The sequence below is a fragment of the Bubalus bubalis genome, chromosome 9, assembly GCF_019923935.1.
Source record: "Bubalus bubalis isolate 160015118507 breed Murrah chromosome 9, NDDB_SH_1, whole genome shotgun sequence".
Taxonomy (NCBI): Eukaryota; Metazoa; Chordata; class Mammalia; order Artiodactyla; family Bovidae; genus Bubalus; species Bubalus bubalis.
The window spans coordinates 99,979,672-100,041,860 of record NC_059165.1 but is presented as its reverse complement, the minus strand read 5'-3'; the positions used below and the strand labels follow the sequence as shown (position 1 = coordinate 100,041,860).

Sequence of the window (62,189 nt, the reverse complement as noted above, 5' to 3'; positions counted from 1 at the left end):
TTAAAGCTCAACATTCAGAAAATGAAGATCATGGCATCTGGTCCCATCACTTCATGGGAAATAGATGGGGAAACAGTGGAAACAGTGTCAGACTTTACTTTTCTGGGCTCCAAAATCACTGCAGATGGTGATTGCAGCCATGAAATTAAAAGACACTTACTCCTTGAAAGGAGGGTTATGACCAACCTAGATAGCATATTAAAAAGCAGAGACATTATTTTGCCAACAAAGGTCCGTCTAGTCAAGGCTATGGTTTTTCCAGTAGTCATGTATGGATGTGAGAGTTGGACTGTGAAGAAAGCTGAGCGCTGAAGAATTGATTTTTGAACTGTGGTGTTGGAGAAGACTCTTGAGAGTCCCTTGGACTGCAAGGAGATCCAACCAGTCCATTTTAAAGGAGATCAGTCCTGGGATTTCTTTGGAAGGAATGATGCTAAAGCTGAAACTCCAGTACTTTGGCCACCTCATGTGAAGAGTTGACTCATTGGAAAAGACCCTGATGCTGGACGGGATTGGGGGCAGGAGGAGAAGGGGACAACAGAGGATGAGATGGCTGGATGGCATCACCGACTCGATGGGCATGAGTTTGAGTGAACTCCGGGAGTTGGTGATGGACAGGGAGGCCCGGTGTGCTGCAATTCATGGAGTTGCAAAGAGTCGGACATGACTGATCGACTGAACTGAACTGAACTGAATAATCCCTAGGTCATCTTTCTAGTGAAGGATGATAATAATTAAGCAGGATGCCCTCAACCTCTCTTCATGAAATAACAAAGAGGAAATCAAAGGAAGTGCTTAGGGCATCATTTAGAAAAATATAGCCTGCTTTTTTATCCTAATTCTATTGGATGTATCAATTTTTCATTTGTAATAGTAGAACTGATATAAACAATCAAAACAATAAACTGTATCATAATTAAGCACTTACAAGGTGCTTACTTTGTGCCAAGGCATTTTTCTAACCATGTTAATGTACATTAATTCAATTAATCCTGATATCAATACTATGAAGTAGATACTGTCATTCACCCCACTTTACAGATAAGAAAACTGAGGCACAAATAGCTTAAGTAACCAAAGGTGCACAGTTTAATTCAGTTTACTAGGTAGCCAAGCTTAATTCAAATTCAGAGAGTCAGCCTCCTTAGATTGCACTCTTAATTCAGCTTTTAATACTAGGTTTAATGTTTTTACATTTTTACTGAAGTATACTACATATACAACAAAAATCACCCTTTAAAAGTATACAGGATAGTATGGGGAGGGAGGTGAGAGGGGAGTTCAGAATTGGGAACACGTGTACACCCGTGGCAGATTCATGTTGATGTATGGCAAAACCAATACAATATTGTAAAGTAATTAACCTCTAATTAAAATAAATAAATTTAAATTTTAGAAAAAGTATACAGATCAGTGGCTTTTAGAATAGTCACATAGTGCTGCTATCACCACAGTCTAATTTTAGAACATTTTCAACTCCCCCAGAGAAACTTCATACACAATAACATTCACTTCTCATTTCTGTTACCCACTTCTCTGTCCCAACCCTTGACAACTGCTTACCTACCTTCTGTCTCTATTGGATATTTCATATGAATGCAATCATGCATGTGGTCTTTTGTGATGGGGTGTTTTTACTTAGCCCAATGTTTTCAAGGTTCGTTCATGTTGTAGCATGTATCATGACCTCACTCTTTGTTGTTGTTTTTGTTGCCAATGTTTTGCAAATAATCTTCTACTACATGTTTCTCCATTGACACAGAGTCTTCCTAGTTGACCTAGAGGGAGAGAATGGGGACAGAAAAGGGAGGGAGGTTCAAGAGGGAAGGGACATATGTATACCTATGGCTGATTCATGTTGATGTTTGACAGAAAACAACAAAATTCTGTAAACCAAAATCCTTCAATTAAAAAATAAACAAATTTAAAAATATAAATTTCATTATATGGATGTGCCACATTTTGTTTTTCCATCGATCAGTTGATAGACATTTAGGTTATTCACCTTTTTGTAAAGCTATTACAAATAATGCCACTATGAATACATATGTACATGTTCATTTTTCCTGGTTATATATCTACTTTACAAGGAGAATTTCTGGGGTCAAATGGAAAATCTGTTTAGCATTCTGAAAACCACCACCTGTTTTCCAAAGCTTCTGAACCATTTTACATCCCCATTAGCAATATACAAGGGTTTCAATTTCTCCACATCATTATCAATATTTATGTTCTACATTTTAAAATTTGGCTATCCTAATGAGGGGGAAGTGAAATTTCATTGTGGTTTTAATTTGTGATTTCACCAGTGACTAATAATGTTGAGCATCTTTCCACAGGCTTATTGACCATTTGCATATTTTCTTTGGAGAAACACATATTCAAATCTTTTGCCTGGTTTTTTTTAAACTTTTGATGTTATGAGTATTGGCATTGAAAATACTATCTAATATCTTTTCATAAAAAATATGCAGTTGGATTAAAATAAGCAAAGCCTAACATAAAGCCGTTTGTCAAAGAAGACATGCCTATAAGGTCAAGATGAAGTACTACAAAGCAGAACAAAGAAGGGTGTTACTGCACATAAGAGGCAAAAAGTTAATAACTGGTACAATCCACTTCTTTCACTTCTAGAAGAACTATGGACAGAGGTTCATGATGCTGTACAGGAGGCAGTGATCAAGACCATCCGCAAGAAAAAGAAATGCAGGAAGGCAAAATGGCTGTGTGAGGAGGCCTTACAAATAGCTGAGAAAAGAAGAGAAGCTAAAGGCAAAGGAGAAAAGGAAAGCTATACCCATCTGAATGCAGAGTTCCAAAGAATAGCAAGGAGAGATAAGAAAGACTTCCTCAGCGATCAATGCAAAGAAATAGAGGGAAACAGTAGAATGGGAAAGACTAGAAATCTCTTCAAGAAAATTAGAGATACCAAGGGAACATTTCATGCAAAGATGGGCTCGATAAAGGACAGAAATGGTATGGACCTAACACAAGCAGAAGATATTAAGAAGAGGTGGCAAGAATGCACAGAAGGACTATACAAAAAAGATCTTCATGACCCAGATAACCACGATAGTGTGATCACTCACCTAGAGCCAGACATCCTGGAATGTGAAGTCAAGTGGGCCTTAGGAAGCATCACCATGAACAAAGCTAGTGGAAGGGATGGAATTCCAGTTGAGTTATTTCAAATCCTAAAAGATGATGCTGTGAGAGTGTTGCACTCAATATGAGAGCAAACTTGAAAAACTCAGGAGTGGCCACAGGACTGGAAAAGGTAAGTTTTCATTCCAATCCCAAAGAAAGGCAATGCCAAAGAGTGCTCAAACTACCACACAGTTGCACATATCTCACATGCTAGCAAAGTAATGCTCAAAATTCTCCAAGCCAGGCTTCAACAGTACATGAACAAAGAACTTCCCGATGTTCAAGCTGGATTTAGGAGGAAAAAAAAAAAAAAAACAGAGAAACCAGAGATCAAATTCCCAACATCTGTTGGAAAATCAAAAAAAAAAAAAAAAGAGAGAGTTCCAGAAAAACATCTGCTGCTGCTGCTAAGTCGCTTCAGTCGTGTCCGACTCTGTGCAACCCCATAGACGAAAGCCCACCAGGCTCCCCCATCCCTGGGATTCTCCAGGCAAGAACACTGGAGTGGGTTGCCATTTCCTTCTCCAATGCATAAAAGTGAAAAGTGAAAGGGAAGTCGCTCAGTCCTGTCTGACTCTTAGCGACCCCATGGACTGCAGCCCACCAGGCTCCTCCGCCCTGCTTTATTGACTACATCAAAGTCTTTGACTGTGTGGATCACAGGAAACTGTGGAAAATTCTTCAAGAGATGGGAATACCACCACCTTACCTGCCTCCTGAGAAATCTGTATGCAGGTCAAGAAACAACAGTCAGAACCAGATATGAAACAATGGATTGGTTCTAAATTGGGAAAGAAGTGTGTCAAGGCTGTATACTATCACCCTGCTTATTTAACTTATATGCAGAGTACATCATGCAAAATGCCAGACTGGATGAAGCACAAGCTGGAATCGAGATTTCTGGGAGAAATATCAATAACCTCAGATATGCAGATGGCACCACCCTTATGGCAGAAAGTGAAGAAGAACTAAAGAGCCTCTTGATGAACGCGAAAGAGGAGAATGAAAGAGCTAACTTAAAACTAAACATTCAAAAAACTAAGATCATGGCCTCTTTCCCATCACTTCATGGCAAATGGATGGGGAAACAATGGAAACAGTGACAGACTTTATTTTCTTGGGCTCCAAAATCACTGCAGATGGTGACAGCAGCCTCGAAATTAAAAGACACTTGCTCCTTGGAAGAAAAGTTATGACCAACCTAGACATCATATTCAAAAATAGAGACATTACTTTGCCTACAAAGGTCCCTCTAGTCAAAGTTATGATTTTTCCAGAAGTCACGTATGGATGTGAGATTTGGACTGTGAAGAAAGCTGAGCACCAAAAAATTGATGCTTTTAAACTGTGGTGTTGGAGAAGACTCTTGAGAGTCCCTTGGACTGCAGGGAGATCAAACCAGTCCATCCTAAAGCAAAGCGGTCCTGAATATTCACTGGAAGGACTTATGATGAAGCTGAAACTCCAATACTTTGGCCACCTGATGCGAAGAACTGACTCATTGGAAAAGGCCCTGATGCTGGGAAAGATTGAAGGCAGGAGAAGGGGACCACAGAGGATGAGACGTTTGGATGGCATCACTGAATCAATAGACATGAGTTTGAGCAAACTGGAGAATTTGATGATGGACAGGGAAGCCTGGCGTGCTAGTCCATGGGTCACAGTTTTGGACATGACTGAGTGATTGCACTGAACTAAACAATCAACCCCTTTGACTTTTTAGAACCAGGTACATATTTCTACACATATTTGAACATATCAATATATCCATCAGGATATATATTCCCTTATAGCTCAGTTGGTAAAGAATCTGCCTGCAATGCAAGGGACCCTGGTTCGATTCCTGGCTCAGGAAGATCCCCTGGAGAAGGGAAAGGCTACCCACTCCAGTATTCTGCCCGGAAGAATTCTATGGACTGTATACTCCATGGGGTCACAAGGAGTCGGACACAGCTGAGCAACTTTCGCTTTCATATATCCATCATCAACAATACACTCTACGTTTCTACCTTATAGATACAGTCATCCATCTGTAAGTGAAGATGATTTTACCTTCCCAGAGGAAAAAAGCCACATCCTGCCAATATCAATTATTTCATAATTTCTTTATTTTTAAATTTAAGTATAATTGATTTACAAGGTTGTATTAATTTCTTCTGTACAGCAGAATGATTCAGTTATATATGTACATATACATATATAGTCTTTTTTAAATATCCATTCTATTTCACGTTTTTTTAAAATTGAAGGATAATTGCTTTACAATATTGTATTACTTTATGCCACACAACAGCATGAATCAGTCATAATTACATACATATATCCTGCCCCCATTGAGCCTTCCTCCCTTTCCCCCATCCCACCCCTCCAGGTCATCACAGAGCACCAGGCTGGGCTCCCTGCATTATATAACAACTTCTCATCAGCTATCATTCAACTAACAACTTCTCACCATTACACATGGTGGTGTATATACGTCAGCGCTGCTTTCTCAATTCATCCTACCCTGTTCTTCCCTCCCTGTGTCCACAAGTCCTTTCTCCATGTCAACATCTCCATTCCTTCCCTGCAAATAGCCCCATCAGTACTATTTTTCTAGATTCAATATAACCGCATTACTATATTTGTTTCCTCTTTCTGACTTACTTCATTCTGTGTAGCAGTTTCTAGGTTCACCCACCTCACAACTAATACAAATTCATTCTTTTTTACAGCTGAGTAAGATTCCATTGTATATATGTACCATAACTTCTTTATCTATTCATCTGTCAGTGGATATCTAGGGTGCTTCCATGTCCTGGCTATTGTAAATAGCACTGCAGTGAACACTGGGGTGCATATGTCTTTTTGAACTATGGTTTTTTCAGGATGTATGCATAGTAGTGACTCATATGTTTCTTTTAATCCTAGATTTTTTTTAATTTTATTTTATTTTTAAACTTTACATAATTGTATTAGTTTTGCCAAATATCAAAATGAATCCACCACAGGTATACATGTGTTCCCCATCCTGAACCCTCCTCCCTCCTCCCTCCCCATTCCATCCCTCTGGATCATCCCAGTGCACCAGCCCCAAGCATCCAGTATCGTGCATCGAACCTGGACTGGCAAAGGAATCTCCATACCATTCTCCATAGTGTCTGTATCAATTTACATTCCCACCAACAGTGCAAGAAGGTTCCCTTTTCCCCACACCCTCTCCAAGCATTTATTGTTTGTAGAATTTTTGATGACGGCCATTCTGACCAATGTGAGGTGATATCTCATTATAGTTTTGATTTGCATTTCTTTAATAATGAGCAAAGTTGAGTATCTTTTCCTGTGTTTATTGGCCACCTGCTTTATCACAGGATGTTGAATAGATTTCTCTGTGCTATGCAACAGGGCCTTGCTGTTTATCCATTCCGCGTGTAATTACTTACATCTGCTAACCTGGACCTCCCACTGCATCCCTCCCCCAACCCACTCTCCCTTGGCAACCACAAGTCTGATCACTATCTCTATGAGTCTATTTCGGTTTCATACATAGGTTCATTTGTGTCATATTTTAGATTCCACATATAAGTCATATCATATGGTGTTTATCTTTCTCTGTCTGACTGACTTCTCTTAGTGTGATAATCACTGCTGCTGCTGCTGCTGCTGCTAAGTTGCTTCAGTCGTGTCCGACTCTGTGTGACCCCATAGACAGCAGCCCACCAGGCTCCCCCATCCCTGGGATTCTCCAGGCAAGAACACTGGAGTGGGTTGCCATTTCCTTCTCCAATGGATGAAAGTGAAAAGTGAAAGTGAAGTCGCTCAGTCCTGTCTGACTCTTAGCGACCCCATGGACTGCAGCCCTCCAGGCTCCTCCGTCCATGGGATTTGCCAGGCAAGAGTACTGGAGTGGGGTGCCATTGCCTTCTCCCGTGATAATCACTAGTTGCAGCAAATGGTACAGTTTCATTATTTTTATGGCAGAGTAGTACTCCATTTTATTTATGTGCCACATCTTCTTTATCTGTGCCTATCAGAGACACTTGCTTTTGATTGTTTATTTTTTATTCCTCTGTATGTTGCATACTTTCTTGTTTCTTTGTATGAGACATAGAAGTAGTGAAAGGCTCTCAGTCATTTCCAACTCTTTGCAACCCCATGGACTATAGAGTCCATGGACTTCTCCAGGCCAGAATACTGGAGTGGGTAGCTGTTCCCTTCTCCAGGGGATCTCCCCAACACAGGGATCGAACCCCAGTCTCCCACATTGCAGGTGGAATCTTTACCAGCTGAGCCACAAAGGATATCATAATTATTGTTTAAAACTAGATGTCTTAGATAGTACATTATAACACTCCAGTTATCACATTCCTCTGCCCTCCCAGGTTTGTTGTTTTCAGTTTGTTGCTGTTTGTCTAATAGTTTAGTGATGTTCCTAAATTAATTCTGTGTATTGATAATTTCCTGCAGTGGGTGGCCTTTGAGTTCTAGTTTCCTCTACCCTCCAAGGTTTGTTGTTTCTAGTTTGGTGCTGATTGTTTATTAGTTTAATTTTGTGTGTTGATAATTCCCTGCAGTGTGTGGCCTTTGAGTTCTAGTTTAGGTTCTTGTTTTTATTTTTATTTCTAGGTGCCTAGGGGCTCATATCTGGTTCAGTATGATCTAATGGCCACCCAGTGTTTGGTCATAAGATTTCCTTAAATGCCTTTTCCAATGAATTGGCTCTTTGCATCGAGAAGATGATCCTCTTGTCAACTAAATGCTTGTGCTGAGTTCTTCTGTATCAACTTGATTAACAAGCTTTTAAGAATCACCTTTCCTCTTGTCGTAAGAGAAGCTAGTATGCAATTTAACAGGCAGAAGTGAAGTAACAATAATTGCTTTCTGAAGGTCTTTGACATTCGATGAGTTGACAGATTCAGGTGTGCCAGTGAATTTTAGTTTGAGAGAGAGAATTCTGCTCTGCTCGGCTCTTCTTCCCAACTAATGTTCCTGACGATCAAAAGTGACTTCAAGCCTATCAACAGACATTTGGCTGCAGAGCCAAAGACATGACAGATTTGCAAATACTTTATCACAAAATCAAACTTGGCAATCTCTCTTCAGCAGGTGGACATTCTCTTACCAACTGCTTGGTGGTTATTTTGAAAATCAAAACTCCTTCTTTCAGATTTTCCACTCCAAGCTGTTTCCTCAAATGGGTAAGCTCTAATTCCTATAATAAATCCATTATCCCTAATTTCGTAGTAGACTTGGTTCCATGATTGAATTCTAACTTTTACAATTATTGGTTCTAGAAGTGTGGAACTCTAGAGCTGGGCATCTGAAATTGGTTCTGTGTTCTGTTTAGATTTAACCAGATTAATTATTCTATATTGTGTGTGTGTATTTAAAAAGACAACAATATTTCACAGCATGCTGTGGCAAAAATGTAATTAAATTAACCTTATACAATTCTTTGTAGATAACTATAGATAAATGCCTGTAGAAAGGAAAGCACTGAGTACCCAAGTATTTGCTGTCTTACAGCTTTTTAGTGAAAGAAGTGCAATGGGTTGGTGGATTGCTTCTAAAGGCACAGGAGAACATGGAGAAGGAAATACTGAACTCAGGACTTGAAATGCTTTAATTTCCAGTTCAAGTTTTAGGCAAGGAAAAGCAACAGAGTGTTACCAGAAGTATTTCAGAAATTCGTTCTACTCTCAAGTGCTTATAAGGTGCAGAGGGATTGATTCTCTTCTGTACTGTGCTAATTCAATAGACAGATAAGGCAGAGAGTGATGTCAGCAACATGGTGGAGTGCAAAGCTGCCTTTGTCTTTCCCCATCAATCTACAACCAGTAAAACAAACACACTTCAGCAAATGTGCTCCAGTATACCAAGATGCTGGATTATTACATGCATCTGTACATCTAAAGGTGGATAGACTGAAATATATAGAGGAGGTGAAACTGAGGGAATGATGGAGGCACTGCCTGCAACCCAAGCACCTGTATGTGATAGCTGAACCTGCAGCCCCAGAGAACCTGGTAGGATTTAGGGGACATGGAACACAAGACTCTGGCCTCCCAGCCACAAGGACACTTGTGGCCATTGATAACTGAGTGGCAGTGGGCCCTGGGATCCTGTTCTTCAAACCAGTGAGGTGCCCATGACCGTGGACCTCCATCCCCACCTTGCAACAGTGGAGCTCATGAACCTTAAAACACTAGGCATAGCAAGGGCACCTGCATGACCCCAGCTCCCCTGGGGTAGTAGTACCTGCAAATCATGCCATCCTGGATATGAGGGACGAACTCAACATCAGAGTGAACCAGGCAGCAATAAATGGTAGCAGCAAGGCACCAGCAACCTCAGAGACACAACAAATGATAATGAAGGCACAGAGCCACACCTTGCAGGCAGCATATAGTTGGGTCTTATTTTTAATCCATCTAACTCCTTGACAGAAGTAGTGCAGGATGGAAAGTGCCATTTCTCAAATATAACCACAGGCAGCTCAGGTAAAAGAAATAAACAAAATGCTATATTGCCACCTACTGAAAACAAAAGAGAGGTCTTAAATGTCTGATGCACTGAATCATTAGAAACAAGCAGAAAGGTGTTTCATACTTCAAATGTGCAGAAGTACAACTCATCACCACCCTTATGGCAGAAAGTGAATAAGAACTAAAGAGCCTCTTGATGAAAGAGGAGAGTTAAAAAGTTGGCTTAAAGCTCAACATACAGAATATTGTAAAGTTAAAAATAATAATAATAATAAAATTAAAAAATTAAAAAAATAAAATTCTGCAACTTAAAAAAAAAAGAAAGAAAACTAAGATCATGGCATCCGGTCCCATCACTTCATGGCAAATAGATGGGGAAACAGTGGCTGACTTTATTTTTCGGGCTCCAAAATCTCTGCAGATGGTGATTGCAGCCATGAAATTAAAAGATGCTTACTCCTTGGAAGGAAAGTTATGACCAACCTAGATAGCATATTAAAAAGCAGAGACATTACTTTGCCAACAAAGGTCCATCTAGTCAAGGCTATGGTTTTTCCAGTGGTCATGTATGGATGTGACAGTTGGACTATAAAGAAAGCTGAGCACCGAAGAATTGATGCTTTTGAACTGTGGTGTTGGAGAAGACTCTTGAGAGTCCCTTGAACTGCAAGGAGATTCAACCAGTCCAACCTAAAGGAGATCAGTCCTGGGTATTCATTGGTAGGACTGATTTTGAAGCTGAAAATCCAATATTTTGGCCACCTGATGTGAAGAGCTGACTCATTTGAAAAGACCCTGATGCTGGGCAAGATTGAGGGCAGGAGGAAAAGGGGATGACAGAGAATGAGATGGTTGGATGGCATCACCGACTCAATGGACGTGGGTTTGGGTGGACTCTGGGAGTTGATGATGGACAGGGAGGCCTGGCGTGAGGCAGTTCATGGGGTTGCAAAGAGTCGGACATGACCAAGAGACTGAACTGAACTGACAACTCATCAAGCACTATGAAGAACCAGAATAATGCTATCACAGAAAGAAAATGATAATCCTCTAGAAACCAAGCTTAAAGTCACAGAGTATAGAGACTGAACTGACAGAGATTCAAACAGCTGCCATGAAGAAACTCAACCAGCTATGAGAAAATTCAAAAAAGTAGTTTGATGAGCTCAGAAATAAAATTAATGAACAAAAAGAATACTTCAAAAAAGATTGAACCTCTAAAAAAGACCCAAACAGAAATTTTGGAGCTTAGGAACTCAATAAACAAGGTAAAGAATGCACTGGACAGCATTGGAGATTGAGCAAGTTGATAAACACAGAATTAGGAAATTGCAACTCTTTATCAGAATAGGTTTATAACAATTTAATACAGCATAAAGTCTAAAGGGGCAAATAAAGCAGAAAAATAACCATAGTTACCTCAACTTTTTAATAAATTCACAATATAAAATCAGATGATTTGAGACAACAAGAACACAAAATAAAAAAGATGGAATCCATGTAGGTAGGTGTAGATAAGATGTTAGCAATAGAAAAAAGGACTATTTAATCTGAGACAACATATACAAATCCTATGGCAACCACAAAACATAAATCTAAGTCAGAGAAGCAAAACATTAAAAAAGAGGAAACTGAGAAAACATCTAAGAAAATCACCAAACCAAAATTGGCAGACAGAAGTACTTGGGGAAAGGAACAATGAATATATAGAACAACCAGAAAACAAAAGATAAACTGGCACTGCTAATTCTTTTATCTACCAATAATCATCCTGAATGTAAATGGATTGAATTCATCCAAAAAACAGAGTAGCTAGATGGATTAAAAACAAGACGAGGGGATGGGGGGGCGGCCCTAAGATGGCGGAGGAATAGGACAAGGAGACCACTTTCTCCCCCACAAATTCATCGAAAGAACATTGGAATACTGAGCAAATCCCACAAAACAACTTCTGAATGCTGGCAGAGGACATCAGGAACCCAGAAAGGCAGCCCATTGTCTTCAAAAGGAGGTAGGAGAAAATATAAAAGATAAAAAGAGAGACAAAAGAGGTAGGGACGGAGATCTGTCCCAGGAAGGGAGTCTTAAAAAAAGAGAGAAGTTTCCAAACACCAGGAAACACTCTCACCGGCGGGTCTGTGGTGAGTCTTGGAATCTCAGAGGGCAACATAACCGGGAGGGAAAATAATTAATTAATTAAAACCCATAGATTGCGTGCCTAACGGCAACTTCCAGCGGAGAAGCAGCGCAGACGCTTGTATCTGCAACCAGCAAGCGGGGGCTGGACAGGGAGGCGCAGGCTGCATTGCTTAGGGTAAGGACCCCGTGTCTGAATGCCCCGAGGGCAATCTGAGGGAACTAACTTGAGATAGCAACCCAGACTGTGGAAGAGCTATCCCGCGAAAAGCCCTAACCTAAGCCAGTACTCTTGCCTGGAAAATCCCATGGATGGAGGAGCCAGGTGGGCTGCAGTCCATGGGGTCGCTAAGAGTCAGACACGACTGAGTGACTTCACTTTCACTTTTCACTTTCATGCATTGGAGAAGGAAATGGCAACCCGCTCCAGTGTTCTTGCCTGGAGAATCCCAGGGACGGGGGAGCCTGTTGGGCTGCTGTCTATGGGGTCGCACAGAGTCGGACACGACTGAAGCGACTTAGCGGCAGCAGCAAAACACTGCCAGGCCCACTCACAGAACGAAGTAATGAGCAGAGCTAGCCAGCTGCGGACCAGCCCATCCCCCACCAGAGACAGGGAGGTGAAGGCAGCCAGAGCTGGAAGCGGGCAATTGCGGCCCCAGAGAGGCATCCTCTACCAAACTGCAAGAAGGCTTCATTGCTAACCAAGACTTCTTGGGATTCTGGACAGTTGACATCCACCGGGAGGGTCGCAGCCAGAGATCAGCTCCCCAGAAGAGACACACGGCACACCTGAGAAGATGCGCCCCTTGTACACCCAGAAAACTGAGCGGCAGGGATGGGGGAGGCAATAAGACGCACCCACCAACTTGGGGTGACTACGCTCGCCAAGCCTGGTCACCTCAGCTGCTTGGACCTGGGAAGGGCACAAAACGCAGGCCCAACCAAGTCTGCGCCTTTGTGGAGTACCCGAGTACCTGAACCTGAGCAGCTTAGACCTGGGAAGTGCATGCAACCTAGGGCCCACCTCAGACAGTTCCCAGTAGAGCAACCTAGAGCCTGAGAAGTGTAGACCATGAAAGCACACACACCGTGAGTGGGGGCAAACCCAGTGTGGCCGAGACACTGCGAGCACTCCCCACACACGCCAGTGATATTTGTTTGCAGTGTTCCTCCCTCCCCACAGCATGACTGAACAGCTGAGCATAAAAAAAGTGACCACCCAATATCGCCCCCTTGTGTCAGGGTGGAAATTAGACACTGAAGAGACCAGCAAACAGAAGAAGCTAAAATAAACAGTGGGAACCGCTTTGGAAGTGACAGGTGCAATAGATTAAAACCCTATATTAGCAGCGACTACAGACACCACCCTTATGGAGAAAGTGAAGAGGAACTAAAAAGCCTCTTGAGGAAAGTGAAAGAGAAGAGTGAAAAAGTTGGCTTAAAGCTCAACATTCAGAAAACAAAGATCATGGCATCTGGTCCCATAACTTCATGGCAGATAGATGGGGAAACAGTGGAAACGGTGTCAGACTTTATTTTGGGGGGCTCCAAAATCACTGCAAATGGTGATTGCAGCCATGAAATTAAAAGATGCTTACTCCTTGGAAGCAAAGTTATGACCAACCTAGACAGCATATTCAGAAGCAGAGACATTACTTTGCCAACAAAGGTCCAACTAGTCAAGGCTATGGTTTTCCCAGTGGTCACATATGGATGTGAGAGTTGGACTGTGAAGAAGGCTGAGCAATGAAGAATTGATGCTTTTGAACTGTGGTGTTGGAGAAGACTCTTGAGAGTCCCTTGGACTGCAAGGAGATCCAACCAGTCCATTCTAAAGGAGATCAGTCCTGGGTGTTCATTGGAAGGACTGATGCTAAAGCTGAAACTCCAATACTTTGGCCACCTCATGCAAAGAGTTGACTCATTGGAAAAAGACTCTCATGCTGGGAGGGATTGGGGGCAGGAAGAGAAGGAGACGACAGAGGATGAAATGGCTGGATGGCATCACCGACTCTATGGACATGAGTTTGAGTAAACTCTGGCAGTTGATGATGGACAGAGAGGCCTGGTGTGCTGCCATTCATGTGGTCACAAAGAGTCGGACACGACTAAGTGAGTGAAATAAACTGAACTGAACAGGAGAAAAACTATCTAAAATTCCAACATATGGAGGCTGAACAACATGCTGCTGAATAACCAACAAATCACAGGATAAATCAAAAAAGAAATCAAAATATGCATAGAAACAAATGAAAATGAAAACACAACAACCCAAAACTTATGGGACACTGTAAAAGCAGTGCTAAGGGGAAGGTTCATAGCAATACAGGCTTACCTTAAGAAATAAGAAAACAGTCAAATAAATAGCCTAACTCTACACCTAAAGCAACTATAAAAGGAAGAAATGAAGAATCCCAGGGTTAGTAGAAGAAAAGAAATATTTAAAAATTAGGGTAGAAATAAATGTAAAGGAAATAAAAGAGACCATAGCAAAAATCAACAAAGCCAAAGCTGGTTCTTTGAGAAGATAAATAAAATTGAGAAACCATTAGCCAAACTCACCAAGAAACAAAGGGAAAAGAATCAAATCAACAAAATTAGAAATGAAACTGGAGAAATCACAACAGACAACACAGAAATGCAAAGGATCATAAGAGACGACTATCAGCAACTATATGCCAATAAAATGGATAACTTGGAAGAAATGGACAAATTCTTGGAAATCTACAACTTTCCAAAACTGAACCAGGAAGAAATAGAAAATCTTAACAGACCCATCACAAGCACGGAAATTGAAACTGTAATCAGAAATCTTCCAGGAAACAAAAGCCCAGGACCAGAGGGCTTCACAGCTGAATTCTACCAAAAATTTAGAGAAGAGCTATCACCTATCCTACTCAAACTCATCCAGAAAATTGCAGAGGAAGGTAAACTTCCAAACTCATTCTACAAAGCCACCATCACCCTAATACCAAAACCAGACAAAGATGCCACAAAAAAAGAAAACTACAGGCCAATATCACTGATGAACATAGAGGCAAAAATCCTTAACAAAATTCTAGCAAACAGAATCCAACAACATATTAAAAAGATCATACATCATGACTAAGTGGGCTTTATCCCAGAGATGCAAGGATTCTTCAATATGTGCAAATCAATCAGCGTAATACACCACATTAACAAATAGAAAGATAAAAACCATATGATTATCTCAATAGATGCAGAGAAAGCCTTTGAAAAATTCAACACCCATATATGATTAAAAAAAAAAAAAAAAAAAAACGCTCCAGAAAGCAGGAATAGAAGGAACATGCCTCAACATCAGTCTATCAGTTCAGTCGCTCAGTCGTGCCAGACACTTTATGACCCCATGAATCGCAGCACACCAGGCCTCCCTGTCCATCACCATCTCCTGGAGTTTACTCCAACTCATGTTCATCGAGTTGGTGATGCCATCCAGCCATCTGATCCTCCGTCATCCCCTTTTCCTCCTCCCCTCAATCCCTCCCAGCATCACGGTCTTTTCCAATGAGTCAATTCTTCACATCAGGTGGCCAAAGTACTGGAGTTTCAGCTTTAGCATCAGTCCTTCCAATGAACACTCAGGACTGATCTTCTTTAGAATGGACTGATTGGGTCTCCTTGCAGTCCAAGGGACTCTCAAGAGTCTTCTCCAACACCACAGTTCAAAAGCATCAGTTCTTCGGCACTCAGCTTTCTTCACAGTCCAACTCTCACATCCATGCATGACCACTGGAAAAATCATAGCCTTGACTATCTGGACATTTGTTGGCAAAGTAATATCTCTATTTTTCAATATGATATCTAGGTTGGTCATAACTTTCCTTCCAAGGAGTAAGCGTCTTTTAATTTCAAGGCTGCAGTCACCATCTGCAGTGATTTTGGAGCCTAAAAAAATGAAGTCTGACACTGTTTCCACTGTTTTCCCATCTATCTGCCATGAAGTGATGGGACCAAATGCCATGATCTTCATTTTCTGAATGTTGAGCTTTAAGCCAACTTTTTCACTCTCCTCTTTCACTTTCCTCAAGAGGCTTTTTAGTTCCTCTTCACTTTCTGCCATAAGGGTGGTGTCATCTGCATATCTGAGGTTATTGATATTTCTCCTGGCAATCTTGATTCCAGCTTGTGCTTCCTCAAGCCCAGCGTTTCTCATGATGTACTCTGCATAGAGTTGAATAAGCAGGGTGACAATATACAGCTTTGACGTACTCCTTTTCCTATTTGGAACCAGTCTGTTGTTCCATGTCCAGTTCTAACTGTTGCTTCCTGACCTGCAAACAGATTTCTCAAGAGGCAGGTCAGGTGGTCTGGTATTCCCATCTCTTTCAGAATTTTCCACAGTTCATTGTGATCCACACAGTCAAAGGCTATGGCATAGTCAAGAAAGCAGAAATAGATGTTTTTATGGAACTCTCTTGCTTTTTTGATGATCCATTGGATGTTGGCAATTTGATCTCTGGTTCCTCTGCCTTTTCTAAAACCAGCTTGAACATCTGGAAGTTCACAGTTCACATATTGCTGAAGCCTGGCTTGGAGAATTTTGAGCATTACTTTACTAGCGTGTGAGATGAGTGCAATTGTGCGGTAGTTTGAGCATTCTTTGGCATTGCCTTTCTTTGGGATTGGAATGAAGACACCTTTTCCAGTCTTGTGGCCACTGCTGAGTTTTCCAAATTTGCTGGCATATTGACTGCAGCACTTTCACAGCGTCATCTTTCAGGATTTGGAATAGCTCAACTGGAATTCCATCACCTCCACTAGCTTTGTTCATAGTGATGCTTTCTAAGGCCCACTTGACTTCACATTCCAGGATGTCTGGCTCTAGGTGAGTGATCACACCATCGTGATTGTCTGGGCCATGAAGATCTTTTTTTGTACAGTTTTTCTGTGTATTCTTGCCACCTCTTCTTGATATCTTCTGCTTCTGCTAGTTCCATACCATTTCTGTCCTTTATCGAGCCCATCTTTGCATGAAATGTTCCCTTGGTATCTCTAATTTTCTTGAAGAGATCTCTAGTCTTTCCCATTCTGTTGTTTTCCTCTATTTCTTTGCATTGATCGCTGAAGAAGGCTTTCTTATCTCTCCTTGCTATTCTTTGGAACTCAGCATTCAGATGCATATATCTTTCCTTTTCTCCTTTGCTTTTCACTTCTCTTCTTTTCACAGCTATTTGTAAGGCCTCCTCAAACAGCCATTTTGCTTTTTTGCATTTCTTTTCCATAGGATTGGTCTTGTTCCCTGTCTCCTGTACAATGTCATGAACCTCTGTCCATAGTTCATCAGGCACTCTATCAGATCTAGTCCTTTAAATCTATTTCCCACTTCCACTGTATAATCATAATGGATTTGATTTAGGTCATACCTCAATGGTCTAGTGGTTTTCCCTACTTTCTTCAATTTAAGTTTGAATTTGGAAAGAAGGAGTTCATGATCTGAGCCACAGTCAGCTCCCGGTCTTGTTTTTGCTGACTGTATAGAGCTTCTCCATCTTTGGCTGCAAAGAATATAATCAATTTGATTTCGGTGTTGACCATCTGGTGATGTCCATGTGTTGAGTCTTCTCTTGTGTTGTTGGAAGAGGGTGTTTGCTATGACCAGTGCGTTCTCTTGGCAAAACTCTATTAGCCTTTGCCCTGCTTCATTCCATACTCCAAGGCCAAATTTGCCTGTTACTCCAGGTGTTTCTTGACTTCCTACTTTTGCATTCCAGTCCCCTATAATGAAAAGGACATCTTTTTGAGGTGTTAGTTCTAAAAGGTCTTGTAGATCTTCATAGAACCGTTCAACTTCAGCTTCTTCAGTGTTACTGGTTGGGGCATAGACTTGGATTACCGTGATACTGAATGGAAATGAACAGAGATCATTCTGTTGTTTTTGAGATTGCATCCAAGTACTGCATTTCAGACTCTTTTGTTGACCATGATGGCTTCTCCATTTCTTCTAAGGGATTCCTGCCCACAGTAGTAGATATAATGGTCATCTGAGTTAAACTCACCCATTCTAGTCCATTTTAGTTCGCTGATTCCTACAATGTCGACGTTCACTCTTGCCTTCTCTTATTTGACCACTTCCAATTTGCCTTGATTCATGGACCTAACATTCCAGGTTCCTGTGCAATATTGCTCTTTACAGCATCGGACCTTGCTTCTATTACCAGTCACATCCACAACTGGGTATTGTTTTTGCTTTGGCCCCATCCCTTCATTCTTTTTGGAGTTATTTCTCCACTGATCTGCAGTAGCATATGGGGCACTTACCAACCTGGGGAGTTCCTCTTTCAGTTTCCTAACATTTTGCCTGTTCATACTGTTCATGGGGTTCTCAAGGCAAGAATACTGAAATGGTTTGCCACTCCCTTCTCCAGTGGACCACATTCTGTCAGACCTCTCCACCATGACCCGGCCATCTTTGGTGGCCCCACATGGCATGGCTTAGTTTCATTGAGTTAGACAAGACTGTGGTTACCACACTCCCAAGGTCAGGAGTGGCGGCCCAGAGGAGCAACCCCATATCCAAGGAGCAGCAGCTGCACAGGCGCAGGAGGGCCGAGAGGAGCAACTCCACGTTCAAAGTCAGGAGGGGCGGCCCTGAGCAGATACCCCTCGTCCAAGGTAAGGAGCAGTGGCTGTGCTTTGCTGGAGCAGCCATGAAGAGATACCCCACGACCAAGGTAAGAGAAACCCAAGTAAGATGGTAGGTGTTGCAAGAGGGCATCAGAGGGCAGACACACTGAAACCATAATCACAGAAAACTAGCAAATCTGATCACATGGATCACAGCCTTGTCTATCTCAATATAATAAAAGATATATATGACAAACCCACACCAAACATTATCCTCAATGGTGAAAAATTGAAAGCATTTTTCCTAAAGTCAGGAACAAGATAAGGGTGCCCACTCTCACCACTACTAATCAACATAATTTTGGAAGTTTTGGCCATGGCAATCAGAGCAGAAAAAGAAATAAAAGGAATCCAAATTGGAAAAGAAGTAAAACTCTCACTGTTTGCAGAAAACATGATCCTCTACGTAGAAAACCCTAAAGACTCCACCAGAAAATTATTAGAGCTAATCAATGAATATAGTAAAGTTGCAGGATATAAAATCAACACACAGAAATCCCTTGCATTCCTATACACTAACAATGAGAAAACAGAAAGAGAAATTAAGGAAACAATTCCATTCACCATTGCAACAAAAAGAATAAATACTTAGGAATATATCTACCTAAAGAAACTAAAGACCTATATATAGAAAACTATAAAACACTGATGAAAGAAATCAAACAGGACACAAATAGATGGAGAAATATACCATGTTCATGGATTGGAAGAATCAATATAGTGAAAATGAGTATACTACCCAAAGCAATCTATAGATTCAATACAATCCCTATCAAGCTACCAATGGTATTTTTCACAGAACTAGCACAAATAATTTCACAATTTGTATGGAAATACAAAAAACCTCGAATAGCCAAAGCAATCTTGAGAAAGAAGAATGGAACTGGAGGAATTAACCTGCGTGACTTCAGGCTCTACTACAAAGCTACAGTCATCAAGACAGTATGGTACTGGCACAAAGACAGAAATATAGATCAATGGAACAAAACAGAAAGCCCAGAGATAAATCCACACACCTATGGACACCTTATCTGCAACAAAGGAGGCAAGAATATATAACGGAGAAGAGACAATCTCTTTAACAAGTGGTGCTGGGAAATCTGGTCAACCACTTGTAAAAGAATGAAACTAGAACACTTTCTAATACCATACACAAAAATAAACTCTAAATGGATTAAACATCTAAGACCAGAAACTATAAAACTCCTAGAGGAAAACATAGGAAAAACACTCTCCGACATAAATCACAGCAGGATCCTCTATGACCCACCTCCAAGAATATTGGAAATAAAAGCAAAAATTAACAAATGGGACCTAATTAAAATTAAAAGCTTTTGCACAACAAAGGAAACTATAAGCAAGGCGGAAAGACAGCCTTCAGAATGGGAGAAAATAATAGCAAATGAAGCAATTGACAAAGAATTAATCTCAAACATATACAAGCAACTCCTGAAGCTCAATTCCAGAAAAATAAACGACCCAATTAAAAAAATGGGCCAAAGAACTAAACAGACATTTCTCCCAAGAAGACATACAGATGGCTAACAAACACATGAAAAGATGCTCAACATCACTCATTATCAGAGAAATGCAAATCAAAGCCACAGTGAGGTACCATTTCATGCCAGTTAGAATGGCTGTGATCCAAAAGTCTACAAGCAATAAATGCTGGAGAGGGTGTGGAGAAAAGGGAACCCTCTTCCACTGTTGGTGGGAATGCAAACTAGTACAGCCACTATGGAGAACAGTGTGGAGATTCCTTTAAAAACTGGAAATAGAACTGCCATATGACCCAGCAATCCCACTGCTGGGCATACACACTGAGGAAACCAGAAGGGAAAGAGACACGTGTACCCCAATGTTCATCGCAGCACTGTTTATGATAGCCAGGACATGGAAGCAACCTAGATGTCCATCAGCAGACGAATGGATAAGAAAGCTGTGGTACATATACATAATGGAATATCACTCAGCCATTAAAAAGAATACATTTGAATCAGTTCTAATGAGGTGGATGAAACTGGAGCCTATTATACAGAGTGAAGTAAGCCAGAAAGAAAAACACCAATACAGTATACTAACGCATATATATGGAATTTAGAAAGATGGTAACGATAACCCTATATGTGAGACAGCAAAAGAGACACAGATGTATAGAACAGTCTTTTGGACTCTGTGGGAGAGGGCGAGGGTGGGATGATTTGGGAGAATGGCATTGAAACATGTATATTATCATATGTGAAATGGATCGCCAGTCCAGGTTCAATGAATGAGACAGGGTGCTCGGAGCTAGTGCATTGGGATGACCCAGAGGGATGGGATGGGGAGGGAAGTGGGAGGGGGGTTCAGGATGGGGAACACATGTACACCCATGGCGGATCCATGTCAATGTATGGCAAAACCACTACAATATTGTAAAGTAATTAGCCTCCAATTAAAATAAATAAATTTATATTAAAAAAATAAAACCAAGACCCAACTATATGCTGCCTGTAGGAGACTACCTCAGTTCTAAAGGACAACATAGACTCAAAGTCAAGGGATAGGAGATGATACTTCAAGCAAAGGATAGCCAAAAAAATGTGTGTGTAGCCATACTTATATCACACAAAATATACTTCAAGCCAAAAAAGTAACAAGAGATAAATACAGACAGTATATAATGATAAAGAGGACAATTCATCAAGAAGACATGATAGTTATTAATATTTACAGACCTAATGTACAGGCACCAAAATATATTAAGCAATTATTCAGTTCAGTTCAGTTCAGTCGCTCAGTCGTGTCCAACTCTTTGTGACCCCCATGAACTGCCACACGCCAGGCCTCCCTGTCCATCACCAACTTCCGGAGTCCATCCATGTCCATTGAGTCAGTGATGCCATCCAACCATCTCATCCTCTGTTGTCCCCTTCTCCTCCTGCCCTCAATCCTTCCCAGCATCAGGGTCTTTTCAAATGAGTCAGCTCTTTGCATCAGGTGGCCAAAGTATTGGAGTTTCAGCTTCAGCATCAGTTCTACCAATGAACACCCAGGACTGATCTCCTTTAGGATGGACCGGTTGAATCTCCTTGAAGTCCAAGCAATTATTAAGAGCCCTCAAGAGAGAAAATGCCCTTTTTGCCACTCTTTTTTTATTTCTTCAATTTTTGAAATTATGAAATTATGATAACACATTTACAGGAGATTTGGAAAATACAGAACAAACTTATATATAGTTCCACTGTATATTACAATTATTTTTAAGTAGATAAATTAAAATTTTTAGCACTATGAGCCAATTCAACATAATTAAGATTTATACAATTTTCACACAACAGCAAGATACAAATTCTATTCAAGTTCCCATAGACTATAAGCCAGTAGACAATGGAACATTTCCAGGGACACAAAACAAAGTGTAAAAATTTCATGGTCCAAAGATATCAAAATCATACAGAGTCTGTTCTGTTATCACTGGAATAATGTTAGAAATCAATATCAAAATATATTTGAAAATAATGCACATATTTTCAAGTGCTATGTGACATTTACCAAGAGATATTTGATTTGAATTTTATTTGAATCATTGAAACCCTCAATAAAGACTGAAAAAACACAGAGGATGATTGCAGAGAAGAAAGTATATAAATGAGAAAATTAGTATCACAGGTACTTAAAAAAACCACATGTATTTGGAAATTAAATGTCCACTTTTAAATGATAGGTGTATCTAAGAAGCCATAACAAGGAAAATTAGAAAATATTTATAACAGAATAAAAGTGAAAAGAGAATATATCAAAATTTGTTGCAGTTAGCTGAAGTTACTCAGTGCAACCCAATACAATATGAAAATCTTGAATAAGGTATGAAAACAAATAATGGATGCAACACTAGCAAAAAATACTGTGAAATTTGATCAAAATCTGTACTTTAGTCAATAATACTGGTTCACATATTAATTTCCTGGGTTTTTTTTTTTTACAGCCTAGCTTCTCTTTATATTCTCAGAAGTGAATCAGAAATTGCAAGCATCATCAAATTTCTTTTTCTTAAATCACTAAAATAATAAGCTTTCTATTTTTAGCAGTAATACTAGATGCCAGAACAAATGGAACTATACAAAGTTTTGGATGAATATAAGTTAGAAAACTAGCATTCTATTCATATTTAGTCAAAGTGTGAAGCCAAAATGTCATATTTTTTAACTAAGCAAAAATTTGTAAGGTTTCTAAAATATGGATATCATATATATATATATATAATATAGATGTTATATTATATATATATATATATATACACACACACACACACACACACATACATTTGTTGTTCATTCACTAAGTCAGAGTCTACTCTTTGCAACCCCATGAACTGCAACACGGCTGGCTTCCCTTCCTTCACTATCTCCCAGAGTCTGCTCAACCTCATGTCCATTGAGTCGGTGGTGTTATCTAACATCTTAATTCTCTGTCACCCCCTTCTTCTCCTGCCTTCAGTCTTTCCCAGCATCACTGTCTTTTCCAGTGAGTCAGCTCTTTGCATCAGGTGGCCAAAGTACTGGAGCTTCAGCTTCAGCTTCAGTCCTTCTAATGAATGTTCAGGGTTGATCTCCTTTAGGATTGACTGGCTTGCTCTCCTTGCAGTCCAAGGGACTCTCAAGAGTCTTCTCCAGCACCACAACTCAAAAGTATCAATTCTTTGGCACTCAGCCTTCTTTATGGTCCAACTCTCACATCTGGACATGACTACTGGAAAAACTATAGCTTTAACTATACAGACCTTTGTTGCCAAAGTGATGTCTCTGCCTTTTAATACACTGCCTAATTTTGTCATAGCTTTTCCTCCAATGAGCAAACGTCTTTTAATTTCATGGTTGCAGTCACCATTCACAGTGACTTTAGAGCCCAAGAAAATAAAATCTGTCACTGTTTCCACCTGTTTTTCCAACCCAGCTAAGCCAGCTTACCAGATGCCTGATGCAGAGAAAGTCATATAATAAATTTGTGTTGTCTTAAGCTGGTAAGTTTGGGAGGGGCGGGTAATTTGTGATAAAGCCATTAAAAACTAATACACCCCATAAGAGAATTCTCCTTGATGAGGCTTGACATTATCTTCTCAGCCTTATCTTCCCCTCCACACCAGATAGTGCTCCTCTGACACCTGAATGTTGGAAGGCCAGGGTTTATCTTACACTGTTCCTGCCTCAAGGAACCTCCAACTACATCCAAGAAATGATCCTTTTTATGTATTGTACAAATGGGTAATATAGCTAATATTCTGTAATAACTGTAAATGGACTGTAACCTTTAAAATTGTATTAAATGTTTTACATTTTTATCAATTAAAAATTATATAGACTTATGGATTGAATAGATTTATAATGCTGTGTTAGTTTCAGATGTAAAGCAAAGTGAATCAGTTATTCAGTTATGTGTATAGATATAGATATATATTCATTCTTTTTCAGATTCTTTTCCCATATAGGTTACTACAGAATATTGAGTAGAAATCCTGTGCTAAACAGTATGTCCTTATTAGCTATCTATTTTATGTATAGTAGTGTATATGTCAATCCAAATCTCCTAATTTATTATTTCTCCCCATGTTTCCCCTTGGGTACATTTGGTAAGTTTGGTTTTTATCTTTTTTAATTTTTATTGGGGTATAGTTGATTGTGTTTCCCTGGTGGCTCAGAGGTTAAAAAAAAAGAACCCCACTTGCCATTGTAGGAGATGTGGGTTTGATCCCTGTGTCAGGAAGATCCCCTTGAGAAGGAAATAGCAACTCACTCCAGTATTCTTGCCTAGAGAATCCCATGGACAGAGGAGCCTGGTGGGCTGCTGTCCATAGGGTCGCACAGAGTCAGACATGACTGAAGAAACTTAGCATGCATGTATTGGAGAAGGAAATGGCAACCCACTCCAGTATTCTTGCCTGGAAAATCCCAAGGACAGAGGAGCTTGGTGGGCTGCCGTCTATGGGGTCGCATAGAGTCGGACACGACTGAAGCGACTTAGCAGCAGCAGCAGCAGCCAGTATTCTTGCCTGGGAAATCCCATGAATAGAAAGAGCCAGGTGAGCTACAGTGCAAGGGGTCATGAAATAGTCAGACATGACTAAGTGAATAAACAACAACAATACTTGACTTACAATGTTATGTTCGTTTCAGTATACAGCAAAGTGAATCTGATTTTTTTAATTTTTTTAACTGATGACCATAGTGGTGCCCAGGACTTCAGCTGCAGTGAGGTATCTGTCTGTACTTCCATGACAAGCCTCTATTTTTGGAGTTCATAACTCAATGAGAGAAATATGCTTTGCATTCAACAACAACAACAAAAAAAAAAAAATCCTTTCTAACCAAAGCCTACATGTCAGTCAGTTCAGTTCAGTTCAGTCGCTCAGTTGTGTCCAACTCTTTGTAACCCCATGAACCACAGCATGCCAGGCCTCCCTGTCCATCACCAACTGCCAGAGTCTACCCAAACCCATGTCCATTGAGTCGGTGATGCCATCCAACCATCTCATCCTCTGTCATCACTTTCTCCTCCTGCCCTCAATCTTCCCCAGCATCAGGGTCTTTTCAAATGAGTCAGCTCTTCGCATCAGGTGGCCAAAGTATTAGAGTTTCAGCATCAACATCAGTCCTTCCAATGAACACCCAGGACTGATCTCCTTTAGGATGGACTGGTTGGATCTCCTTGCAGTCCAAGGGACTCTCAAGAGTCTTCTCCAACACCACAGTTCAAAAGCATCAATTCTTCAGCGCTCAGCTTTCTTTATAGTCCAACTCTCACATCCATACATGACCACTGGAAAAACCATAGCCTTGACTAGATGGACTTTTGTTGACAAAGTAATGTCTCTGCTTTTCAATATGCTGTCTAGGTTGGTCATAACTTTCCTTCCAAGGAGTAAACATCTTTTAATTTCATGGCTGCAGTCACCATCTGCAGTGATCTTGGAGCTCCAAAAAAAATAAAGTCAGCCACTGTTTCCACTGTTTCCCCATCTATTTGCCATGAAGTGGCAAATATATTAACGCATATATATGGAATTTAGAAAGATGGTAATGATGACTCTATATGCAAGACAGCAAAAGAGACACAGATGTAAAGAACAGACTTTCGGACTCTGTGGGAGCAGGCAAGGGTGGGATGATTTGAGAGAATAGCACTGAAACATGAATATTACCATATGTGAAACAGATCGCCAGTCCAGGTTCGATGCATGAGACAGGGTGCTCAGGGCTGGTGCACTGGGATGACCCTGAGGGATGGGATGAGGAGGGAGATGGAAGGGGGGTTCAGGGTGGGAAACATATGTACACCCATGGCAGATTCATATCAATGTATGACAAAAACCACTACAATATTTTAAAGTAATTAGCCTCTAATTAAAATAAATAAATAATTTTTTTTTAAAAAGAAATAAAAATCAAAATTGGGAAAAAAAAAAAAAAAGAACCTGAACTTAAACTAGGTCTGTGATCTCAGTTGGAAGACCATGGGTTTTAGCTGGGTTTGAATCCCAGCCACATGGGTGAGAGTCCCAAACAGCGTTTTGGCTGGGTTTGAGTCCCAACACACAGTTTCAGGTCCCAATCTGAGGTAAATTGTTTCACTCTCACCATTGATTACTTTTTCCTGTTCTTTAACATTCCCAAGTAGTTTGAAATGGACCATACATGTGATTATAATCCTACGGATTCTTTACCAGCTGAGCTAGCAGGGAGGCCCAACCTTCCTGGGAGAAATGGTAAATAGCCACTCCTTAGGGTGCACAAATTGGAGAAGGAAATGGCAACCCACTCCAGTGTTCTTGCCTGGAGAATCCCAGGGACGGGGGAGCCTGGTGGGCTGCCGTCTATGGGGTCGCACAGAGTCGGACACAACTGACCTGACTTAGCCGCAGCAGCACGGTGCACGAGCTCTCAAGCTCAGCTGTGGAGAAATTTCTGCTTTTGATTTTGTGATAAAAATACATCTTATTAAAATAAATCACATGAGAATTTATATGTATGTGTTCCATAGATGAACTGACAGGAAATATCTAGCATACATGCTTTCTTCCTCATGGTTTATTATGAGACCCACAGTTCTGCTTTTTTTATTCCTGGTATTACCAGCAAAAGTACAGCCTGCCTACTTGGTGGTGGTTCAAGTTTCCTACTAATAAGGGAGCAAAGGATGCAACTGCCCCCAGCTCACCTGCAAAAGAAAGTTTTGTGAATATCTTACTAAAGGATTCCCTCAACTCTGAAACTGGCATCAATCTACTGGTCATTCAATGAGGAGACAGGTCTGATATCACAAAACTAGTGACTGGCAGGGCCAAGAATCAGATTCTGTTTAATGGCAAAGCTTGTGCTCTTTCTACTAAATTGCTCTCTTGTCTAACTAACATAACTGGAGTGGATGCAAAGAAAAACAAAAAAATGAAAATGAAAACAGCTGGGATAGAGAACCTAGCTTGGTGCCTGGCAATGCACAGGAATGGTCATCACATGTGAGCTTTATGGCATTATTTGTAAATGAGGCCTGAGGGATGGATAGGCAGTAGGCACTGCAGGCTGAGGGGTGGAGTGTTTTCCAGATAAGTAACTGGGATCATGGAACTACGATTCTTCAGGGCTAGGCTAGGAAATGCGAACCTCTTTCTGAGAGCAGTAGAGATCCATAAAAGAATCTTAGGGGGCAGATGTTTGAAAGTCCAGAATCTATGGGAAGCAGTGGGACAGTCAGTTGGAGTCAGCACAAGCACCAGAATGCTCTAGGATTAGGTACAAGAGTCTAGTTGGCATTCACCCTAAATTAGGAAACTCTCTAGGCAAGTCTATTCCTACACAGAAATCAAACAGGCACCCAAATGCCAAAAAAAAGGGGGCTTCTTTGTTAAGCTACCAACATTGGGGTGGTCATGACAGCATCATTTGCATCTCTCCAGTTACTAGGTACAGTTGTCAAGCAGCAAGTTGATGTAGGAGAAACACAGTCTGTACTTGCCCCCTTCCAAGGAGTCACGGCATTGCACATACATCCTCCATTTAGGAGCATTTGTCTATGTGAATTCATGTAGACGTAATGAGTATGTTTAAAGTTTATTTTCTGTCAGGCACGGTGCTAGACTTAAAGGAAGTGATACTGAACAGGCTCCATGTGATCTCTAATCTCAGGGACCTTACAGAAAAGAGGAAGATAAAGTCCAGTAAACAATTCCCAAAAGCAGCATGATTTAGGAAGTCAAGAATCTCATTTCTGGCTCCCATCATGGATATAGAAAATTGGTACACTTTGCTACCACCACAGCAACAAGAAAAGCCTGAATTAATTGGCAGAAACATAAATTTCTTGGAGGGAAGGGATCGTTAGGGAGTTTGGGATGGACATGTTCACATTGCTATATTTTAAATGGATAGGACTTCCCTGGTGGTCATGGGTTAAGATTCTGCCTGCCAACGCAGGGGACATGGGTTCCATCCCTGGTCCAGGAAGAGTCCACACGTCACGGGGCAACTAAGACCATGAGCCACAACTACTGAGCCTGTGCTCTAAAGCCAGTGCTCTGCAACAAGAGAAGCCACCACAATGCGACGCCCATGCCCCTGCTCATCGCAATTAGAGAAAGCCCACATGCAGCAACAGAGAACTGCCTCAGCCAAAACTAAATAAAAATTTTATTAGAATAAATAAAAAATTAGGTGGATAACCAAGGACCTACGGTATAGCACAGGGAACTCTGCTCAATGTTATGTGGCAGCCTGGATGGGAGGGGAGTTAGAGGGAGAATGGATACACGTATATATATGGCTGAGTCCCTTCCCTGTTCACCTGAAACTATCACATTGTTCATTGGCTCTATCCCAATATAAAATAAAAAGTTTAAATAAAATATAAAAAGAAACAAACACACACACACACAAAAAAAAAAACCCACATAACTTTCTTGAACCCAGAAGGTGTAACCAACTAACCTGAAATCTAGGGGAAGAGATATGGACAGAGATATGGATATGAGCACTGGCTCACCCATAGCACAGGATGAAGACAAGAGAGTAAGATGCCTGCTAAAATTCGTAATCAAGTGCTAAATGCCAGACATGTGTCTGATAGAGACTCTGGAAGCTTCACACACAAGGCAAGTTCTAACCCACTCAAGATTCTTCTTGCACCCCCAGGCACTCATAAGGAAGATTATGGAGAGGGCCAGAGACGGGGAGAAAGTGTCCCTCCTCAGCCAGATCCACAGCATCACTAAGGACATGTTCTATCTTCTAAGTTACTACAGACAACATTACCACCAGTGGTTTCCCTAGCACATAACCACAAAGCCTTTTCCTAACCTCTAGCGGCAGTTTTCTCACCATATTTCCAGCCATTAAGTTTCCTCACCCTTCTCATCTGCTTACTTGCTGCAAAGTTCTAAAGTCAATGCCACACTTTAACCTTTTGTTTCAGCCACATCCTATTTCTGATACAAACGTCTGTGTCAGTTATGTATTGCTGCCTAACCAGCTTATATGCTCACAGTTCTTTGAGTCAGCATTTGAGATGAACTCAGCTGGACAGTTCTGATACCCAGGGTCATTCATGAGACTTAAGTCACCTGATGGCTTGTCTGGAGTCAGATGGTCTAAGAAGGCCTCACTCACCTGTCTGAGGATTGTTGCTGACCATTAGCAAATCCTGTCTCTCCATGTGGTGTCTACTCCTAGAGGTGGCTGGCCCAGGCTTCATCACGCTGCCAAGAATCTAATCTTGAGCTAAAAGATGGCAAAGGCTAATGTGTTTTTCTTCTTTTTTTAATTATTTACTTTTGGCTGCACTGGGTCTTCGTTGCTTACTCTCATTGCAGTAAGCAGGGGCTTCTCTCTAGTGCAGTGCACAGGCTTCTCATTGCAGTGGATTCTCTTTGTTCCAGAGCACAGGCTCTATAGGATGGGCAGTTTTCAGTTAACTGCAGCTCCTGGGCTCTAGAGCACAGACTCAGTAGTTGTAGCTCACAGAGTGAGTTGCACCATGGCCTGTGGGATCTTCCTGGACCAGGGATCAAACCAGTGTCCCCTACACTGGCAGATGGATTCTTAACCATTGAACCACCAGGGAAGTCCCCCAATGTGTTTTTCTAGCTTCTATTTCTATCATGTTTGATAATGTTTCACTGACCAAAGAAAGTCATGTGATCAAGTTCATCTTCAAAGGGTAGAGAAATAAACTCCACCTCTTGATAAGAGGAGCATCAAAGTCACACTGAAGAGAGGTGTGCATAAGAGAATGGATGAAATTACCATGTAGCAATCTACAACATCACTATTCACACACACAAAATAAAGCAAGACAAAACATAAGAAATCACCTACCCACTAATACAGCTATAAACAAATTAACAGTAGCATGTGCTGTCCAGGATATGAAGCAAATGAGACTGTACTGATGCGGTGGTTGGTTGTTTACTTGCTGAGTCATATCCAACACTTTCTCAACCCCACAGACTGTAGCCTGCCAGACTCCTCTGTCTATGGGATTTCCCAGGGCAAGAATACTGGAGTGAGTTGCCATTCCCTTCACCAGGGGATCTTCCCAGCCCAGGAATTGAACTGGCATCTCCTCCTGGTGGCTCAGAGGTTAAAGCATCTGCCTCCAATGCAGGAGACCCGGGTTTGATCCCTGGGTGGGGAAGATCCCCTGGAGAAGGAAATGGCAACCCACTCCAGTGTTCTTGCCTGGAGAATCCCATGGACGGAGAAGCCTGGTAGACTACAGTCTACTGGGTCGCAAAGAGTCGGACATGACTGAGCGACTTCACTTTCTTTCTCTTTCCCATTGAAGGTGGTTTGCTCCTTTACCACTTAACCACTGAGTCACCAGGGATTCCCAATTGATGATGGAAGCATGAACTGCTTCAACCACTCTGGAAAACTGTTTAGCAGTATCTACTGAAGCTAAAAATATGCCTAGGCAATGACCCAGAAATTCCACATCTACGTTTTATACCCAAGAGAAATAAGAAGATATGTTCACAATAAGATGTACACAAGAATACTCATAGCAGCTTTATTCATAACAGCATTGGGAAAGAACCCAGATGTCCATGAACAGAGTGAAATTTTTTAACTGTAGTGTATTCAGACAATGGAATATTACACAGCAATTTTAAAAGAGCTCTACTGATAATGTGACAAAAAAAGTTCATAGGCACTATATTAAGTGAAAACATCAGACACAAGAAGGCGTACTGTGTGGTTCTATTTTTCTGAACAAGAAAAACAAATCTATGGTACTAGAAGTCAGAGTACTGGTTAATTCTGGAGATGGGGCTTATCGACCTAGGCTGGGCCCAAGAGGACTTTCTGGGAAGATAGAATATTTTCTTTTTGATGTGGGTGGTATGAAAGTGTCACTCAATCGTGTCCAATTTTGTGACCCTATGAACTGTAGCCCACCAGGCTCTCTGTCCATGGACTTCTCCAGGCAAGAATACTGCAGTGGGTAGCCACTCCCTTCTCTAGAGTGGTATAGATATAGACATAAAATTCACTGAGGTGAACACTGAGACTTATGGACTTTTACATAAGTTATGTCTCAATTAAAGAACTTTAAGGGAATTCCCTGGCAGTCCAGTGGTTAGGACTCTGCACTTTCACTGCCAAGGGTGTGGGTTCAATCCTTTGTCAGGGAACTGAGATCCCACAAAGCCTCTCAGTGTGGGGGAAAAAAAAAAAAAAAAACTTTAAAACACAAAAACAGAACTCTGAGTACAGGGGAAAATGGAGAACAGCTCCCTGCAGTGAAGTTCTGTAGAGAGAGCCAAACTGTCACTTACCACCTGCAGGACCTCAGTTAACTCAACTTATCAGGCCTCAGTTTCCTCATCTGTGAATTGGGTATAATAACAGTACCTTCCTCAAAGTGTCATTGTAAGGACTAAATAACTTAAAAGATACAAAGTTTAAGGTAGTAGCTATAATACTATCTAGCAATAATAAGCACAAATAATCATTTGCTATGATGATGATGAATGGCTAAATATTCATTGCTAGGGAGAAAGATGGCCACTATAAGAATAAAAGGAACAATTAACTGAAAGCTTACAAGATGTCAAAAATCTTTTAATTCCATTCCTTCAAAATATATGAATTTTAAAATGAACAGAATTAAAAGACTCATTCAGCAATTCATACGTATGGTGGGAGAGTTTAACTTTCTCAGTAAATGACAGACTGGAAACTGCTAAGGACTAAATATTGGTGCTCCCCAGAGTTGACATGCTGAAGCCTAACTCCCAAGGGGATGGTGTTAGGAGGTGAGGCCCTTGGGAGGTGATTAGGTCATAGGGATGGAGCCCTCATGAATGGGATCAGTGCCCTTACAAAAGAGACCCCAGGGAGCTCTCTTGCTGTCCTTCTGCCATGTGAGACATGGCAAGAAGATGGCCATTTATGAACCAGGAAGTGGGGCCTCCCCAGACATCAAATCTGCCAGCCGTGATCTTGGACTTCCTATCTCTAGGAACTGTGAGAAATAAATTTCTGTTGTTTGTAAGCCACCCAGTATTTTTGTTATAGCAGCCTGAGCTAAGACAGAAACCAGTATTTTAAAATGTGTAAAAGACTTTTATACACAAAGAGCATGCTCCATCTAGTGGACATTTGCAGGATACAATACATTGATTTCCACTGTTCAAGAAGCATTTATAAAAATGAATCATATATTAAGTGCATCAGTTAGAGACTGCATTCAGCCACAATAAACCCATCCCTGCCCTCCCCCAGATTCCCCTCCCCCCAAAAAAGACAATGTCATGTACCAGTAAGAAGTGCATCTTTTTCGTGTAAACAAGATGTCCAGAAACAAACAACCCAGGGCTGGAACACCCACACAAGGATACCAACCGGGGAACCAGGATGGTTGTAGCTCTGGCCACAATCTATTATTTTTTAATCTATTATTTTTATATGTTTAATTTGGCAGCACCATACAGTTGTGGGATCTTAGTTCCCTGACCAGGGTCAAACCCTCAGCCCTGTACTGGAAGCTCAAAGTCCTAACCACTGGACCACTAGGGAAGTCCCCCACACTCTAGACTGTGGCTTTCACCCTTGTGGTCACAGGATGCCTCCTCTAGCACCAGATATGGTGCCCGCTTGTACAAAAGGCAAGAAGGAGAGAAAGTGAAAGCGTTAGTCGCTCAGTCGTGTCTGAAGACTCTTTGTGACCCCATGGACTGTAGTCCGCCAGACTCCTCTGTTCATGGAATTCTCCAGGCAAGAATACTGGAGTAGGTAGCCACCCTTCTCCAGGGGATCTTCCCGACCCAGGGATTGAAGCTGGGTCTCCCGCATTGTGGGCAGATTTTTCACCGTCCAAGCCACCAGGGAAGGAGGAGAGGGATCTGGCTAAATGAAACCATTCCTTTGTGACATCTTCCCCAGGACTCACACTCAATGATGTCTCCTGCTGGCCAAGACTGGAGAACGTGGCCTCCCCTGCCAGCAAGAAGGACAGGGAGGTGGAAGTATTTTAATCATGCACATTCCCTGATGGTGTAGTGGTTTGAATGCAGCCCCGACCACCACCATCACCAAAAGACATGGCCACCCAGAAACTCTGGTGGTGAACTCAGTTGGAAAAGGGTCTTTATAGATGTCATTAAATTAAAGATCTTGAGATGAGGCCATCCTGGGTATCTGGGTAGACCCTAAATCCGATGATGTGTCCTTATAAGAGACACTTAGGAGACACAGGAGAGGACACTGATACACAGAGGAGAAGGCCGTATGAAGATGGAGGCAGCGACGGGGACGACGCTGCTACAAGGCAAGGCACACCTGCGGCCACCAAAAGTGGGAAGAGGCAAAGAAGCCTCCTCTCCTAGAGACTTTAGAGGGGACGTGGCCCTGCAGACACCTTGATTTCAACTTGTGCCCTCCACAAGTGAGAGAATAAAATCCTCTTGCTTTAAGCCACAAAATATATATATATACATTGCATAGTCTCAATCTGAACAAATAAAACCTAGGTGCTTTTGCAAGTAAGAAGGGACAGTTTTGGCAGGCAACTACCAAGACATGCCATTTTCCAGGCAAGAGTACTGGAGTGGGTTGCTGTTTCCTTCTCCAGGGGATCTTCCCAACCCAGGGATCAAACCCAGGTCTCCCGCATTGCAGGCAGACGCTTTACCGCCTGAGCCATCAGGGAAGCCCTAACCCTAAAAGCAAATCTCCACAAATACTTAACATTCAACAACATAAAGATCACACACTCTGCTTGTGGTGTGTTATGTGTGTGTGTACACATGCTCAGTGGTGTCTGAGTCTTTGTGACCCCAGGGACTGCAGCCTGCCAGGATCCATGGGATTTCCCAGGCAAGAATACTGGAGTGGGTTGCCATTTCCTTCTCCAGGGGATCTTCCCAACGCAGAGATACACCCCTCCTCTCCTACATTGGCAGGTGATTCTTCACCACTGAGCCACCATATAGGATGTCGCTAAAGGAGTACTATGAGAGATGATTACGGCCCCAGATGTTTAGTCTGTAGAAACAGGAAGTTCATCAGCAAGGGGCCCTTCCATGGGAAGAGACACAGATAAAGGCAGGTCGTCAGTCCTGACGTTTTCTCCCCTGGCGTGAATTCTCTTGTGCACGCTGAGTGAAGAGCTGTGCCGGAAGGCTTTGTCACACTGAGTGCATTCGTAGGGTCTCCCCGTGGTGTGGGTTCTCACGTGGACGATGAGGTGAGAGGACTGGCCGAAGGCTCGCCCGCACTGCGGGCAGACGTAGGGCTTCTTGCCAGTGTGGGTCCTCGCGTGTTTCCTGAGAGATGAGGGCTCCCCGAAGGCTCGCCCGCACTCTGGGCACGGGTAGGGCTTCTCTCCGGTGTGGATCCGCATGTGACTCTTGAGGGTGGAGAGCCGACTCAGGACCTGCCCGCAGGTGGCGCACTCGTACAGCTTCTCACCCGTGTGGATCCTCTTGTGCACGTTCAGGTTGGTGCTCGTGCGGAAGGGCTTCCCGCAGTGGTTGCACTGGTAGGGCTTCTCTCTGGTGTGGGTCCGCACGTGCGTCTTCAGCGACGAGTGCTCCCGGAAGGTCTTCCCACAGTGGCCGCATTCGAAGGGCTTCTCTCCGGTGTGGGTCCTCATGTGGCTCCTCAGAGAGGATGGCTGGGTGAAAGCCTTCCCACAGTCCTTGCATGAGTAGGGCTTCTCGCCCATGTGGTTCCTCTGGTGCAGGATCAGGTTGAAGTTCCTCGTGAAGGTCTTCCCGCACTGGCTGCACTCGAAGGGCTTCTCGCCGCCATGGGTCTTCAGGTGGCGCCGCAAGTTGGAGAAGTACTTGAAGGCCTGCCGGCACTCCTGACACTCGAAGCACTTCTCCGCGGTGTGCGTCTTCTCGTGACGGATGAGCTCGGAGCTGTACCTGAAGGATCTTGCACATTTGTCGCACGTGTAGGTTTTATCCCCGCTGGGGACTTTCTCAGGCACGATGAGGCGGGTGGTCCGGAGGAAGGATTTTCGGCTCTCTCGGCCTTCAAAGGGGTTTCCTTCAGTAGGAAATCCCGGGTACTGAAAAAGCGGTTTGATGCTGTCAAAGGGCTTCCCAAGCTCATCGTATTTATAGAGGTTTTCTCCGACCTGAGGTGGCTCCTGTCAATTGAGGAAAACGGGAAGACCAGAGGCTTTACTGCAGTCACAGGTATTCTCCCACAAGCAAACTGTGTGTAGGAGAGAGGCGGTCCTATAGCTCAAACTTTTACCAGCCTAGTGTATCTCTGCCATTGCTACCCTGAGTTCCTTCAAGAGGATACTCTGCCACAAAGAGCCATCATTTTCATTACCTTCATGGGACTTCTTCTTAGAAGAAGATTTTTTTTTTAATTGTTAAAGGCTAAATTAAGTCTTTTGTCAGATTTACAAAAACGGTAAACTTTGCGCTGTTTACAACAGCCAAGACATGGAAGCAACCTAAATGTACATCGACAGAGGGATGGATAAATTAGATAAAGTAACAGACTACTACTCAGCCATTAAAAAGAATGAAATAATGCCATTTGCAGCAACACGGATGGACCTGGAGATGGTCACATCTGGGTCAAAGAAGGAGAACTATCGTATGACGTCCATTGTACATGGAATCTAAAAAGAAATTATATAAATGACCTCACCTGCAAAACAGAAAAAGACTCACAGACTTAACAGTACAAACCTATGGATGGTTGCTGGCCGGGGGTGGGGGGCGGAGGGGGGGGGGGTGGGAGGGGGAGGAAGCAGGGGCTGGGGACAGGAAGGGACAATTAGGGAGTAGTGGGTTTGGGTTGGGATGGACATGTACACACTGCTATATCTAAAATGGATAACAACAAGGACCTACTGTATAGCACAGGAAACTGTTCAATGTTATGTGGCAGCCTGGATGGGAGGGGAGTGTCGGGGAGAATGGAGACATGTATATGTATGGCTGAGTCCCTTCACTGTTCACCTGAAACTGAACACTCTCCTGAAACACAACACTGTTAACCGGCTATACCCCAATACAACATACAAAGGTTTTAAACATGGCTAACTTTGGGGACTCTGTGAAGATACATCTTGATCTACATTTAGTTTTTTCCCCCAATTCATGACATTCACAGACTCTCTCCCAACAAACTGCTTTCTCCTAGGTGAGTACCACTTGCCTTTAGTCTCTCTCTGAGCTTCTTGAGTTTCTAGCCTACAGCAATCCCAGGTTTTTCCTACTGTAGAGGACAAAGAATAATCCCTTTATGCCTTACCCTTTTCATGCCAATGGATGGAATTGCCGCCAAAATATCTTGATTAGGAATTGAGTCTTGGTGTTGAAAGTGAGGACCTGGAATGAATTAAGGGGGAGGAAATATCAAGTGCACAGGGAAGGAAACTCTGGGATAAAAAGGACCAGTAAGCTAGATACATGCACATTTTTTTTAAATATTGATCCTAAATATGTGAAGAAACTGAATAAGAGGAACATATCAGGACTTCCCTGGTCCAGTGGTTAAGACACCACACTTCCAATGCAAGGGGTCCAGGTTTGATCTCTGGTTGGGGAACTAAGATCTCACATGCCACATGATGTAGCCAAAAAATAAAAAATTTTTTTTTTTAAAAAAAGGAAAATATTAAGGAGCAAAAACAATTTTTAAGGTGTTTGGCTATGTGAAGAGTTAAGAAGTAATCACAGGAACAAGGAATGGAAATAGTAGATAATTTTCTAAGAAAAGATTCCATGAAGACTGAGCCTGATGTTGAGAGAAAGTATTAGTTAAAAACAGAATGGGGAGGAACTGGATGAAATATACACATGAAAGTGCTAAATGTAAAAAGGAGGTAGGATAATTTACTCTATGTTCTATGAAACCAGAGTAAAGTATTAGAGGTAAAAAGGCAAGGGAAAGAGGAAAGAAAGTGAAATTTACTGAGGAAGCTCAACCCAACAGCGTTCCCCATCAAGGATACTGAAAGTATTTCTAAATCTAACACACTCATCTTAGCGACCAGAGCAGGTGCTCCCCTCGCCTGTCTGGTGCTCACCTAAGTGGGCTTCTGGGAAGATCCCTCTCTCGGTGACGCACAGCTCTTCTCTTTGCTCCAAATGGGAAGACATCCTGGTTTTACAGAGTTGATCACCTGCTCATGGGAAAAGATACAGGGTGTGAGCAGACTGTGCCTGCCACGCAACTGGGGCTGATACTCTGAAGTCTTCAGGGTCACTGGAGATGGGAACAGCAAAAAGGGCACGCCTACATTCTGATGTAGGCTTTCTTCACAAAGGAACTAAAGTGCAAGCTCCCTCAATGGGTCCCGAAGAACAGTAGGGCTCTCTAATCCCCATAACCCAGGGCCTGGCTCAAGAAGGCACTTAAGAAGCCCAGGAAGAGCAGACAGGCCTTCATTTCCATAAGGAAGCCACAAGACTATAATAAGCACCATGAGGTGCTATCTCTTCACTGGTCTCTCTTCACCTCTGGATTCCCCAGACCAGCACAGTTCTGGGAACCCACAGTGGCTGCACAAGAATGTGTCCATGAAGCAGCAGGGCTGGCCTTACCTACAGAGGCCAGGTTCCTGTAGTTCTCCAGCATCACATCTCTGTAGAGGCTTTTCTGGGCAGAGTCTAGAAACAGCCATTCTTCCGGTGTGAACAGCACAGCCACATCCGCGAAGGTGACTGGCTCCTAAAATGCACATCCAGGGGTTCAGCCAGAGGCCAGCGCCCCCCAGGACTCGAGACAACAGTGAGGGGCTTGCAGGCCTGGGGAAGGGAGACTCCCGTGCACAGGATGTTCAGATATGGTTCTAAGGTCCCTCAGCTCAGGCCTCAGAACCGGAACTTTTCTCCATCTATTCTTCCCTCCAAAAATGAGAGTGTCCCGAAGTGTGGCAGCCAAGGACCTCAACTTCATGACAGGACTTAGCTACTAACAACTAGCCAGGACTTCCCTGGTGGCATAGTGGGTAAGACTCTGCCTGCCAATGCACGGGACACAGGTTCGATTCCTGGTCCAAGAAGATCCCACATGCCACAGGGTGAATAAGCCCATGTGCCACAACTACTGAGCTCAAGTGCCACAACTGAAGCCCGTGCACCCAGAGCCCATGCGCCGCCACAAGAAGAGAAGCCACTGCAATGAGAAGCCCGTGCACTGCAATGAAGAGTGGCCCTTGCTCGCTGCAACTAGAGAAAGCCTGAGCACAGCTACAAAGACCCAGTGCAGGCAAAAATAAATAAATAATTTAAACTAAAACAACAACTAGCCTGGAAATCCTGGCCCCTAACCCCAGGGTCCAGCAAGTGAGGTCACTGCTCACCCACCACTAGAGGCCCAGTGCCTGGAAGCCTAGACACCAGCCCTGTGGGGTTGAGAAGCTCCCAGCCAGGGGGAGGGGACAAGGAGGCAAAGCAGCAAGAAGAGCAAGGACTTCTTGCTTACCTGTGGACAGGTGGTCAGTCCCCCAGGAGTCATGGCTTCTTCTTCTATTCTCCCCTTCTGGAGCCAGGCAGGGCCTTGAGCGGACAGAGCTGCAGGAGAATAGGAGAGCCGTGAGGGTCTCAGCAGCAGGGCTGAGGCTGCCCACCTTGACTGTGAGTGACCACAGGTGCACACTCCCTTGGATAAACACACACACACATACTGTACACTGAGACATGCATGCACATACGCTTGCAAACACCCACAGCTACTTGGGCACGTGGGCACACTCACCCACACCAGTACACACACATGCATATACTACGTGCAGAGACACATACACACAGACGCACCACACATACTCAAGCACACACAGAAACACACAGAAATATACAGAAACACACACAGCTCTTTCATCTCAGACACCAATATGCCATCCAGACTAAGGAAGACCCGAAAACTTAGGGGCCACATGAGCCACGCCCGCATCATGGGAAACACCCAGGAAGCTGCGCTAACACTGGTGGCCTGCTTCACCACAGGATCAACTTGGACGAATATCATGCAGGGGATTTTGGAAAAGTCGGTACAAGGCATTACCACTTAAAGAGGAACTAGAGCCTCTGTCCAACTGTCAAACTTGATAAACTGTTAACCTGGGTCGGTGAGAAGATCCAGATAAGTGCTGTTGAGAACAAGACTGAAGCTGTCCCTATCACTGATGTGGTGTGATCAGAAAGATCTGGGGAACAAAAAACTCCCAAAGCAGCCTGTCATCATGATGGCCAAATTCTACAGCAGAAGAGCTGAAAAGAAGACTATGGGTGTGGGAGGGGCTTGCAGAGAAGGAAATGGCAACCCACTTTAGTATTCTTGCCTGGGAAATCCCAGGGACAGAGGAGTCCATGAGGTCAAAAGGGGTTGGACATGACTTAGCAACTGAACACCACCACACCAGCTTGAAGCCACAGGGTGGGAAATTCATTAAATGTCATCAAGTGCTTCCGCATGGAACTCTTTTCAATGTTATGTGGCAGCCCAGATGGGAGGGGAGTTTGGGGGAGAATAGATACATGTATATGTATGGCTGAGTCCTATATATGTATGACTCAGCTTCACTGTTCACCTGAAACTATCACAACATCATTAACTGTCTATACCCCAATAAAAACTAAAACGTTTTTATTTTTAATGTTAACAAGTGCTTTAAAAAAAAAAGAAAAGAAACACACACACATTTCCTCCATTCCAAATCTGTGAAGCCACAGTCTCGATTCACCAGCAGACTCTGAGGTTTCTACAGCAGTCCTTTTTCCCCCTTGACTCAGCCCTGGGTCAGCCGTTCCTCCCTGACTGCAGGGCCCCTTCCTCTGCCCCGACTCTGCAGGGTTGGTACCGCCCAGGACTTACCACAAGCCGAGCACAGAGAAACCACCACTTCTCTGGGAGCCTGCCTGAGAAGGAAGTGTCCTTCCCTTCCTGTCTTCAGATCGATAACATTCCTCCCCCACACCAGACTCCTCACTCTGGCCTGTCACAGAGGAGAAGTGATGCCCGCCATCCCATCTCCCTATACCCCCACTTCCCCTCTCAGTGGGACCTTTCCCTCAGTCATTAAATCTGAACCATGTCCAATCCTGATCCCATGTTATCAGTTTCCCAGGGCAGCTATTAAAAAAATAATAATAATACCACCACTGGGTGGCATAGAACAACAGAATTGTATTCTCTCAGTTCTGGCAGCCAGAAGTCCAGGATCAAGCTGTCAGCGGGGCCAAACTCCCTCTGAAACTCCGGCTGAGTCATTCCTTGCCTTTTCTTGGCTTATGGTTGTTGTTGTTATCCTTAAGTCGTATCTGACTCTTTGCAACCCCATGGACTGCAGCACACCAAGTTCCCCTGTCCTTCACTACCTCCCGGAGTTTGCTCAGACTCATGTCCATTGAGTTGGTGATGCCATCCAACCATCTCATCTTCTGTCATCCCCTTCTCCTCCTGCTCTCAATCGTTCCCGGCATCAGGGTCTTTTCCAGTGAGTCAGCTCTTTGCATCAGGTGGCCAAAGTATTGGAGCATCAGCTTAAGCATCAGTCCTTCCAGTGAATATTCAGGACTGATTTCCTTTAGGGTTGACTGGTTTGATCTCCGTGCAGTTGAAGGGACTCTCAAGAGTCTCCTCCAGCACCACAATTCAAAAGCATCAATTCTTTGGCACTCAGCTTTCTTTATGGTCCAACTCTCACATCCATACATGACCAGTGGAAAAAATCTGGCTTCTGGTGGTGAAGGTCAATCCTGGGCCTGTAACTGTGTCCCTCAAATCACTGCCTCTGTTGTCATGTGACCTTCTCCCCCACATGTCTCTGTCTTCACAAGGCATCTTCCCCTTCTTAAAATGGCACAATTCATAAGGGATTAGGGTCACGACCTCATCTTAACCTAATGTCATCTGCAAAGACCCTATTTCCAAACAAGGTCACGTTCACAGGTAACAAGGGTTAGAACTTCAATATAGGCTGGTGGGAGGGGGCCCACAATACAGCTCTAATACTCCACCTTTCCCTCTGGCTACTGTTTTGTCTCTTTGTTCCCCATCTTGGGCAATCTTTGTACTCATTCCCTCACCTTGTATTCAGTTCCAAAACACTACCATTCAACAACCAGCACCTCACTAGGGTCCCCTGTGATCTCCATCTACAGGGGGGATCTAGTAGAAATGTTCAGTCATCCAATCCCTCTATCTTAAAACCTACCGCCCCGGGCTTCGGAGGGCTTCCCTGGTGGCTCAATTGGTAAAGAATATGCCTGCAATGGGGGAGACCTGGGTCAGGAAGATCTTCCTGGAGAAGAAAATGGCAATCCACTCTAGTATTCTTGCCTGAAAAATCCCATGTACAGAGCCTGGCAGGCTACAGTCCCTGGGGTCACAAAGAGTCGGACCTGAATGAGTAACTAAACACTTCCACTTTGCCAGGCTTCAGCACCTAACTGCCAGCCTCCTCCTCCACTCCTGTTCAAGTTCCTGCCCTGTCACTTGCTGGTGTCCCATAGGGATGCCAGCATGCTTCTCCTGCATTGGCAGGTGGGTTCTTTAATGCTGAGCCACCAAAGAAGCCCCCAGTCCCCCTCCCATAAGTGCCCCCAATTGTCTGGTAAATGAATGTATACATGACCCACCAAACTATCTCAACTTGACCTCCTGAATACATTTTACATAGTTCCATGCTTCCCTACTGTGCAGACAAAAGTTAACATAGCCCTCCTGACTGCTCTCCTTAGCAAGGCCAGCTGGCAAGGCTGGCCCTTAGCTGGCCGCACAGCATGTGGGATCTTAGTTCCCCAACCAGGGATTGAACCCATGCCCCCTACATTGGAAGCATGGGGTCTTAACCACTGGACCGCCAGGGAAGTCCCAGGACTTGGATTTCGAGACAGTTCCCCTGACCCTAACTGGTAAGAGGGGCTCACTCTGCTTAAACTGTCTGTACAAACAACGCAGTCCATGTTGGATGCCTGCTTTCTTTCCAGAAGCCTGGAGTTTAGATATGTGCTGGGCAGATGGTGCCTACATGACCAGCCCCCAGGGAAAACCCTGGGCTCTGAGTCTATAATGAACCTCGGTGTAAATTTCACTGTGCACGTGTCGTCACAACTTGCTGCTGAAGGAATTAAGCACGTCCTGTGTGACTCCACTGGGAGAGGACTCCAAAAGCTTGTGCCTGGGTTCCTCCAGGCATCACCCCAAAAGCCTTTTCCCTTTGCTGGTTTTGCTTTGCATTCCTTCACTGGACTAAATCAGAGCCATGAGTACAACTGTAAGCTGAGTTTGGGGCGTGGCCTTAGAGACCCCTGACATGCCTACCCCATACTCACTCCCCAGTCAGACTGCAAGCCCCCAGGGGGAAGGTGTCAGGGGTTTGTCTGCAATTGCTTCCCAGTGTCCTTCTCACCACAGGATGACAGTCTAGAGCCCTTCCAGGGTAATTTAAGAGCCAAGAGTACTCCAAGTACTCCATGAGTACTTTATAGCACAGATGGCCAAAAAGCACGTAAAAAGATGCTCAACATCTCTAGTCATTAGAGACGTGCAGATCAAAACTACAGTGAAGTTATCACCTTGTACCTGTCAGAATAGCCATCATCAAAAAATCTACAAAGAATAAATGCTGGAGAGGGTGTGGAGAAAAGGGGACCCTCCTTCACTGTTGGTGGGAACGCAAATTGATACAGTCACTATGGAGAACAGTATGGAGGTGCCTTAAGAAACTAAAAATAGAACTACCATATGGCTCAGCAATCCCTCTCCTGGACATATACATGGAGAAAATCATAATTCAAAAAGATACATGCACTCCAGTGTTCACTGCAGCACTTATTTACAATAGCCAGGATACTGAACCAACCTAAATGTCCATTGAGAGAGAAACGGATAAAGAAGACATATATACGACGGAATACTGTTTGTGCTACATTTTCAGATGTATCCAACTTTTGCCAACTCCACAGCCTGTGGCATGCCAGGCTCCTCTGTCCATGGGATTCTCTAGGCAAGAATACTGGAGTGGGTTGTCATGCCCTTCTCCAGGGGAGCTTCCCAATCCAGGGATCAAACCCACATCTCTTTTGTCTCCTGCATTGGCAGGCAGGTTCTTTACCACAAGTGCCACCTGGGGAGCCCATAAAAAATAAGATGACTTTATATATTCTCTCCCTAAGACAACGACTGCAGTCAGAAGAAAGGAAGGTGGATCCAAGTTGCCAACACAACAGAACACAACACAGGAGGGCCCTCGGGCTGTAATTCCACCAGGCTCTCACTCACCAGCACCCCCAGCCCTCCACAGTCTGGGGAGACCCAGCGCAGGCTCCGGCGTGGCCAACCTCTGCATCTGCACAGCCACCTTCAGCCCCTGGACAGAGTGACAGGAACAGATTACAGAGTCACAGCGTGGGTGGGATCCGCTCACACCTGTTCACCCAGACTGAACTGGTGTGACTGGCCCTGCTTTGAGAAACATGCTAAGAGGAGGGACAAGGCTCGTTCACCACGTCCAGGTTTACAACTCCTCAACACAAAGCTAATCAGTGTCATGGAATTTCAAGTCCAAGACAGGAAAGACAGAGGGGGCCCGGGTAGGGAAGGCCTCATCTAAGCAGCCTCTGGGCAGGGTGGGGGGTTGATTCTGGGGCACAGAGAAGCAGCGGATGGCCAGTAGACTGACGGGTGAGGCAGGAGGCATGGGTGGAGCCCTGCAAATGAGGGGGTGTTAGTAAACTATTCCCAAGGGGAAAATCCCTGCTCTGGGAGAAGGGACGGGAACCCTCCTATACCAACGGCCACTCCCTCGGGAAAGGTGTTTGAACCAATTTGTATATATATTTTTTTAATTTCTATTTATGTTTGGCTGATCCCTGGATTTGGTCTTCATTGCTGCGCCTGGGCTTTCTCTAGTTCTGGTGTGCAGCACTCTCTAGTTGTGGTGAGGGGATTCTCACTATAGTGGCTTCTCTTTTTGTAGAAAACAGGCTCAATAGTTGTGGCTCTTAAACTCTAGAGCTTGGGCTCAATAGTTGTGGTGCACAGTCTTAGTTGCCCCGTGACACATGGAATCTTCCTGGACCAGGGATCGAACCCGTGTGCCCTACATTGGCAGGTGGATTCTTAAACCACTGGACCACCAGGAAAGCCCCTGACTTGCTTTCTATAGGTTGTCTCTGGCCTCCATGTCCAGCAGGAGGCTGGGTCCAGGAGAACTAACAGTGGCTCTGGGCAAGGTGGTGGCACCAGGGCCAGGAGGAGCAGTCAGAGGCAGGTTTATATTTTGGAGGCAAAGCTGGCAGGACTTGGTGGAGGATGGGAAGCAAATGTGGCTGGTCCCTCAGGGCAGGTGATGGGTGGGAGACAGGGGAGAATAGGCCCCTTCTCCTCAGGGAAGGGCTCCAAGCACACCTTAAAGTATCCTTCTCTGTAACTCTCTCCACCTCACAACCAAAACATAAGGCCATGAGCCCAGAGCATGGTTACCAGCCTGGACACTCTTCACACAGCCCTTGAATCACAGGACCTGCTCATTCCTGCAGGTTTCCTGGCCATGGAAAGGATGGAAGGATTGAAGAAGGAAATCTGGACCCAGAGGCAAGACCTGAACCCTGGGTGCCACCCCCTCCCCTAGGACTGCCCTGGGCATGACATCACGCTGGGGATATTTACACTCAGTGCAGAAACACCAAGGCCTGTTCAGTAGTTCTCACCAGGAGCTAAGCTTGGGCCTCCAGCATGTTCCCAATTTCCAATCTAGTTGGCCTTCCATTCCTCCCTCCCTCCTGCCTCCCCACTTACAGACATATCCTGAACCTTGGGCCTTCTTGGCAGGGGCTGGGGCCCTCCTGGCAGACCACCTCCCAGGCTTACTGCATATTCAGAAGACTGTTGGAGAGCTGACCAGTCCTCTGGAGCTGGAGGCATCACCTCCTCTTCCATCTCAGACTTGATCTCTATCTTCAGGTCCAGCTCTGGCCCCTGGGAAAAGGAGTGGAGGGTGCTAAGCAGGAAGAAGTGGTACAGAGGCCGTCCTCACCCTAAGAGACCCAAAGTTTGGGGGTAGTACCATCAGAATTTGGGGTCCGTGGGACTTCCCTGGTGGTCCAGTGGCTAAGACTCTGCATTCCCAATGCAGTAGGCCTGGGTTCTATCCCTGGTCAGGGAACTAGATCCCACTTGTCACAACTAAAGTGTTAATTGCTCAGTCATGTCTGACTCTTTGAGACCCCATGGACTGTAGTCCGCCAGGTTCCTCTACCCATGATTCTCTAGGCAAGAATGCTGGAATGGGTTGCCATTCTCTGCTCCAGGGGGATCTTCCAGACCCAGGGATTGAACCTAGGTCGGTCCCACATTGCAGGCAGATTCTTTACTGTCTGAGCGACAGGGAAGCCCATGTCGCAACTAAGACCCAGCCAAATTAATTAATTAAGAAAAGAATTTGGGCAATGCGGGTATGGCAGTTTCAGACCTGGAAACTCCCCTACTTCACTGTGGGCACCAACCACCAAGGGTCTCTGAGGACCGATTGAACCAGGGACTTGGACGCACATACCTGACCCTTTTCTGGTTCTGGGGGACCCGTGGCTGGAGGGTAGACCACCAACCCTCAGAGGCACTGCGAGATATTTTCCTAGAAAGGTTTTTGCTTTGTTCCAGGCAGCACTGCACAGCTTGTGAGATCTTCTTAATCCGACCAGGGATTAAACTTGAGACCCTGGCAGTGAAACTGCAGAGTCCTAACCACTAGACTGCCAGGGGAGTCCCTAAAAAGGTTTTTATAGAAAAGTTGGGAGCACTTAGTTCTGAATATGAACACACTGTTCTGTGTTTTCCTAGGTTCTGTATCTGCCTACCTGGTATCTGTCAATCACAGGGCCACAGTTAGTTATCCACATCTCCTGTGACCCACAGCCCACACTCTGAACCGCCTCCTTTATGGAGTTCTCACACACCAAGCCAATACTCCCCCCACCCTAAATCACCCGAAACGGGTGCTCCCTCCAGATACTTCATGTCCTGGAGGAAACACCTTGGCTCAAGTGTCTGCCTGGCCCTGGGGTGCGCATCCAACTCAGCTACTCCTCACCTTCTCCTATGAAAGGGAATGAAGAATTGTCCCCCAAGAATCTTACCATTTGCAAATCATAGGATGAGTTTTCTTCTGAAATATCCTGCAGAGTTGTAGGCTCTTTGGGTGTAAATTGAGATTCCCAGTCTAAAATGAATGGGGAAAAAAAAATTACCTTATTTCAGAAAGAAGTCATAGTATGAAACTGACACACACCTTTTTTTTTTTAATACTGACCCTAAACTTGGGACCATACTGAAAGGTAGAAGGTATCAATGAGCAAGGTATCAATGTGCTGTGTGCTCAGCCATGTCCAACTCTTTGTGACCCCATGGACCCCCGCCAGGTTTCTCTGTCCATGGGATTCCTCAGGCAAGAATACTGGAGTGGGTTGCCATTTCCTCCTCCAGGGGATCTTCCCGATCCTTGAGAGTCTCTTGTGTCTCCTGCATTGGCAGGCGGATTCTTTACCACTGCAGTGAGCAAAGGGAGATTCTAAAGATTAGGGCTGTGTGTAGAGCTGGGCAGTGATGGGATGAGGCGGAAACCAGAGGCCTTTCCTGTTAAAAGAATTCATGGAGACTTTTTTTCATATTTATTTATTTTTGGCTGTGCTGGGTCTTCACTGTGGCCCGCAGGATCTTCACTTTGGCATGTGGGATCTTTCGCTGCAGTTCGTGCGCCTCTCTAGTTGTGGTCCACAGGCACATGGGCTCTGTAGTTGCAGCTCAAGGGCTCTCCAGTTGTGGCACTGGGGCTTAGTTGCCCTAGCTATGTGGGATCTCAGGTCCCTGACCATGTATGGAGCCTGCATCTCATGCACTGGAAGGTGGATTCTTAACCACTGGAAGTCCCCTCCATGGAGATTTAGACTGATATTGCCAGAAAGTGTGTTACCAGAGAAACAAGAAGCAATCAAACAAGAAATATATAGAGAAATGTTCAATATAAAGATTAACTTGGTTATACCCCAATACAAAATAAAACGTTTGAAGAAGAAAAAAAAAAAAAGACAAACTTGTGACTTCCCTGGTGGTCCAGTGGTTAAGGCTCCACACACCCAATGCAAGGGACCCAGGTTCAATCCCTGGTCATGGAACTAAGATCCCATACGCCACTGCAAGTAAAGACCCTTTGTGCTGCAACTAAGACCTGCCACAACCAAATAAATAAATAAATATTTTCAAATTAAAAAAAAAAAAAACTAAACAAAAAGTGTGTATGTGACATGGAGAAATCAGAATCCTCTCCCACCACTGGGGGAAAGGTAAACTAGTGTCCTTAATCTCAAAAGAGGGCAACAGAGGATCAGACAGTTGGATGGCATCACCAAAACAACAGATATGGACTTGGGCAAACTCCAGGAGATGGTGAAGGACAGAGAAGCCTGGCATGCTACAGTCCATGGGGTCACAAAGAGTCAGACATGACTTGGTGACTGAACAAGAACAACAAATCTCAAAAGTAGTTTGACTGAAATTGAAGCTGGGATCAAAAATCTCACAAAAAACAAAAGCCCATGACCAGATGGCTTCACAGAATTCTATCAAACATTTAGAGAAGAGATAATGGCTGTCCTTCTAAAACTCTTTCAAAAAACTACAGAGGAAAGAACATTTCCAAACTCATTCTACGAGGCCACCAACACCCTGATACCAAAACTAGACAAAGACAACACCAAAAAAAGAAAACTACAGGCCAATGTCACTGATGAACATAGATGCAAAAATCCTCAACAAAATTTTAGCAAACGGAATTCAGCAACACATCAAAAAGACAAACTTGTGACTTCCCTGGTCAAGTTGGGTTTATTCCAAGAATGCAAGGATTCTTCAATATACGCAAATCAATCAATGTGATACACCATATTAACAAATTGAAAGATAAAACCATATGATCATCTCAATAGATGCAGAAAAAGCCTTTGACAAAATTCAGCACCCATTTATGATTAAAACTCTTCAAAAAATGGGCATAGAAGGAACCTACCTCAACATAGTAAAGGTCATATATGATAAGCCTACAGCAAACATTATTCTCCATGGTGAAAAACTGAAAGCATTTACCCTAAGATCAGGAACAAAACAAGCTATTTGTCCACTTCCACCACTATTATTCAACATAGTTCTGGAAGTCCCAGCTACAGCAATCAGAAAAGAAAAAGAAATAAGAGGAATCCAGATCAGAAAAGAAGAAGTAAAGCTCTCACTGTTTGCAGATGACATGATACTGTATGCAGAAAACCCTAAAGATAGTATCAGAAAATTACTAGAGCTAATCAGTGAATTTAGCAAAGTTGGAGGATACAAAATCAATGTACAGAAATCACTTGCATTTCTATATACTAACAATGAAAAATCAGAAAGAGAAATTAAGGAATCAATCCCATTTACCATTGCAACAAGAAGAATTAAAAATCTAGGAGTAAACTTACCTAAGGAAACAAAAGAACTGTACACAGAAAATTATAAGACACTGATGAAAGAAATCAAAGAAAACATAAACAGATGGAGAGATATTCTATGTTCCTGGGTAGGAAGAATCAATATTGTGAAAATGACTCTATTACCACATGCAATCTACAGATTCAATGCGATCCCTATCAAACTACCAATGGCCTTTTTCACAGAACTAGAACAAACAATTTCACAATTCATATGGAAACACAAAAGATGCCAAGCAGCCAAAGCAGTCTTGAGAAAGAAGAATGGAGCTGGAGAAATCAACCTTCCTGTCTTCAGATTATACTATAAAGCTACAGTCATCAAGACAGTGTGGTACTGGCACAAAAACAGAAATATAGACCAATGGAACAAGAGAGAAAGCCCAAAAATAAACCCATGCACCTATTGGTACCTTATTTTTGACAAAGGAGGCAAGAATATACAATGGGGCAAAGACAGCCTCTTCAATAAACGGTGCTGGGAAAACTGGACAGCTACATGTAAAAGAATGAAATTAGAACACTTCCTAACACCACACACAAAGATAAACTCAAAATAGATGAAAGACCTAAGTAAGACCAGAAAGTATAAAACCCTTAGAGGAAAACATAGGCAGAACACTCTCTGACATAAAGTAAGATCCTCCATGACCCACCTCCAAGAGTAACGGAAATAAAAACAAGAGTAAACAAGTGGACTTGATTAAACTTAAAAGCTTTTGCACAGCAAAAGAAACTATAAGCAAGGTGAAAAGACAACCCTCAGAATGGGGAAAATAATAGCAAATGAAAGAACTGACAAAGGATTAATTTCCAAAATATATAAGCAGCTCATACAACTCAATGCCAGAAAAACAATCCAATCAAAAAGTGGGAAAAATACCTAAACAGACATTTCTCCAAAGAAGACATACAGATGGCTAACAAACACATGAAAAGATGCTCAACATCGCTCATTATTAGAGAAATGCAAACCAAACCACAATGAGATATCACCTCACACCAGTCAGAATGGCCATCAAAAAGTCTACAAACAATAAATGCTGGAGAAGGTGTGGAGAAAAGGGAACGCTCTGTACTGTTGGTGGGAATGTAAATTGATACAGCCTCTATGGAAGATAAGAGGTAAGGAGATTCCTTAAAAAACTAGGAATAAAACCACCATACGATCCAGCAATCCCACTCTTAGGCATATACCCTGAGGAAACCAAAATCGAAAAAGACACATGTATCCCACTGTTCATTGCAGCACTATTTACAATAGCTAGAACATGAAGCAACCTAGATGTCCATCGACAGATGAATGGATAAAGAACTTGGGTACATACACACAATGGAAAATTACTCAGCCATAAAAAGGAATGCATTTGAGTCAGTTCTGATGAGGTGGATGGACCTAGAATCTATTATACAGAGTGAAGTAGGTCAGAAAGAGAAAGATAAATATTGTATTCTAACGCACATATATGGAATCTAGAAAAATGGTACTGAATAATTTATTTACAGGGCAGCAATGGAGAAACAGACATAGAGAACAATCTTATGGACATGGGGAGAAGGGGAGGAGCGGGTGAGATGCATGGTAAGAGTAACATGGAAACTTACATTACCATATGTAAAATACATAGCCAACAGGAATTTGCTGTATGGCTCAGGAAACTCAAACAGGGGCTCTGTATCAACCTAGAGGGGTGGGTTGGGGAGGGAGATGGGAGGGAGGTTCAAAAGGGAGGGGATATATGTATACCTATGGCTGATTCATGCTGAGGTTTGACAGAAAACAACAAAATTCTGTAAAGCAATTATCCTTCAATAAAAAAATAAATTAAAAAGAAAAAATAAATTTTTTAAAGCAATTTGGCAGTTCTTCAGAAAGTTTAACAAAATGACCCAGCAATTCCACACCTAAGTGGAATTCTCACACTCAAGGCAAACGAAAACACATGCACAAAACTTCTTGTACACAAATGTTCAGAGTAGCACTACTCACAGTCACCAAAAGTAAAAACAAACATCCACCACCTGATGAATGGATCAACAGAATGTGGTCCTTCCACAAGGAGGATGGCCATTCGGCCTTAAAAAGCAATGAAGCCTCTCATGCTATGACATGAAGGAGCCTCAAAAAACACGATGTTGAGTGAAAGAAGACAGATATGGATGTATGAGTCCATCTGTATGAAATGTCCAGGACAGGCAAATCCACAGAGACAGAAGGTGGATTAGCGGTTGCTGGGGGCTGCGGGAGGAGGGATGGGAAGTGACCGCTAATCAGTACAGGGTTTCTTTTTGAGGTGATGGAAGTGTTCCAGAGCTGGATAGTGGTGATGGTTGCACAACTTTGTGAACATACTAAAAACCTGTGAACTGTACACTTTAAAAGGGTGACATTTACAGTGTGTGACTATCTCAATTTAAAAAAATTTAAAAAAAGACAAGTTGATTTGCAGGGCAGGAATAGAGACACAGATATAGAGAACAGACTTGTGTACACAGCGTGGGGAGGAGAGGGTGAGACGAATTGAGAGAGGAGCACTGAAACATATACATTACCGTATGCAAAACAGATAGCTACTGGAAGTTCTATGTAACACAGGGAGCTCAACCAGTGCTCTGCGACAACCTCGAGTGGTGGGATGGGATCGGGGGGGTGGGAGGGAGCTTCAAGAGAGAGCGGATGTGTGTACACTTGTAGCTGATTCGCATTGTGGAAGAGCAGAAGCCAACACAACACTAAAGCAATTATCCTCCAATTTTAAAAACACTATACACTTAAAAAAAAAAAACCTTAAAAAAAAGAAACTCAAAGATCTTTTTTTAATTTTTTTAATTTATTTATTTTTAATTGGAGGATAACTGCTTTACAATGTTGTGCTGGTTTCTGCCATACATCAACATGAATCTGAAACCAACAATTAGAGGAGAGTTAGAAAGTGAAAAAGAGAAGTTAAAGGAACTCACCCCAAACAGTCTTATTTCCCCTCAGAATACAGAATCTTACAAATACTCTCAAATTGACACTTCCCAGCAGCACCCACCCCTCAACCTCAGTCTGGGTGGGTCACGACACCCTATGCCCCCGGGTACTTACCCACACCCGTGGCACAGAGAACACCGTGCTCTGCTGCTTTCAGCTCTTCTCTTGGCTCCACCTGGGAGACGAGACTGGCTTTGCACGGTGGAGTCCCTGCTGCTGGAGAAGGACATATGGGCCGAGGGAGGAAGGGCTTGCAGAGGAAAATAAATGCTTCCCCAGCCTGCCCACTCTCCACCTGGGCCTTAGCTCCTGAAGCCAAGCCAGTAGGCGGGGACCTAAGCAATCACATTCAATTTTTTTTTTTTAATGAATTCAATGAGGTTCCTTTACAAGGGCCCAAACCACAAACACTCTCCTCTCTGCCCTTCTGAACTGAGGTTCTCTAAGTTCCAAGGCCAAACTCAAAGAGACCTATGCAGGTCCTGACCATGGAGAAAGTATTAGTCGCTCAGTCGTGTCCAACTCTTTGCAACCCCCATGAACTGTAGCCCACTAGGCTCCTCTGTAGTTTCTCTGTCCATGCAATTCTCCAGGCAAGAATACTTGAGTGGGTAGCCATTCCCTCCTCCAGAAGTTCTTCCTGACCCAGTGACTGACCCTGAGTCTCCCACAACGCAGGCAGATTCTTTACCATCTGAGCAACCAGGGAAGCCCTGACTATAGAGAGAATGAAGTCCACTCAATGCATGCAGCTGTTATCCTATGAAAGCCCATGAATGACAAACCTTCTGAAACCCACACCACATCACTGTGGCCATGTGGCAAGCACTTAAAGGGCATTTGCAGGGCTTCCCCACCTACCAATGCAGGAGATGTGGTGGGTTCAATCTCCAGTCCAGGAAGACCGCTCAGGCTGTGGGGCCACTAACCCCATGAACCACAACTACTGAGCCAGTGCTCTAGAGCCAGGGAGCCGCAACTACTGAAGCCTGCGCATCCCAGAGCTTGTACTCCACAATAAGAGAAGTCGCTGCAGTGAGAAACCCGCGCACCGCAACCAGAGAGTAGGTCCCCCTCGCCCCAAGTAAAGAAAGACCCAGCACAGCCATAAATAAATAAATAAGTAATTTTTTTTAAAAAAAGAGCATCTGCATACAGGAAGAACCAGAGTAGCGAAAGCCTTACCCCTGGGCGCCAGGGTCCTGCAGTTGTCCTGCAGCACGTGTCTGCACAGGTTCCTCCCAGCATCGTCCAGCAACGTCCACTCCTGGATGAGCTCCATCGCCACATCCTCTAAGGTGACTGATTCCTAAGGCAGCGCATGTATTGCGGCTCAGCAAGGACCACCCCCACCATTCTACAGAATGAGGGTTTATCCCTTGGGGAAGGCAGACCCAGTGCGAGAATATTCAGTGTTCTCTGCAAAGCTGGGCTCAGCAAACCTGGCCTGCCTCCTGTTTGTCTAAATAAAGTTTTACTGGCACATGGCCACACCCATCTGTTCATCTCTGTGGTTGTCACTGTGCTACTAGGGCAGAACTGAAGAGTTGCTGGGACAGAGCTCATATGGCGTACCCAACCAAAAATAATTACTTTCTTTTAACATTTGGACAAATCTGAAAGTATAAGTGTTGGCTCTCTGCTGCTCCAGTATCCAGTGATGACAGAGACTGTTCTTCTCAGCTTTACTGAGTTTTTCCTGAACTCCTTATTCAAGGCATCAGAAGTCTGAGCTTGCTCTTTTCATTTTCATGAAGTCCCTAGGATGAGTCATTGTTTTATGCCTGTTAAAACTGGACTTCCACTGCATCTGAGAAACGTGATGGCCTTTTAATCTCGGAATTCTCTAGAACAGCACTGACTGGTAAAGCTCTCTGTCATGAATGGAATGTTCTATGCCTGCACTTTCCAAAAAAAGGCAGCCACCAGCACGTGTGGCTCCTGAGCACTTGAGAAATGTGGTTTGGTAACTGAGACGCTGAGGTTTAAATTTTGTTAGATTTTAATTAACCTTAATTTTTAGAGCCATGTGTGTTTTCGGTAGGTCTCACAAGCGATGGCAGGGATGGCCGTGGAGGAGTTCTGTGGCTGCCGGCTCAATATGAGCCCCCTCACTGCCATTAGACTCCGGAATTAGGTACCAAACCCCAGGGTTGCTTTGGGAACCCTCCATCCATGCCAGTTCCCTGCAGAACTGCAGGTCATGCACTGAAAGAGGCTAAAAAGTCCCAGGGGCAGGGCTAAAGATGCTCCACACTTCCCTCGTCTTTCCAAGAGAGCAGACAGGGCCCCAAGTACAAGATTATCCCACCCCCAAAACCATCCAGACTCAATCTTCCCCCTCACCATGATACCAGCGCCAGGGTTTAAAGTTTCAGTGTGTGTCCTTCCTGCAATAAGAAAGACGGAGGTAAGAGGAGAAACGAGAGTGGAAGCAGAACACCAAGCCGGGGTTTGGCCTGGGTAATTAATTCCATTTCTTTGGACCATGAGCAGGGCGCCAATCCAAACAGCCAAATTACTCGGAAATTTACTTCAATACGCAACATACTGGGCTCTTCATCATCTTTCACACCACAGGCCCTGACCATTTCTACTGACTCCTCTCACGTAATAAAAGGACCACCTCTCCTCTTTGTTGCTGTTGTTGTGCGGGCACTAAGTTGAGTCCGACTCTTTGTAGCACCATGGACTGTGGCCCACCAGGCTCCTCTTGTCCATGGGATTTCCCAGGCAAGAATACTGGAATGGGTTACCATTTCCTTCAAACTTGAGTCTCCTGCATTAGCAGGCAGATTCTTTACCACTGAGCCACCTAGGAAGCTCCCTTAAAACACAAGGGACTTCCCTGGCAGTCTGGTAATTAAGACTTCACCTTTCAATGCAGGGGGTTTGAGTTCTATCCCTGGTCAGGCAGCTAAGATCCCACATGCCTCATGGCCAAGAAACCAAAACAAAACAGAAACATCATTGTAACAGATTAAATGATTATAAAAAGTCCACATCAACAACAACAACAAAAATTTTTTTAACAAAAAAACCTCTAACACTTTCTACTTTTCCTCCATTACTTTTATGAAGTTGGGATTTTTATATGTATTTGTTTAGGTGAGTTTGCCTCTCTCTGTCCAACCACGACGTAAACCCTCCAAGTACAGAACTGTGTCCCTCACCTTATCTTTGACAAAGGAGGCAAGACTATACAAAGGATTAAAGACAATCTCTATAACAAGTAGTGCTGGGAAAACTGCTCAACCACTTGTAAAAGAATGAAACTAGAGCACTTTCTAACACCATACACAAAAATAAACTCAAAATGGATTAAAGATCTAAATGTAAGACCAGAAACTATAAAACTCCTAGAGAAGAACATAGGCAAAACACTCTCTGACATACATCACAGCAGGATCCTCTATGACCCACCTCCCAGAATATTGGAAATAAAAGCAAAAATAAACAAATGGGACATAATTAAACTTAAAAGCTTCTGCACAACAAAGGAAACTATAAGCAAGGTGAAAAGACAGCCTTCAGAATGGGAGAAGATAATAGCAAATGAAGCAACAAACAACTAATCTCAAAAATATACAAGCAACTCCTACAGCTCAATTCCAGAAAAATAAATGACCCAATCAAAAAATGGGCCAAAGAACTAAATAGACATTTCTCCAAAGAAGACATACAGATGGCTAACAAACACATGAAAAGATGCTCAACATCACTCATTATCAGAGAAATGCAAATCAAAACCACTATGAGGTACCATTTCACGCCAGTCAGAATGCCTGCGATCCAAAAGTCTACAAGCAATAAATGCTGGAGAGGGTGTGGAGAAAAGGGAACCCTCTTACACTGTTGGTGGGAATGCAAACTAGTACAGCCACTATGGAGAACAGTCTGGAGATTCCTTAAAAAACTGGAAATAGAACTGCCTTATGATCCAGCAATCCCACTGCTGGGCATACACACTGAGGAAACCAGAAGGGAAAGAGACACATGTACCCCAATGTTCATCGCAGCACTGTTTATAATAGCCAGGACATGGAAGCAACCTAGATGTCCATCAGCAGATGAATGGATAAGAAAGCTGTGGTACATATACACAATGGAGTATTACTCGGCCATTAAAAAGAATACATTTGAATCAGTTCTAATGAGGTGGATGAAACTGGAGCCTATTATACAGAGTGAAGTAAGCCAGAAAGAAAAACACCAATACAGTATACTAACACATATATATGGAATTTAGAAAGATGGTAACAATAACCCTGTATACGAGACAGCAAAAGAGACACTGATGTATAGAACAGTCTTTTGGACTCTGTGGGAGAGGGAGAGGGTGGGATGATTTGGGAGAATGGCATTGAAATACGTATAATATCATATATGGAACGAGTCGCCAGTCCAGGTTCGATGCAGGATACTGGATGCTTGGAGCTGGTGCACTGGGACAACCCAGAGGGATGGTATGGGGAGGGAGGAGGGAGGAGGGTTCAGGATGAGGAACACATGTATACCTGTGGGGGATTCATTTCTATATTTGGCAAAACTAACACAATATTGTAAAGTTTAAAAATAAAATAAAATTAAAAAAAAAAAGAACTGTGTCCCTAAAATTAAAAGACACTTGCTCCTTGAAAGAAAAGCTGTTACAAACCTAGACAGTGACCTAAAAAGCACAGACATCACTTTGCTGACAAAGGCCCGTGCAGTCAAAGCTATGGTTTTTCCAGTAGTCATGTACAGATGTGAGAGTGGGACCATAAAGAAGGCTGCACGCTGAAGAATTGATGCTTTCGAGCTGTGGTGTTGTAGAAGACTATTGAGAGTCCCTTGAACAGCAAAGAGATCAAACCAGTCAATCCTAAAAAAATTCAACTCTGAATAATCATTGGAAGGACTGATACTGAAGCTGATGCTCTAATACTTTGGCCACCTGATGTGAAGAGCTGACTCACTGGAAAAGACCCTGATCCTGGGAAAGATTGAGGGCAGGAGGAGAAGGGGGTGACAGAGAATGAAATGACTGGATGGCATCACTGACTCAATGGACATGAGTTTGAACAAACTCCAGGATACGGTGAATGACAGGGAAGCCTGGGGTGCTGCAGTGCATGGGGTCACAAAGAGTCGGTCACGACTCAGCGACCGAACAACAACCACTTTCTTCAGGACTTCAAATCCTGCCACCAGCACGGCACTTGATGCGTACTTTATGTATTAGAGGTTGGCAAACTTTTTCTATAGATGGCTAGATAGTAAATAGCTTAGGATTTGTGGGCCACAGGACTTCCCTGGTGGTCCAGTGGCTAAGACTCTGCACTCCCAATGCAGGGGCCAGGTCTGATCCCTGTTCAGGGAACTATATCCTACATGCCACAACTAAGAGTTCACATGGTGGGCTTCCCTGGGGGCTCGTGGTAAAGAACACACCTGCCAATGCAGGAGACACGGGTTCGATCCGTGATCAGGGAAGGTCCCACTTGGCTCACAGCAACTAATCTTGTGCACCACAACTACTGAGCCTATGCTCTAGAGCCTGGGAACTGCAACTACTGAGCCCACGTGCTACAACTCTGAAGCTCACATGCCTAGAGCCTGTGCTCCGCAACAAGAGAAGCCACCACAATGAGAAGCCCGTGCACCGCAACTAGAGAGTAGCCCCTACTTGCCACAACTAGAGCAAAGTCTGTGCAGCAACAAAGACCCAGCACAGTTAAAAATAATAAATAAATAATGAAATCAGGAAATTGAGGGGAAAAAGTCTGTGAGCCACATGTATGGCAACTATTTAATTCTGATTGTAGCACAGAAACAGCCATAGGGAGCATGTAAACACATGTGTTCCAGTAAGTGAATGAGTGAGTCACTCAGTCGTGTCCAACTCTTTGTGACCCCATGGACTGTAGCTTGCCAGGTTCCTCTGTCCATGGAATTCTCCAGGCAAGAATATTGTGTTTTATCGTGTTCAAATAAAACTTTATTAATAGAAACTAGCACTGGAGCAGTTTTGGCCCACAGGTCACAGTTTGCCAACCCCTACTCTATATCATGGGCTTCCCTGGTGGTTCAGACAGTCAAGAATCTGCCTGCAATGTGGGAGACCCAGGCTCAAAACCTGAGTTGGCAAGATCCCCTGGAGAAGGGAATGGCAACCCACTCCAGTATTCTTGCCTGAAGAATTCCATGGACAGAGGAGCCTGGCGGGCTCCAGTCCATGGGGTCACAAAGAGTCAGACACGACTGAGCAACTAACTTATACACTTACTCTACATCATGTGGTAGAGAGAATACATCAAACACCAAATACTCTAATTCTACCTCCTACACATCTTAAACATCCAAGCTTTTCCAATTTCACCATCATCACCAAACCCCAACTTTTTCAGCTCCAAAATCATCTGAGTTCTGAACTTACCCAGACTTCTATACGTGTGGACCCTGCATTCATTTTTATTCATCCTAAACTCCCTGCTGAATCCAGAAGCTAGTGTTTTGTTTAAATCATCAACAAAATCATATTACTCCATATTTAAAACTCTGATTCTATGGCTTCCAAATGGCCTTAGAACAAGGTCCAAAGCTTACCTTGATCTTCCATGCCCTCCCTCCTCTCCACCCAACTCTTTCACTCCACACTTGGCTTTCTGTTTTAACTATCCCCATCTTTTCTCAGCTCCTGGAACACACCAGGCTTTGTACTGCCTAAGAGATTATGCTTCTATGGTTCTTTCAAATCTCCTCCCTACTCCGATTCCACAGCCTGACTCTTTGTCTAGCTATATACAACGCATCTTTCAGATTCAAACGTTTGTCCCTTTTAAGATACTTTTCCTGACTTTCTTAAGTTCTCCTGCTCTGTGTTTTCTATTGGTTTGGCCAAAAAGTTCAAAAGGAATTTTGTGTAACATCTTACAGGTGTGTCAACTACAACTGGCACTTGTCAAGGGCATCAGCCATCTGCCTCTCCTGGGACTGTATCCTGTGATGCTGCTGGGGCTGCCACTGACCTTTGACGGGCCCTAAAGAGAGTTCAGGGTGGAGAATATGAATGAGGAACTATGTCTCAGGGAAACTGGTGGAACAGGTCTTCAGAGAGATATTTTTAGGAACTGGTTTTATGAACCCAATCTTTTCATCTCCTCATATCTTTGAAAAGCACTAATTCCCTTCATGGTGACATCAGCTCCTCATGACTAGCAGAAAACTTTCTGTAAAGTAAGTACCTGGTTGCACTGAACTCCCTTTCACCAAAATCTTATATATTGACCTTCCTCCCCTACCTCTTGCGAACAGTTTCTCAGAACTATCTGAGGTGCTATCTCCTGGGCTGCTGTCCTCATTTTGCCCCAAATAAAACAACGCACAACTCTCAAGTTGTGCAATTTTTCACACTGCAATATTTTTAAGTTGCCACACATATCACCCTTATTGTTAATTTAAAATCTGTCTTCCCAGCTAGACTAAAACCTCCACAGGGGCAAGTGCTAAATCTATTTTGGTCACATTGTTTTCCCTGTTCAGGTCCAGTTCATTAAACATCGGCCCCCCTCCAATGAAAATGTGCCCAAAAAAATCAACTCAAGAATAAATCAGTACAGCTAGATTAAAAAGGCACATGCCTACATAAACACACACACACACACACACACACACACACACAAACACACCACCACCACAAAAGTCAAAAATAAAAATAATTTTAAATGTCTGATATAAAATCACAACACCAGATTTCAGGTATCTTTAAGAAACATTGATTCTTTCTAAAAAGACACAGTGGGACATGAATTCTCTGAAAAGAAATACCTCGCTCATTAAATCAAAATCTGACATTTAATTTTCCTCCAGTATTAGTTTCTTCTTCATTTCTTATTAGAAGTGAGTCTTAAATGCAAATCAAAACCACAATGAGGTACCATCTCATGCAGGTCAGAACGGCTGCCATCTACAAACAAAAGTCTACAAACAATAAATGCTGGAGAGGGTGTGGAGAAAAGGGAACCCTCTTACACTGTTGGTGGGAATGCAAACTAGTACAGCCAGTATGCAGAACAGCGTGGATTCTCTAAAAAACTGAAAACAGAACTGCCATACAACCCAGCAATCCCACTGCTGGGCATACACACCTAGGAAACCAGAATGAAACAGACACGTGTACCCCAATGTTCATGCCAGCACTGTTTACAATAGCCAGGACATGGAAGCAACCTAGATGTCCATCGGCAGATGAATGGATAAGAAAGCTGTGGTACATATACACAATGGATTAGCCATTAAAAAGAGCGCATTTGAGTCAGTTCTAATGAGGTGAGTATAATAGGTGTATAATAGGCTCTAATGAAACTAGAGCCTATTATACAGAGTGAAGTAAGTCAGAAAGAAAAACACCAATACAGTATATTAACACATATATATGGAATTTAGAAAGATGGTAACGATGATCCCATGTGCAAGACAGCCAAAGACACGGATATAAAAAACAGACTTTAGGACTCTGTGGAAGAAGACGAGGGTGAGATGATTTGAGAGAATGGCATTGAAACATGTATATTACCATATGTGAAACAGACGACCAGTCCAAGTTCAATGCATGAAACAGGGCGCTTAAAACTGGTGCACTAGGACAAGCCAGAGGGATGGGATGGGTAGGGAGGTGGGGGGGGGGTGGTTGGGACAGGGGACACATGTACACCTGTGGCTGATTCATGTCAATGTATGGCAAAAACCACCACAATATTGTAATTCGCCTCCAGTTAAAATAAATTAATAAAAAAACAAGTGAGTCTTAACCCTATTATTTTAAAAAGACATTCAATTTACTGCCAACTCAACTTCAGTTCCCAGTACTAACAAACCTTATGTTCTTTTTCCTGGAGTCACAAGTTTTGAAGCCTTCTGGTGATTTACAGGCTGGAGCCAACTTGAAAAGAACTAAATAACCTTACTTTTCATTGATGTTAGTAAGACTTGTGACATAAGTGAAAAATAGCTTTTATTAAGACTGGCTTCCCTTGCAGTAAGTAAAATTGATACAAAGTAAGTCACAAATTTAAAGCGCTTTTGAAGGAAAGAAAGGAAAGAAGGAAGAAGGAGAAAGAAAACCAAAGGGAAACGAAAACTAACAGGTCCTAAGCTAAGGAACTGCAAATTGTCAGTCGCAAAAAAAAAAAAAAAATCATCTAATTCATCCCTCGACAGAAAGTACATTCCATTTTTCAAATCCACATGCCAAGTCACTCAAACGAATTTGCACACGTAGACTCAGCCCTAAATTTCCTTGGGCAGAGCTGGATAATCTGAAACGCAATATGCCACAAAACGTGATTTATTAATAAAAAAATTATCCTGCATAAAAGAGATACAGTAGGCCTACAAATCCGGAAGGACAAGTGAATGCTGGAGCCAGCTGGTGCACCACTCCTTCGCTGCGGGACCTGGACTATACTTCGTGATTTCCCGCGCATTAAGTGGATGACAGTCCTGTCTCCCCAAACAAGGAGTACCTGAGCGCGACAGACTGGAGAGGGGGAGCTCAGCGGCACAGCCAAGCTGTGCGGTAGCCGCCCCAGCCCCAGGCGGACCGCGGGGAGGAAGTCCCTTGGCTAGCTAATCCATTCTAGGCCCTCAGACCCCTCCCCGCTCCCGCCGAGCATTCCCGAGAGGATGGGCCGCACCTGCAGACTGGCCGGAGACACTCCCACCGCAAGGCGCCGCGCGGTCCAGCACAGCCACCTCCGTCCGCGGCCGCGACGCACTTCCGCTTCCGGTGTCAGGGCCCCCAGCAGCGGAAGTGGCCGAGGCACTGGCTTTCAGGGCCGAAGGAGCTGCGGGCTGTGGCGGGAAGGTTAACTCCTCTTTATATGACCGTGGAGGAGAAATTCTAGTTTCTTTCCCCCGGCTGGGGGTAAGGTTAAGCTCTGGGGTGGGGTCTGACCGGACCTAGAGGGTGGAGTTAGGGGCGGGGCGTATGCCACATGGTCCGGGCTAGTTGTTATTGTTTGTTCAGTTGCTAAGTCGTGTCCGACTCTGTGACCCCATGCACTGCAGCGCGCCAGGCTTCCTGTCCTTCGCTATTTTCCAGAGTTTGCACAAATCCACGTCCATTGAGTCGGTGATGCTATCTAACCATTTCATCCTCTGCCGGCCCTCCTTCTTCTTTTGCCCTCAGTCTTTTCCAGCATCGGGGTCTTTTTCCAATGAGTCGGCTCTTCGCATCCGGTGGCCAAAGTATTGACGCTTCAGCAACAGTCCTTCCAATATCTATTCTGGGATGAGCTTAAGCCTGTGGAGTGGGGATTGGGGCGGGACCTAGACTTGGTGGGTGGGGCGGCGCTTCGCTGGCACTTTGGGATGCTCAGTGTTTGACTTTCCTCTCCCCCTTCCTTCCGCCCCCCACCCCTCGCCTGCCCCGCCCTGCCTTTCTCCTTTGTTTTTGGTTGGATTTGGGGGTTTGGGGGTGGGTTGTTGTTTTCTTTTTGGCTTTTTTAGAAGAGAATAGAGTTTTTTAGACCAGGAGAGGATGATGTAAGAAGGGAGAGCCGACCTTTTTCGCTGGATAGTAGCCAATTGTTTGGGGTTGGGTTTTTTATGTTTTGATGCCTTATACACAGGAATGATATATTTTACAAACTAGTCAGTTGCAACATTAGCCTGTAAAATCAAAAACATTTCTTAATATGTCTCAAAGGAAAAGGGAACTTTATAATGACACGCTTTCACATTAACCAGTATGACAAATCATAAGAAACTTAACACCATGTTCAAAATAAAATATACAGAACAAGCATTTTGAAGTCAGCTATTGTGTGTAACTCACAGTTAATATAGGAGAAGGCAGTGGCAC

General features: G+C 43.5%; 1 protein-coding gene and 1 pseudogene across 8 annotated transcripts; one reads left to right on the top strand and one right to left on the bottom strand.

Annotated features, from left to right (window-relative positions):
- Positions 1-30,420: 30,420 nt before the first annotated feature.
- ZNF333 (zinc finger protein 333) lies at positions 30,421-61,455 on the bottom strand. Of its 8 annotated transcripts, XM_006066552.4 has the most exons (12): positions 61,021-61,454; positions 53,690-53,733; positions 52,529-52,652; positions 51,458-51,559; positions 45,988-46,070; positions 44,651-44,830; positions 43,133-43,220; positions 38,333-38,421; positions 37,450-37,576; positions 36,933-37,028; positions 36,155-36,231; positions 30,421-35,027 (listed from the first exon to the last, which is right to left on the bottom strand). In XM_006066552.4, the coding sequence occupies exons 2-12, from the start codon at positions 53,690-53,692 to the stop codon at positions 33,909-33,911; spliced, it is 2,088 nt and encodes a 695-aa protein (XP_006066614.1). In that variant the 5' UTR covers positions 53,693-53,733; positions 61,021-61,454; the 3' UTR covers positions 30,421-33,908. The 8 variants fall into 8 exon arrangements, with proteins under 8 accessions (XP_006066614.1, XP_006066616.1, XP_025149470.1 ...); XM_006066554.4 differs by lacking the exon at positions 53,690-53,733 and having other exon boundaries at positions 61,021-61,455; XM_025293685.3 differs by lacking the exon at positions 53,690-53,733 and having other exon boundaries at positions 51,458-51,556; positions 61,021-61,455.
- Positions 38,742-42,328, top strand: LOC112587032 (annotated as a pseudogene).
- Positions 61,456-62,189: the final 734 nt, after the last annotated feature.

Excerpts from the sequence above, each read along its gene's own strand:
- ZNF333 (XM_025293681.3), bottom strand. The coding sequence starts at position 53,833 with ATGGTCCAAAGAAATGGAATTAATTACCCAGGCCAAACCCCGGCTTGG. Across the intron at positions 43,221-44,650 it reads CCAAGGTTCAGGATATGTCT|GGGCTGAAGGTGGCTGTGCA; the intron begins GTAAGTGGGGAG and ends CACTCTGTCCAG. Across the intron at positions 36,232-36,932 it reads CTTCCCAGAAGCCCACTTAG|GTCCTCACTTTCAACACCAA; the intron begins GTGAGCACCAGA and ends AATTCATTCCAG.